Raw genomic sequence first — 72,089 nt, 5'->3', positions numbered from 1 at the left:
TAAACATTTGTTTAACGCACAACAGATAAATTAAAGGATAGCTAACACTAGTACTACGGAGTGGATAAATCATATCAAAGACGTAAGTAACAGCAAATAAACACGTCTATGGATTGATGGACTCAACGTATCCTGCTGAATGACGAACTCAATCTATTCTATTAATTGACGAAATTGAAAGATAAACTCAATACATCCTATTGATTGTAAACCTAATATATCTTGAAGATTTACGAATTCAATCTGTCCAATTTATTGATGGGCGTGGAACAGATAGGAGGGATATATTTGTGGTAATTAAGTCTATTGTTTCAAAATTAAGATGTTGAATTTTTTCAGAGTAGTCAAATAACTCGGGTTAAGAATTATAAACAATTATCGGCCGTTTTCAGGTGAATACATATTGACTGTTTTATTATAATGATATTTTCTACATGTAATTGTTTTAAAGCAAAAGTTGACATGGCACAGTTCGTCAACATTTATTTGGAGGAAGTCGGGAATGTCCTTTCCCTCCATGTAGGAGCGCAGAACAGTAATTGCCGTTTCCGTGGCTCTCCTTGTATTTTTTTTAATCGTTTCCGTTCAGGATTCTCGCTACTCTATCCACGGAAACATTTCCAAAACGCTTTTTGTCCATTTTGTTTACGTCTGTCATGATACTATTTAGAGTTAAAATTTACTGGCGTCTGATTGGTCAATATCTTACAGTGAGTGCTTTAGATTCAGTTATTAACCTACGAGGCTCACGGCTTGGGTTTTGGATTTCAATATTAACCTCTCGTGCAAATTTTCGTCATTGCGGGTTATATTGATATCGCATCTAATTTTGACTTTTGAATATTTCGACCAATCATAGAATACCCTCCCCTTAATTTATTTGATTTTGAAAGTTTGGCTATTGTTAATGATCAACATATTATCAATTGCCTTTGTATATCCTGAACCCGTACCGCCATTCAAAATGATTAAGCTTTGCCATCCAAAATGTCTTCCAGCCTCGTTTGTAATTGTGACAATATTATATGTATGAACGGTTTAGAATTCTACTCCTACATGCCTTATGAGAGATACCGTGATACCCAAAACAACCTTAATTCTGTATCAGCTATGTCTATGGGAATCATGTCAATCTGATAAATAAAAGAAATATGTGGTCACCGATTCCTTCCACCTTTAAACATACTTTAGGAAAATATTGCACTATTTCTTTTAGATTTTACAGTTTTAATTTGATGCCATTTGTGTATTAAATTTATGACATTTTAAAGGTGAATGATAAGCATTTTGATATTAAAACTTCACTTTTCCAAGAATCTTTTAACATGAAACGCTTTTAAGACAAAATTTGCAGTCAATCAATTTGTTAGATAAAAAACTGGCCTAACTTACTGATACACTACATCATTCAGTATTTTTTTTATTTTTTTTTTCATTTCAGACACAAACAATCCCCTTTGGATCGGACTAAGGTATGATACTACTACCGAGACCTACAACTGGATGTCAGATGGAACGGAAGCAGCCTTTACTGACTGGTGTACCGGAAACTACTCAACAAACCCGCCTCAACCAGATCTGCCAGACACCCAGCACTGCATTTCTACCGTATATTTGGGGGAACACTGGCCCCTTTGGTTGGTTGGATAAACGATGCAATTCGGATTTCGAAGCCATTTGTGAGATCCCCTTTAGTGTGTAACATAAACAGAAATAATAAAAAGCCCTAAACCAGTGGAATTTATAACTTTACTCCTGGGACAAAGACTAGGAATATATCATTCGCAATAAATAACTGAAGTTACATTTGGTGGTATATTGGCTGAGAATTTCTTAAAATCTTCGGTGACATTTGTTGGGAAAATCACAGAGATTATGTTAACTGCACCATGCAGCTGATTTGAGTTATTATGTACATATATCTATATAACCATAAAGATTTTGAAAAAAATGCATATGTCCTGGAACGTGAATGAGGAATGAAATATGTCAACAAATCACAAACAATGTTTCAGGCCCACCTTTTCGCGATCACAACGGTTTCCAAAGAAAATACCGATGTCAGTCACACACTCGGTGCAGTCAATACATGAATTACTCGAGCGACCTGATGTGGTGTCGATGTGACGTTTTTTTTTGTCTGGAATGATCACTTTTGTCGACCATGATGTAATATTTCGACGTCATATGATTTAAGTCGTACTAAAATTACGAATAAAAGAAGAATGCAATTTTTTGTACCGTTTTGAGGAAATAAAACAGTTTCATCATCTTGAAACTATTTTGTTAATTTGTTTACTGTTGGATTTGCTAATGATGATTTCTGTTTGCGTTTGACTAACTAACTAAGGAACGTCGACCGTCTAGTATGGGAGAGGAGTCCTGACCATTATAGAGAGCAAACAAGAAATGTTCAACTCCTATACATGAAAGAGGAGGCAAGACCATTATAGAGAGCAAACTGCAAGCGCTGAACGTCTAGGCAATGGAAAGGAGGCGAGATCATTATAGAGAGCAAACTAGGAACGTTGAACGCCAAGGCATGAGAAAGGAGGCGATACCATTATAGAGAGCAAACTAGGCAAGTTGAACGCCTATGCATTGGAGAGGAGGCGTGACCATTATAGAGAGCAAACAAGGAACGCTGAACGCCTAGGCATGAGAGAGGAGGCGATACCATTATAGAGAGCAAACTAGGAACGTTGAACGTCTATACAATGGAGAGGAGGCAAGACCATTATAGATAGCAAACTAGGAACGCTGAACGTCTAGACATTGGAGAGGATTTGTTTGTTTGTTTGTTTTTGTTTAACGTCCTATTAACAGCCAGGGTCATTTAAGGACGTGCCAGGTTTTGGAGGTGGAGGAAAGCCGGAGTACCCGGAGAAAAACCACCGACCTACGGTCAGTACCTGGCAACTGCCCCACGTAGGTTTCGAACTCGCAACCCAGAGGTGGAGGGCTAGTGATAAAGTGTCGGGACACCTTAACCACTCGGCCACCGCGGCCCACATTGGAGAGGAGGCGTGGCCATTTTAGAGAGCAAACTAGGAACGCTTGAACGCCTAGGCATGAGAGAGGAGGCGATACCATTATAGATAGCAAACTAGGAACGCTGAACGCCTAAACATTGGAGAGGAGTCGGGACCAATGACTACAGCGAACATCCTTTTCACTTAAGAATGAAGAGCATTATGTAAGGGAACCTCCACATAGACTACCGTCAAAGATGAGCGAACTCCGCAAAAAGGAGGATAGGCCCAATGAGAAAACTTCTGCAGTAAAAATGGTTGTAATCCAAACAAAAAAAATGATAGCAAGACAAGGCCAACACGAAATACGTAAACCTGATGAGAATACAAGGTAGACATTTCAGCAAAACTAAAAATCAGAAATCTATCAAGCAGCAAACAATGGATTTGTGGATGACAATGACAATTACCACTGTGGTCGGTCCTGTCAGTACCTAGGATATGGTGTCGTGATCACGATTGAAATTCTAACCTTCGTAGTCGTAGTGTATGATTGTAAAGGAGAGGAACTTAAATAGCACTCTCTACATCGAAGGCTCGCGAGGAGGATGTCTCGTCAATTATCAACTCCGTCAAGGAGACGTGTATAGGGGGACAGGTAGCAAGCAAGTCGGTAGGCGAATGCGACCGGGAAAAGCCACGGCATTTGAACGCTAAGGAAATCTGGGAACAAAGGATGCAGGAAAGATGGGATCAATCAGAGTGAGTTGTACCGTACTTTGTACATGGACGTCCTACAGGGTTTCTTGCTAAGTGCTACTTGCGGCACTTATGCATAATGACAGAGGAGGACACCCAAATAGTTTCTTCACATCACAGTAGTTTTCGATAAGGGCAGTGCAGATTGGGAAGAACGTGGTTTTGAGAGGTTCTTTCCTGAAGAGTATTGAGTAATGCATTACATGCTTATATTTGACTACCATAACGTCCGCCGTGCAAACTTATAGAGGCTTCGGCGACCTCGAGCAACCCGTAAAAATAGAGATATATACCAAGAAATTTTCCTTGTGTACATGTATATTGTTATATATGGCTAACTTGGAAATGAATAATCTTCGACGAACCCCATATTCAGTCAATCACTCGACTACACATTTCCCTCAATCATCACTCTTGTTTAGGATATTGTTTGACCCGAGAAAATCCTAAGTTCTATGCGAATGTAAAGTGACCTGAGAACCTCTCAAAACTGATCATCCAAGACGGCCTCTCCTAGCTATGTACGAGACGAGAGTCATGCGTGTGGTAAATTTTTGTGTTGTGTTTGTCTCCTTGTGATAGCGCGGAAGTGATGCCGACTTTGTAGTGCTATCTCACTGAAACATACTGCCAAAGATTCCCAGCAGGACAACCCACTCGGTCTCATTATACTTACGACATGCGAATAAGTCGCCCCAACCCCAAAATACTGAGCGCTAAGCAGGAGTAGCATGTCTCGGCTAGGGGACAGAACACAAAGCCCTCCTCATAGGGGCGAATTGAGTGTCAGTAACTCTGCCATCTTTAAATCATTTACACTCTATAATTAACGTTCGGAAAAATAAATCAACACGTCAATGTTCATCAATATTTTTATTGACATGATACAAAGAAACATACAATCTTTAGATGTTAATTTGAGAAAAATTTCTTTGCACTTGTGTCTTATACGGAAATCTTAAATGCAATCATTCAATTGTTATACAATATGATTAATTTTCCGATGATCATGTTAGAGATAAAAGCTGAAAAATAACGATTATGTACAATATTTGACAGTCTGTTGGGTTTAGTGCCAAAGATTAAAGGACATCCCTCTATGTGCTAATATTGGCCAGTTTCAATATCTGTTGAGTAGATGCCATATAGGAGAGTTGTGTTGTGTGACATGCTTAGCATACTCATCCACAAATACATGAATTACAGGTGTGTGAAATACGACCGAGTAGAATTTGGTATCATTTGAATAATGTTTTCCGAAAGAGAAGCAGTGTTCCTAACACAGCCCATATGGAGTACAATTATTAAATTCAAATTATGTGATTTGTTTATTAAAGAAAACCATTACAATATATTTCTGGGATTAAACATACATCTGTGAGGGAATGAAATAAAGTGTGATAAGGCAATATTTCAACACCGCATCTAAAATGTTTTCATGAAAGAAATTTCACAGTTTTATTTCTAGGATCACACAGGAATCTCTCTAGGTACATGTATATGAGACGAAAGACATTTTGCGCACATAAGATGTAAGATGCAAAATTTCAACTGCAATTAACTGCAGCTAAAATATAATATTGCCAAAATTACGACTTCAAAGGCAATACAGTTAATGCTGGAAACGTTTCTTCCCTCTCAGTGTTTGGCGACAACCGTTTGGGATGCCTGGTGAATGGGATATATAGAGGATATCTAACAGTGTCTTCAGTAATACTAAATATATTTCACGAGTGGGGCTAATATTTTGATATTCGATATTCACACGAGTGAAATATATTTGGTATTACTGAAGAAACTGTTAGATATTCTGTTTATTACATTTTGTATCAACGAAAAACCTACCCCGTATGCTAACTAGGCCTACAGCGAAAGTTTGCATACGTTTACCGCTTACATGTCTAGACAATCCTACGCGACAAAATATAGTCCAAAGTACAAAAAATCCCAAAAAATATAAAAACTAGTTCAAAAAATATTTTAATCAATTCTTTTACTTCAATATGTATCCAAGTTTATATCTTTTACAAATGTTGCCATAACATTATCAAAATATAAGTATCTCATAAAAGTTCCGTCAAAACAACACAGATCACTACGCGGTGAGCGCTCAGTCCAATATGGTGTACATACAAAACAGTTGTGCAGGCCTAGTAGTGTGAGAAAGTCCTGACAAACACACGGATTTTGTTTACTCCTCGGTCCTGATGATAACAAACTTCCACTCATGTAACAGTAAGTCATTCCTACTCACTGTCACTGTCAGATATTGCCCCTATTCGTTTGTACTTTCTCCCGTACCCTGACCCAGACGCGGCCATGTTTGCAAAAGTGATATTTTTCACTAGTGAAAAATATCACTTTTATAGAATGAATAATTTTTGATATTTCACTGGTAAAAATGTAATAAACCATGTTATCAAAAACAATACAGAATAGACATAATAACGAAACAATAATTCAAACAAAATATAAACAAAAAATGACTTTGCATGAGGGCCCTTGAAGAAGTACCAGATTAACAAGACAATGTGATCTAGAAGAAGAGTCTTGTGCTTCATCTAAGACATCCGCCATACAAATTTAGATCAAATCTAGTCACAATATTAAATGAGATTAAGGGTTTATGTTTGAACGGTGAGAATGTATCAATAACCATTATTTACTATTAAGAAGCCAGTTTACCGTTTCACATGTACGTAATTTTACGGTTACATTTTTACCGTTTCACGACATGTACGTAATTTTACGGTTACATTTTTACCGTTTCACGACATGTACGTAATTTTACGGTTACATTTTTACCGTTTCACGACATGTACGTAATTTTACGGTTACATTTTTACCGTTTCACGACATGTACGTAATTTTACGGGCACGTTTTTTACCGTTTCACGACGCGAACGTAAATTTGTGGGTTCGTTTTTTTTACTGTTTCACGACGCGTAATTTTACGGGTACATTTTTTATCGTTTCACGACGCACACGTAAGCAACAATTGCATAAATAAATGACGGTACTCGTAAATTTACACATGTGTCGCGAAAACAGTACTTATCGTTACAATAACACTTAAATTTGCATTTGCTTGTATACAAACACGATGTTTGAAACTACATTTCTGATGAAAAATTATGTGATATGACAATTACTACCTACACTTCTACGATAACACCCTCAAACATTTATTGACCAGTGTCCTGACTGGGGAGTATTCTTTTTCAAAATCAGCATTAGGTAACTGGATATTATTAGTTGACATTTGGTCCCAAAGGTGCACTGCCTCTTGACATACTGGATTGGAAGATGCACTAAGATGTCCGAGAAAAGACTTCAAACAGTAAACCATGTCATGATAGGGAACAGAACAAGCCATCGATCTATTCTTCACAAATTTCACTAGAGAGTTACTTAAGCATGATATAAGTGCTTTTTCAATGGATTTACCTTTGCAGGAAAACCACTTCCAAAGCGTATAATGTTCACGTGTGAGACTGACTCCGTTTTCAAAGAAATTCTTATGTAATTCACAAGAATATTTAAGTAATGGGCTGTGACATTCTGTGAAGAACTCTGGTTGTCCCTGGGGACTACTGCACCACGCTGGGATTGGGCCATCCCCATCACCACCTGTTACGGGTGTACACGAACAATCCGGATCCAGGGCCGCGCCAAACTCTGCCAAAGCCTTACATGGCATCCAGCAATGGACATCCGGTGTACAGGTTTCACATTTACATGAATATTTATTATTCGTCTTTTTCCTGATAACGATGCTTGACAGGCAATACATTCTCTCATAACGTGACTTCGGAGTCAGCGGGAACACCTTTAGGCAAGACACAGTATTCACTTTTGTGACGTCACATTTTCCGGAAGTGACGAAGTTATCACGTGAAGTACTGGGAGATGGCGCGATGGCTACTTTGGTCATATGGTTTGGTACCATGTCTGTAAGATTTATTGCCACAGCTGTTGATCCCATCCCTGCCAATAGAAAATAAGTAATTACTGAAGAGAGGGAAACATTTTATATTTAATGAATACGTTAGGTAATACAAAATACCATCTAACCGTATAACATTTTAAATGCATTTATATGATATTTAATTAAGGATTGAATCTTGATTTGGTCGATTTCATGGGGTCATGAATTGAGTTGCTCTTGAGACAAATTTAATGAACTGCGAAGCAGTTCATGTTGAATTTGTCTCGAGAGCAACTCTATTCATGACCCCATGAAATCGACCAAATCAAGATTCAATTCTTATATTTCAATTGGGGTTTTTTTCGAATAAAAAAGTCACTATACATTAATGTCTCGAAGCTTGTGCAAGTCCAAATGCGGAAAAGCCCGAGGAGTTCCGGATTGTGCATGTCTAGTCGGTCGAGTAAAATAGTCCGCCATTTTAGGATTAAAAAACAGCATTATTTTGTCAAAATAGAAGTATTTAGCATATCTTGTCTTTCATAAAATACAAGAATACATAATAAATTTGATAATTTTAATAATATATGATATCTCGTATTTAGACAGTACGGACGTAAATATCTACAGTATGATATCTCGAATTAGACAGTACGGACGTAAATACCTACAGTATGATATCTCGTATTTAGACAGTACGGACGTAAATACCTACAGTATGATATCTCGTATTTAGACAGTACAGACGTAAATACCTACAGTATGATATCTCGTATTTAGACAGTACGGACGTAAATACCTACAGTATGATATCTCGTATTCAGACAGTACGGACATAAATACCTACCGTATGATATCTCGTATTTAGACAGTACGGACGTAAATACCTACAGTATGATATCTCGTATTTAGACAGTACGGACGTAAATACCTACAGTTTGACATCTCGTATTTAGACAGTACGGACGTAAATACCTACAGTATGATATCTCGTATTTAGACAGTACGGACGTAAATACCTACAGTATGATATCTCGTATTTAGACAGTACGGACATAAATACCTACCGTATGATATCTCGTATTCAGACACTACGGACGTAAATACCTACAGTATGATATCTCGTATTCAGACAGTACGGACGTAAATACCTACAGTATGATATCTCGTATTTAGACAGTACGGACGTAAATACCTACAGTATGATATCTCGTATTTAGACAGTACGGACGTAAATACCTACAGTATGATATCTCGTATTTAGACAGTACGGACGTAAATACCTACAGTATGATATCTCGTATTTAGACAGTACGGACGTAAATACCTACAGTATGATATCTCGTATTTAGACAGTACGGACGTAAATACCTACAGTATGATATCTCGTATTTAGACAGTACGGACGTAAATACCTACAGTATGATATCTCGTATTTAGACAGTACGGACGTAAATACCTACAGTATGATATCTCGTATTTAGACAGTACGGACGTAAATACCTACAGTATGATATCTCGTATTTAGACAGTACGGACGTAAATACCTACAGTATGATATCTCGTATTTAGACAGTACGGACGTAAATACCTACAGTATGATATCTCGTATTTAGACAGTACGGACGTAAATACCTACAGTATGATATCTCGTATTTAGACAGTACGGACGTAAATACCTACAGTATGATATCTCGTATTTAGACAGTACGGACGTAAATACCTACAGTATGATATCTCGTATTTAGACAGTACGGACGTAAATACCTACAGTATGATATCTCGTATTTAGACAGTACGGACGTAAATACCTACAGTATGATATCTCGTATTTAGACAGTACGGACGTAAATACCTACAGTATGATATCTCGTATTTAGACAGTACGGACGTAAATACCTACAGTATGATATCTCGTATTTAGACAGTACGGACGTAAATACCTACAGTATGATATCTCGTATTTAGACAGTACGGACGTAAATACCTACAGTATGATATCTCGTATTTAGACAGTACGGACGTAAATACCTACAGTATGATATCTCGTATTTAGACAGTACGGACGTAAATACCTACAGTATGATATCTCGTATTTAGACAGTACGGACGTAAATACCTACAGTATGATATCTCGTATTTAGACAGTACGGACGTAAATACCTACAGTATGATATCTCGTATTTAGACAGTACGGACGTAAATACCTACAGTATGATATCTCGTATTTAGACAGTACGGACGTAAATACCTACAGTATGATATCTCGTATTTAGACAGTACGGACGTAAATACCTACAGTATGATATCTCGTATTCAGACAGTACGGACGTAAATACCTACAGTATGATATCTCGTATTCAGACAGTACGGACGTAAATACCTACAGTATGATATCTCGTATTTAGACAGTACGGACGTAAATACCTACAGTATGATATCTCGTATTTAGACAGTACGGACGTAAATACCTACAGTATGATATCTCGTATTTAGACAGTACGGACGTAAATACCTACAGTATGATATCTCGTATTTAGACAGTACGGACGTAAATACCTACAGTATGATATCTCGTATTTAGACAGTACGGACGTAAATACCTACAGTATGATATCTCGTATTTAGACAGTACGGACGTAAATACCTACAGTATGATATCTCGTATTTAGACAGTACGGACGTAAATACCTACAGTATGATATCTCGTATTTAGACAGTACGGACGTAAATACCTACAGTATGATATCTCGTATTCAGACAGTACGGACGTAAATACCTACAGTATGATATCTCGTATTTCAGACAGTACGGACGTAAATACCTACAGTATGATATCTCGTATTTAGACAGTACGGACGTAAATACCTACAGTATGATATCTCGTATTTAGACACTACGGACGTAAATACCTACAGTATGATATCTCGTATTTAGACAGTACGGACGTAAATACCTACAGTATGATATCTCGTATTTAGACAGTACGGACGTAAATACCTACAGTATGATATCTCGTATTTAGACAGTACGGACGTAAATACCTACAGTATGATATCTCGTATTTAGACAGTACGGACGTAAATACCTACAGTATGATATCTCGTATTTAGACAGTACGGACGTAAATACCTACAGTATGATATCTCGTATTTAGACAGTACGGACGTAAATACCTACAGTATGATATCTCGTATTTAGACAGTACGGACGTAAATACCTACAGTATGATATCTCGTATTTAGACAGTACGGACGTAAATACCTACAGTATGATATCTCGTATTTAGACAGTACGGACGTAAATACCTACAGTATGATATCTCGTATTTAGACAGTACGGACGTAAATACCTACAGTATGATATCTCGTATTTAGACAGTACGGACGTAAATACCTACAGTATGATATCTCGTATTTAGACAGTACGGACGTAAATACCTACAGTATGATATCTCGTATTTAGACAGTACGGACGTAAATACCTACAGTATGATATCTCGTATTTAGACAGTACGGACGTAAATACCTACAGTATGATATCTCGTATTTAGACAGTACGGACGTAAATACCTACAGTATGATATCTCGTATTCAGACACTACGGACGTAAATACCTACAGTATGATATCTCGTATTTAGACAGTACGGACGTAAATACCTACAGTATGATATCTCGTATTTAGACAGTACGGACGTAAATACCTCCAGTATGATATCTCGTATTTAGACAGTACGGACGTAAATACCTACAGTATGATATCTCGTATTTAGACAGTACGGACGTAAATACCTACAGTATGATATCTCGTATTTAGACAGTACGGACGTACATGTATATACCTACAGTATGATATCTCGTATTTAGACAGTACGGACGTAAATACCTACAGTATGATATCTCGTATTTAGACAGTACGGACGTAAATACCTACAGTATGATATCTCGTATTCAGACAGTACGGACGTAAATACCTACAGTATGATATCTCGTATTCAGACAGTACGGACGTAAATACCTACAGTATGATATCTCGTATTTAGACAGTACGGACGTAAATACCTACCGTATGATATCTCGTATTTAGACAGTACGGACGTAAATACCTAACGTGAGATATCTCGTATTTAGACAGCACGGACCTAAATAACTCCAGTATGACATCTCGTATTTAGACAGTACGGACATAAATACCTACAGTATTATATCTCGTATTTAGACAGTACGGACGTAAATACCTAACGTGTGATATCTCGTATTTAGCCAGTACGGACGTAAATACCTACAGTATGATATCTCGTATTTAGACAGTACGGACATAAATACCTACAGAATGATTTCTCGTATTCAGACAGTACGGACGTAAATACCTACAGTATGATATCTCGTATTTAGACAGTACGGACATAAATACCTACAGAATGATTTCTCGTATTCAGACTCGGCGGATGTCGGGAATATGTTCAAATCTCCCAATGCCTTGATTACTCCTCCCTCTGCGTATACTTTTGTGGTGGCAAATCCTGTGGAAAAGGAAGAAAGATTGAGACACACGAACAATTGACAATTTATAGATGTACTATGAAAGACCATTGATGCCAAAACACAGTGAACTCATGCCATAGTTTACAGTTTCAGAGCGAACAAGCTTATTTACTATCTTAGTGACATGTCGACTTAAAGCAGTTTTAAAATATAATAGTCTACGTTCTGCTTTTTAAACAGTAAATCTTGTACAATATAAAAGTTTTCGGTCTGCTCCAGTGATGTTTGATGCAATGTATGTAACGTTCTAGTTCAATGATCTTGTAAGGCGGTCACCATGTATACAAAGAGACATTATCATGCCCACAAAGGGCAGCTAAGCACTTAGCTTAATTTATGCATCGGGAGGCCTGCACATTTCCAAATTTTCGTATTATTTTGCTACAAATTATACACGAGATATTTCCCTTTATAACTTATATTTCCATACATACTTATCTGCCCCTGTCAAGCAGCTAGGAATTATGGGTAGCAGCTTTCGACGCGCGCCATTGAAAAATTGTCAACGGAGTTTTGTAATTTGAAGTTTCTACTATTTTCATAAGTTTTTTAGGCCTTCACACTTAACCCACCCACTTCCTCCCCGAATTCTTTTATGTTCTTATTTTATGTTTACTATATCGGATGATGTTTCACATGCCTGTTTGAAGGCGGAGTTTGGCAACCCCCACACAGGCTTTTGTTGTAATTGACTAGACTACTGTACCATTGTCATTTTTAGATGTTTATTTTTGGACGTTTTTTAACTATTGTGTTATGCTATGTTAATTTTGTATTGTTAATTTGTAATATGTTTAGAATTGATATTAAATGTCACCATATGCCATATATGGTGGCCATTTTCAATCTATACATTCTTTTTGTTTTCTGTGACAGGACCAAAGATGCATCTAGCCAAAAAGTATCAGTTTACATTTTATTACATACCTATTTGATGAAATTAAGTCGTATTTTGTGACGTGTTAGGAGCAGTATTTGTACCAGAGAACTGTCAAAAAATATTTGAACTTTCATCACAGTTCTGATCTCATTGTGTTACCCATGACATCATCGAGTTCGAGTGAATTTATTTTATTTATTTATTTATTTATTTATTTATTTTTAATGTGTGGTTTAAACACTATGTATTAATGATAAATGACCACCCGTACCTATCAAAAAGGGTATTGTTTGTTACAAATGGCACAATGGCTCAAAGCGGTAGACCTTAACAAGCTTAGCTTCAATGAATAATTGCCGATTGTTTTATTATAACGAATGAGATACAAAACAAAAGGACAAAGTACCATAGCCTTCGATTGGAGAATGTACATTACTAAAAAGATAAATTCGAAAGTTAAACAGTTCTTGATGCGGTTTTAAATATGAAGTAAACTCTGAAGAGTTTCCAACCAATGGTTTATTTCTAATGAAAAGGTACATCTAGGTAAAGACATTTCGGTGAAGTCTATCACTCCATAATATATGTTTGTAATTAGCAAATATATGTATATTCATATATATCAAAACAAGGGTTGAAAGTTCAAATACATACATTTTGTAATCGTATACTTTAAAAAAAACAAGCACTGATCTGATTGAAACTCCTCTCCCTGAGAATGAAAAACACAATGCATGAAACTTTTAAATATAGATTAGAATGTTCAGTGGAGACCGCAGTCCTTTCTACATATACCGTAGAGGTCATTGGATGACCATTTCCCTATCATATACAATGTAGCCTGTTAAAGCCCGTATGGGGGTAATATTATTCGGTACTTTTCGACGGTAAGTGATATATTATTAAATCGACCTTGTTTTCTTTCCATTCCATGCCTCCCCACCCCCGAAATATTTCGGTTCACTTTAAAATACAGTCTGTCCGTTTATCTATGTCTGACTTTCCATCACCGTACACCTTTAATGAAAAAAAAACATAAAAGAAGAGTTCAGTTTCATTGTTGTCGGTCAGGAGGCATCGATGGGGTTGACTTCCTCTCCACAATACCCGGATACAACCAATCTCTAATCAGATACGGGTTTGTTTTTCGTCCTTGGTGACACTTTATAGGTGTCACGTGGAGTTCAATGCCAAGCACCCGTGTACCATCTGATGACTTCTAACACTTAAGTTATAGTGTACGGGTTCTGACAGAAACTCACAGGAAACGCTAGACTGTCATCTGTCAACCTAAGCCATAGACGTGGCAATGTACATTTCCTCTATGCATTGTTTGCACATCCCCGGGAGGCTACCCTTGACTTGGGTTTATTTACATACCTACCATCTCTAACATACCACTAATATGGCGTAACATTCTACCCGCTGTGCAACATACAATATTGCATCATAGATCTGTCGAAATATAACACAATTCATTTTTCAAATGTGCATTGACCTGGTTGATGATTTCATCCCTATTCTATTATTTACTTATATAATCTCATAGAGAGGTTGGCCGGTGGTACAGTGGTAATACATTTGTCTTTCACCTAGGCCGCCGGGGTTCGATTCCCCGATCGGACGTGAAAAGGTAAGGGGTCACCTGCCCGACCACGTGGGTTTTTCCCGGGTACTCCGGTTTCCTCCCACAGTAAGACCCCTCGTTCGCTTACATCCGAGCCAACAAGCGTGATTAATATAAGTTGATATAACTTATTTCGCAGTTGTTGTAAAATGAATAAAGTTTCCATATCCCGTAGAAAAATGAAAGCAATAAAATGTTTCTTTAAGTCGGTATATGCTGCAAGATATGGTGACTGGGAAAGGGAAGGATTTACATATCGCTTGTGTATGCAAAGTTAGATTGCATTCGAACGCGGGGTTTTTTCGCACGTGTTACACATAGTAAAGCGTTCGAACGCAACAAGTTTTATCTATTTTGATATCCTTTACAAGCTATCATACATTTAAGTGCTCTCAACCATCTTTCGACATTTTAACTTTAAATGTTATTTAACATAGAGTTTTAAACATTATTGTTCAGGTAAATTACATGAATATGTACTATCTTTTATCACAAATATATAAACATGTATCATTTTTTGTCACAAACACTTTAACTTGTATTATTTTTATCACAAACATGTATTATTTTTATCACAAATACACAAACATGTATTATTTTTATCACAAACACTTTTACATGTATTATTTTTATTGCAAATATATAAACATGTATTATATTTATTACAAATATATAAACATGTATTATTTTGATCACAAACACTTTAACATATATCATTTTTATCACAAAAACACAAACATGTTATTTTTATCACAGAAACACAAACATGTATTATTTTTATCACAAAAAAACATGTATTATTTTTTATCACAAAAACACACACATGTTATTTTTATCACAAAAACACAAACATGTATTTTTTTCACAAATACACAAACGTGTATCATTTTCATCACAAACACACGAACGTGTATCATTTTCATCACAAACACACGAACGTGTATCATTTTCATCACAAACACACGAACGTGTATTATTTTTATCACAAATACACATACGTGTATCATTTTTATCACCAATACACAAACATGTACCGGGTATTATGTTTTTATCACAAAAACACAAACATGTACTTTTTTTATCACAATTACACAAACGTGTTTCTCTATTGAGGTATAAGTATGATGTACGTACCTGGGTTGATGTGATACAGAAAACAAGCGAATATCAAGTAAATATGACGTTCCATTGTAACGTATGCATGGGTCCTTCGACACAAGGTTTTAGGTGGATGGAGACACGGCCCGATTATTGTTACAGCCGCCCAGCCTAACTTCGTGGCGGTAAGTTGTGTTCGTTCCAACCCATTAGATATTTTTCACAAGCCACACTGGTCTCCAAAACAGATTGTGACATGCATTTGACTGAAGAAGCATGAAACGTTGATAAACTCAACCCGCCTATAACAAAAGGCTGGGTTACTTAAACGTCATATTTATAGAAGAATTTTTTTCAGGTGAACACAATCAGCTCTTGTGCATCGCAAACATTGCACAAAACAATCATTCCCTTATCGTGACAATTTTCTAAAACATGCACTAGGGATATTTGTTTGATCTGATATGCCGCTATAAAAACGGACATTTACATGTCGGCTGTGGATAGAATTACACAGATTTAGCGTAAAGGGATATTTCAATTACAATAAATGCTCCTATAAGATACTATCAAGGCAATCTGAACATAGTTAGAAAACTATTTCCATGACAATAGTTATACTATGGAGTTTGGGGTGTTTTTTTTTTTTGTTTTTTTTTTTAAGAAATTGCTTTTTATCCAAGTTCAGCGATATAACTATTTTTCCAAAACATAGTTTTCTTGGTATATTTTAATTATTGAAATGCCGCTATATGTGTTATATTAATTTTGTGTGATTATTCAAAATCGCCATTTGCATTTTTGGTCTTATTATCCTTTATCTTAGTAGAAACCCGCTTATATGACTGAATCGTTTTAGACCTTTCAATACTCGATGTCGATGTGGTAGCTTAATAAACTTGGTGATGCGTCCATGGGCGTGGTGACCGATAATAAATTGCTTGATCTCAATTTCCAAGAACTTAACATTGAGGACAGAATCAAGTTTGGTAATGTCTACAAATTTGGAAGATGTAAGCGGTAAATACAGACATCATATCACAAGATAATTTTACTTGAAAGATCTTCAAAGAGAAAAAAGAAGCTCATAGAAGCTTAGAGTAACAAGATACGAAAATCATGATCAATTCCTAACCGAGGTCGAAGAGCGCCGCAAGAAACTGTGCCTAGTGATTAAGCGCATCAAAGAGTGAGAGGAAATACCTACCGTAGGTATGAGTTGGAGACCTCCGACAATAATGAGAGGAATCGTCTTCAGTAGTGAGTTACGAAGCAGCTGTATAGAGGCTCGCGGAGAGTGACGTACCACTACGAAGAGATAATATGCATTGTTGTAAATTCTGTGGAGAAACGACAATCAAAACTGCCTGACAAACTTCTTATTAATGGATTGTCCTTTTAAAAATCTTTTATTTTGAATGTCTTGCTGTTCAAAGAAACCCGGAGAACGAGCAGAGAGCAGAATAAATGACGAAAATGATGAAAAACCAGATGGAAATATTACAGAGCAAGAAATGTTGTCTACACTAAGTTAATTCAACAGAAACAAAAGATATGATGGTAAACTAATATATACTTTCAATATGTTAAATTAAACATTTTAACTCCACGGGTTCTATTTCACCTTTATCTAAGATGATACTGTAAATACAAGTTACTTCTGAGGTATTTCTCTTGTAAGTTGTGTATTAAAGTGATTTACATCCACCGCAACCATTAGCAAATACGCCTGTGGAGAAACACACACACAAAAAATCATATCAGATGTGCAAGTTGGTTGACAGACCTAGTTATTCAACCATTGTGCTTAAAACTAACCAAGGATTTACGTGATATATGTTACAATTTGCTTTATTGACAACAAGAATGTCTTTTTTTCTTAATGTGGTTATGGTTTGTACTTATAAAGCAGGAGGTAAGTTGGGAAATGGATCATTCAAGCATTACATAGCTGTGTGACACCATGCGTGAAACATAATGACAATTGTTCTGTTTCTCTGATACAATCTTTTATCATGTCTTATTTTTCCATGTACTCATTATTTGTAAGCAATTGAGAATGTTGTCCATCAATTGAACTTTTAATCAGTATTGTTGAATGTATGTCGGTGATAAAGTGTTATTTATAAAGACACCACAAATGATACAATTGACGCTCTTAAGTCTTATAACGATAAAATTTGAAATTGAATTGATGACTATACATTTTTTTGTATGAAACACAGGGCGATCCTGTATTTCAGATCAATTTATTTGGTGAAGGATCTTTACTTTCAAAATCATATCTAAAATTCAGAATAGTACCAGTTAGACTAACAGAATACTAGATGTTGAGGATGAAAATCAGAGATTATTATTATCATGATAAGTGTCTGCCCATGGGATATTCGATATCTTGCCAAGTTTTTGAAAAAGTAAGTTCAGCCTTACACTGAGCTAAGCATAGCCACGTTGACGCACCTCTGGAAGAGCACGCGCTGCATGGATGACTTTTTTTTTTTTTTTTTCTTCTTGTTTTTCTTTATCGGGCCAGTAGGTACAAACGAACGTGAGATACTGTTAAGACAATTTTCAGAACAGGGGTAAACTGGTTCGGGATCACCATAAGGAACAAAAAAAACCTACCACATGCCTGGCTTGTTTGGGAAAAGGACTGAATATAGAAGCTATGCCTGCTAGACTGTCATAAGACAAGGTTGAGAAGATACGTTTAGAGGTAAAATGCTTTATGTTGATATAAAAAGCTACACTCTGAAAACTTTCGTTTGTTGGTAGTTTCATATAGGACATGGTAAAGAAGCTTATTGACTTGATAATATGACTGACTAAACCTCGCCATCATGTCAGGCAAATCAAGTCCACTACGTGATAATAGGATTAACTAAACTTAGCCATCATGTCAGGCTAAACAGCTCATTTTAGTTGAGCATTTTAACAACACTACAATGGTTTTTCGAAAAAAATATTGGAAACGTCAGGAGAACTCGAGATGTTTATAGATTCCATTATTCTTCGCTTTGGTGAAATTCTGTATCCTATATACAAGATTTGTAACCATTAACAGTTGCACTGTATAGATTGGGAAGTAAATTAAAACAAGAGTTTTATTCTTTTTCTGATAATGAAAATCTGGTAGTCGTTATATCAACAAACAAACTTTCCCTAATCGTAATACAATGGTTTCAGTGGGTAGATACGTGATATAGTCACACTTTGTAATATCAAATGTTTTCGATATATGACGGAAGAAAAATCTACTCGCTGACTACCTGTCTCGTTTACAGCTCCCCCAGTTTCGTTCTGTAGCTCCTCGTGTTGACGGGTTTTCTCCAAGGGATTTAGAGGCTCTCCTTCGCCTATAGATACTAACGTTCTCCAATTTATCAGGACAGCATTGACACAGTTTACGTCAATTGTACAAACGGGTGCTTATTATAGTATCACATTTTATACAATCAGTTTTTCATGTAGCGGCATCGTTGTTCGTTGCTTACTTAGCAGAGAAAAACATGACATTATTTTGGGGCACATATACACTGCACCAGTGCATAGCTACTTCTGTAAAAAAAAAAATTTCGCCTCACCTATAATACTTTTTTTTTTTCATTTTTATATTGCATACTGACTAAATGTATTTGGGTAAGTTTGTGCTGGCATTTATTGTATACACAGTTTACTAGTATGTCGTTTTAAGTAATAAACGGTCAAATTTCAATGTCGCGTTAAGTAATATACGGTCAAATTTCAATTTACACTGATGGGACTTGTTGTTAGTGACATTCTATTTTAGTCCTTTATCATACTGTGTAACTACATGTACATTGGAATGACACATCATAGAAATAAATATGTATAAATATGTATAGTCTTTGTTTGATATCGGTTTTATGGAATTGAATATATGTATCTCACTTTCGGAATTTTTATCAGAAGAACATTAAAATGGTAGTCAACTATTTATCATAAAAGCCGAAAGTGAAAAAATAACAGGAGATGAGTAAGTGGAGATACTACAGTCATTATCGTTATATTTAAGTTTAGAACATATACTGTGGAAATCAATATCACGCTATACAAGAACCAGCAATCGCGACACCTGTTGTACGACACTTAAATATATTACTGTTCTATTTATCTATTATTTATCTCGGAAGAGATTATAAAAACTTGGATTTTATGGAACGCTTAAAGTTGGCAAATTACCGAGTTTTATATTAATACATATACCCCATCAGTGTCCAGCTGGTCCAAACGTGGATAGCATACACTTAACAAGGTTGTGAGTATTACTCTAAGGGAAATGTTTTTGGTAAAGAGAGAATCTGCGAATTATTAATAGGGAAACCGCCATTGGTCAAGGTAGGTTATACTGTCTTTTTTAAGCAAATTGTTAAAACCAACATGATACCTTACTTTCAAAGTTGTTTCTTTGGGCAAGACACTTTACCGTAAATGCGATCGGTCTCCCATATGTTGCTCAATGAGGTAGTCACGAACTACTGCAGGGAGACCCCGCTTCAAAATGACCAGCAAACTAACAAACAAAACCCTAACTGTGACACTTCATGATCAAAATTAATACAGGTATGTAAACATATTTTTGGTATCATATGACAGTGTTCGAATCGAGTCAAAACACAAAACAGAATCATTTAACAACATACAGTTTTTAATCAACAATTGTACCCACAGTCCCTTATTAAAATTATGTATATGTTTATTTTTTTTGTCGCAATCCGATGTCGTTTTATATCCATGTTTATACAATCAGAAAGGGCTCTTTATACTTGAGAAAACTTGTATCCCTAACCCAAGCAAGCAGGTAGGGACGACATTGAAGACTACGACTTTATTACGATTCAGTACAATGTGTTCCTTTGATAAATGTATTTGTTATTTGTATTTATATTTAACAAAACTCACTTGACTGAGTGATAGGATCTCAGTTGAAGACATTATCAGTGTTCTCGTTAAGACAGATTAACTGGCTCTGGTGGGGGTCTAGCAGTTTACAGCAAAAATTACACTAAAAGTATTATGGAGAAGATATCTGGAAAATGATAATATAGAGGTAATTTGGCTTGAAATGGTAATCGAGTGTCAAAAAATGTAAGGTTTTTATTATGATGTATTTACAGCAAGGAAATAGATTACTGGAATAAACTGATTATCTAACAACTGCTACAGATAGCAATCTAGATATTCTGATCCCATGGTGATATTTATGTTGATATGCTGATTTTAAAGCCCACCTCACATCTTTCTCAACTGCAAGCAAAATTTAATTTTAAAAACATAATTAAACTACCAACAAGTATTACTGAGAATACTTCAACATCTATTGACGTAGTCTTAACAAACAAATATAACATATATCTGTATGAACTCTACTTCGTAGCAGACGTTCCCCAATATTTATACAGATAGCATATATCATTTTTAGCTATTCATCAAATATATAAGGATGTGCTCTGTTTGTATAAAGGTTAAAATATAACAGACACCAAGATTGAAAGTGAAACAATGTCATTTATTTAAAATATAAATGACGACATAAAGTTCCTCTTTACTTTTTTGTACTAACTTGTACAAAGATATCTGTTACATCAGATGAAAACCAATATTTAGAACCCCTTTATACAAAGATGGGGAACAAATTGCGCCTACTAATACAAATTGCATCATTTTAAAGCATATACATTACTAATACAAATTGCATTATGAAATAAGCCATGTCATCTATTATAAATAGAAAAGACGAAGTAAGGAGGAAGGGGTGGGTGGTGGCTTTTGATGAAAAATATGGGGGAAAACAGCTACCAATTACGCAACAAAATTATTGGTAATCGGCAAATACGAGTTACCTCCCTTCTCCTGAAAATGCACTTTATTAACATTGATCATCGCTAAAAACATGTACAATGTATGTTAAGTAACATAAATTAGCCTTTAAATACACATCTGATATTAAGACTATTTGGCTTTAGGGTGACGCTTACTACAACTATGGATAGCAAAATAAACAGTATTGACTGATATTGTCTCCAATAGTCTTAATGTTAAAACAAAAATATGCGTGTACGATCAAGAAACAAAATCTGAACACAATTAGGCTTGAAATGAGGAAAAAATAGGAAACAGAAACAAGCTAAATCTTCCAATAACTCCCAGCACTTGCATAATTTTTTAGACAGGTTGGTATATGTGTTATTTATCTTATTGGTAAAGCTAAACTTAATTACTTTCAAAAATTACAAACCTCTCTTGCTGAGAAATCACAACCCTCAAATTAATGGTTGGAAATAGTTTAAACTCTCAACCGCTGACCTAACTGTTTACCATCCAACTCTGAAAGATGAAATACTAAATGACTACGTTACTTCTTCTTCTAGCTACATTTTCAACAAATCTACCAAACCCTTACCAATTTGAAAATGATGATCTCCAACTTTAACTAACACTTGATAATATTCATGTAACCCAACCGAATGTGTATGATCAATTAGATATATTCAACGAAAATAAACCAGCTGGTCCTGATGAAATCTTACCCTAAATATCTAGTATCAAGCTGAGTATATCCATTATATTTACTTAAACTGGGACCACGGCTATAAAAGGAAAGAGGCGGAGCCTAAATTTGAAAATGTCTTGTTTTTAGCAGCAGGATAGAGCTCAGATAATATTTTTAGTAAAATCAAAATTTTCAGGAAAAATGAAGAACAGAAATTCACAAAAAAATGTTGTGGGTAAAGTTTCAATGAACAATTATGATTACTTAATAATTATGTTAATGTCAAATAGTTAAAACAAAAAACTGAAGCGAGAAAAAAAAATACATGAAGGCCAAATACCTGACAATTGGAAAATGTCAAATTTTATTTAAATACATTTGTACTTATATGAATTTGTCAAACAACATAATTTTCTTTCTAAACACTAGTCTGGTTTCACATTCAGAGATTCTACCAAATACTTCCAATCTTTCATCTCATAACATGTAATCTAGATGTTGAAAACGAACTTCAATTTATATTCTGTGACATCGGTAAGGTATTCCACCGTGTTTGGTATGATGGATTATTCTTTAAGCTTAGTAAATATGGAATCACAGGAAATGTATCGGTATGGTTTAGGAACTATTTAAAAGATAGAAAGCAAAGAGTCATTACTGAGGGCGTTTACTCGTCACTTAAATCCTTTAATGTAGGTGTTCCCCAGAGATCAGTATTGTTCCTAAATGTATTAATGATAAAACAAAAGATATAAACAATTAAATGAAATGATTTGCTGATGATACTGTAGTATCATAACTGCATATGAATAATGAAGTCTAGATATACAGAACATTAGTTTATGGGCCCAGAAATAGAATGCTAAAGCGGCTATACTGTTAAAATATTTCTAGAAGAAAAAGATATGAGAGTGATATTTTCCAAGAGTTTGCTACAAAACTAACACCTTCTACTTATTACTAGAAATAAAACTGACAGCAACAATTATTGGTTGATGTTTAAGAACTAACAAAAATTGTAGACAGATCTGCCTTGATCTAGTTCATATAACCGATCGTAACCCAATCGAAAAACCACTCCGCCCTTTCCGTGATATCTTCGGAAAAAGCACGTGTTTTCATAAGATCTTTAAACGAATTCTTCTCAATAACCGAAATATTCAGGGAGTTAATTCTGGGTCAGTAGCAAGTTCGCATAAAATGTTAACAAGTTTGTGACCTTGACCTTCATTTAAGGTCACATGGGTCAAATAGGCTTCAATCTGTAAACCATGATATTAAGGGATACATACAATCCTACTATCTGTCCTGCTTTTCTTATAATCGCGTGTGTCTATTAGTTAGACTGCGTAAATGTTCACACTGAATTGGTATACCTATGATATTATGTACCTGTGTTGACTATTTTCGGTTTTCCACAATAGTAAATATACACCTGTTTAGTACATCATCAGCATACATGTACACTATCACTGTACACTATCACTGTACACTATCACTGTACACCTGGGTTTACTTATATAGTCAATATTCACCAGTATCCATACCAGGTAAAATACATATACAATATCACTGTGTATCTGTGGAAACTATTTCCTGTTTTTAATGTAGTAATACATAGAGGATATCTAACAGTGTCTTCAATAATACCAAATAAATTTCTCGGGTGTGGCTATAGCAATGTTTTGATGTTGTTCACGAGTGCACTTGTGAAAAATATCAAAATGTTAGCCACACAAGTGAAATATATATTTTCTATAACTGAAGACACGCTTGAAAGAGCAGCTATCTTACAAGTTTTTATTGAAATAATTGAACAGTCTGTTCGAAATACTACTGTCTGTCTGAAAGTTGACCATAGACAAACATACAATCCATCTATCACTCGTGAAGCAAAATATTAACAAAAAGTTAGCAGAATGTTTGCCAGGCTGTCATTGGAGAATTCTATGGCAGACAACATGAAATATTAACCCAGTTGATGGGCAAGATTAATTGTGGAAGACGTTGGGTTGTGCTGAGATAGCTTTTCCAGGCTTCACATGGAATTCCTGACACATGTGGTGACTATCAAGCCTTAGGGTATACTTAGAGTATGATATTGTGTTTTTAAGGGAGTAATACGATAATTGTCATAAGGAGGTCATCATAGGAAACAAACATATTAATTCCTTATAAAAATGCACGAATATGTTTACTGATATATATGACAATGCTGATATGTTTGATTAATTAAACATTCTTTTCAGGAAGTATGAAGTCGTCAAGTACGATGCTGGGAAATGCGAAACCAGAGAATACCTCGGACGTGGACACAGATACAGAAGAACAATTTCAGCTTAATCCAGATCACGTGGTGATCGAATGTGACGACGACCCTAAACTATTGTACAAAATATCAGATAGACCTCCCATCCATCTTTCTATTTTCTTTGCCTTACAGGTGATTAAGACTTCTGTCCATCTCAACACAATGTCTATTTGCCTTTAGTTACAACGCTTGACATTCAGCCTTCTTTGCAAATAACGTGCTCTTCCTTTATGTTTTCATATTGCTGTCATAAGGCTATATAGACACACTTTATTCCACGCGCTGATACCGTAAAACACATAATGTTCCAGGATACGTATAAGATGTAATAGAAGATAACTTAAATAGCCATAATGATTTTATCATTTGAATCTTTCGCAGGAATTGTAAACACGTCTTACTTAATTCATATACTGTAGAAAATATTCCTTTTTGTTGAAGGCAATAGTTGTAATTTTTTTTATTTGTTTGTTTCGGTTTTTTGTTGATGTTTTTTTTTGTTTTCTTTTGTTTGTTTGTTTGTTTGGTTTTTTTGTTGTTGTTGTTTTTGGTTTTGGGGGGGGGGTTTTGGGGTTTTTTTTCTTCAAATTATAAAACGTTGTAAATATCCTTACAGCAAACCATCATCTCGCTGTCTCATAGTCTGGTGGTGTCAGCCTTTGTGGCAGATGTGGCTTGTGCGTCTGATCTCCTAGACATCAGAAGGGACCTTCTAAGTTCTTCTCTGCTAATGAATGGAGTTACTACGTTGTTGATGGTCACGATTGGAGTCAGGTATGGGACGTTCAAAGGGACACGATCAAAATGTCCAGTGTCTCACTCAACAGTATCAACAAGGATTTACAGACAGGAAAGCTGTCCGATGTTTTCATTATATTTTCAGACTTTAGATACAATAGTAATTTGTCAAAGGTAAAGAAAGCCCTCTCTCTGATTATTTTTATTAGAAATATTTTTTCTTCAGATCTTAGCTACAATAGGAATGCATTTTCCTTTTTTTTTTCAACTTGTTTTCTTGAAAGGAACCGTGTTTTGCATCCAAGTGAGAAAAAGGTCAATAATTATGTGCGTAACTGACTTCTGGATGTCTTGTAGGCTACCCGTGTTTCAAGGAGCTACAGTGGACTACGTTTTGCCTTTCCTGGCTATGAAGATGATAAATCCGGATATTTGCAAACTCTCAAATGGTAAGAACAATCATATCAATGTCCATCAAAGGAAAAAAATGTGATCATTTTGTAAAAAATGTCTGCTTTCAGTTATTATATTGTATCAACAAAGATATTTTATCATTCTGTCTCTTACAGAGACGGACACAAATCAAATTAGCAACATTAGCATTTCCATGAACGACAGTTCTCTGGTTAATACAGCAAGCGATATGGAATTAAAAAGGAGCCTTGCCCTAACAAAATTGTCGGAGGTAACTAAAAGTTTGACTTAGTTGTAAATAAGTAGTTTTCCATTCGGTTATTAAAGATATGGTGGGTCTGCTTGTGTGATTGTATGCCATGGAGGCTATAACATTGTAGATTGAAAATCAGCAGCCGTGTACGCGGAGTCAATAATTGTCACACTTAGATATGACACGTGACCACACTGGTGCTCTCTTAACTTGCATTGTTCTTACATTATTAACATTCTTGAAAGAAGTGGCTTTCTTTTCCGAAACACCTGGTCTTATTCTATTGTCCTTGTATCTTTAATATAAATTGATACTTTGTTAACATTCCCCTAGTTTTATCGATTTTAGTTAACATAACGAAGGGGCCATTGTGGCCGAGTGGTTAAGGTGTCCCGAAATTTTATCACTAGCCATCCACTTCTGGGTTGTGAGTTCGAAACCCACGTGGGACAGCCTGGTACTGGCCGTAGGTCGGTGGTTTTTCTCCAGGTACTCCGGCTTTCCTCCACCTCCAAAGCCTGGCACGTCCTTAAATGACCCTGGCTGTTAATAGGACGTTAAACAAAAATAAACCAAACACAATAACAGAACGACTAGGTATAGTACAGCTTGTACCTGGATCGCAATGTATTTACATACATGGATACGGATTGTACATATAAAACGTATTATAAATATTTCTCTCGGTACAACTACGACAGGAAATTCAAATCTATATCTTCGGATCACCAATATATATACAGATCGACAGACTGCTATACACTGTTGTTGATGTGTTAGACTTTAAATGTTCCAGTTCCAGGGATGTTTGATTCTGGTCGGATGTATCCACTCCCTGGTAGGACTGACGGGAATATCCGGCCTTGTTATCAAGTTTGTTGGACCCATCACAATAGTCCCGGCCATCTTACTTATGAGTTTGTTCGTGTGCCGTAGCGCCGTGAACTTCTGCAGACATCAATGGGGCGTATCTGTTCTGTAAGTGCTAGCATGGTGAAAGGCGAAAAAATATTGTAGTGAGATGTTTTTAAAGTCTGCACGTTATTGTCAGATTAAACTAAAGATATATAACAAAAGTTTTCGACTCTACTTTTAGATCGCTCAATCCATTACTGCAGACGTACTTAATGAAGTCAAATTTTAGCGCAAAGCCAAAATTAAAACAGATTAGCGAAATAGTGAATTATAGCGCGCCAACAATGATTGCCTTAGAAACCAATAAAGGTAAACTACAATTAGTGTAATCATAATTTAGCGGAATGGTTCCAGGGCGCGAATCGCCAAAATAAGATTTCCGCTAAAATGATATTATCGCTAAAATTTGTACGCTTACAGTAATAGCCTAATGAGATCATGATCGCAACCAAAAAATTCCATCAACCTGCTTCTCGAATTCCGTTGCTGTGCCTTTGTTGGTCAGTGATCATCTGTAGCTGCAATCCAAGCAGGCTAGAATGTGACACGACATCTCATACAGGTATCAGGAGGAAAGAGGACTGGCCAGAGTTATAATCTGTGTCTTGATGTACCATACGATGAATCTAATATGGGAACTAAACAAGTCCGCTAAGTCTGCACGAATGAACCAGTCAGTTGGGACAAAGATATTCCAGTAATTCATATACATATAATGTATATTGCCTTGTCTGGTCTTTAAATGATGATAAAAGTACCATATAAATATGAAATACAACATACATAAGTAAAACAAGTAAAAGTATAAAGAGCACAATTTTAACGAGCCGATGTTGATGGCCGGCCAGTGGATTGCAGCTACAAAGATATGTTGTTCATTAATGAATGAACTCCCATCTAATAGAGTACGTATTTTATGTAATATGCGAGCTCGCGGTATCTGAGATGGAAGGACTGTTAGGTTCGTCATGAAGATAAAGTACAATTGTATCACGGTATTACATGTTGGTTTCTCTGAATTACAGCACAGCCGTCACCTCTCTGGTATTGTCGATGTATCTAGGCAACCGGAAGATGCCATTCCCTGCCTGGTCAAGGAAAAAAAGATTTCACATAATTTGGTACCCATTTCATCAAGTTTTCTCGGTAACTGTCAACACTTATTTCTCAGCTAGTCAATTTTCAGACGTCTACAATGTTTGGGATATCCTTATATTCTGATTGATAGGTTGACCAGCTTTGCTGTTTGGTTAATATATTTGGATATGATTTAGGTCCTCATTGGATTACTGGCCGGCTGGGGTCTGTCGGCAGTACTGACTTACGCCGGAGTTTTCTCAGATGACCCCTCAAATTTGGACTACATGGCCAGAACGGACGCACGAGCGGAGATCATCACGAACGCCAACTGGTTCAATGTTCCTTACCCAAGTATGTGTCGTAAACATTATAAACTAAAATACTAAATTTACTTATTTTAAGATTGTATGTACATATCCATTTTTGTGAACTTTCCCACTTACATTGTGATTAGTACGTGTTAACGGTAAATTGTCGTTTAAGTGCTATGAATCATAACACAAACACAAACTGCCATGACGTTACAGCAAGACCCCATATGTTTTGATTACGTACATGACATCGAAATGAGTTTATCGGATGGCGAAATTAAGCGCCCCTGTGCATGGTTGCATACATCTCTACTTTTCTAAGAACAGGAGAACATTTTTTTTTCCAGATCGATTTGGAAAACCATCTTTGAACACCTCCGTATTTATTGGTTTTTTGATTGGTACGCTTACATCAATCATCGACTCTATCGGTGATTATTACGCATGCGCAAGAATTTGTAGCGTGCCCCCACCTCCTCGGTATGTTGTCAACAGGGGTATTGCTGTGGAAGGAATTGGTACTATCCTGTCGGGGATAATGGGATGTGGTCACGCTACCACTACTTATGGTGCGAACATCGGGGTCATAGGGCTCACAAAGGTCAGTAGGGGTTACAAAGGTCATATTCACCACATAGGGCTTACAAAGGTCGGTATTCACCACATAGGGCTTACAAAGGTCGGTATTCACCACATAGGGCTTACAAAGGTCGGTATTTACCACGTAGGTCTTACAACGGTCAGTAGGGGTTACAAAGGTCATAGTCACCACACAGGGCTTACAAAGGTCATTGTCACCACACAGGGCTTACAAAGGTCAGTAGGGGTTACAAAGGTCATAGTCACCACACAGGGCTTACAAAGGTCGGTATTCACTACATAGGGCTTACAAAGGTCAGTATTCACCACATAGGGCTTACATAGGTAATAGTCACCACATAGGGCTTACAAAGGTCAGTATTCACCACATAGGGCTTACAAAGGTCGGTATTCACCGAACAGGACTTACAAAGGTCGGTATTCACCACATAGGGCTTACAAAGGTCGGTATTCACCACATAGGGCTTACAAAGGTCGGTATTCACCACATAGGGCTTAAATAGGTAATAGTCACCACATAGGGCTTACATAGGTCGGTATTCACCACATAGGGCTTACAAAGGTCGGTATTCACCACATAGGGCTTACATAGGTAATAGTCACCACATAGGGCTTACAAAGGTCGGTATTCACCACATATGGCTTACAAAGGTCAGTATTCACCACATATGGCTTACAAAGGTCGGTATTCACCACATAGGGCTTATAAAGGTCATTGTCACCACATAGGGCTTACATAGGTCGGTATTCACCACATAGGGCTTACATAGGTCGGTATTCACCACATATGGCTTACAAAGGTCAGTATTCACCACATAGGGCTTACAAAGGTCAGTATTCACTACATAGGGCTTACAAAGGTCGGTATTCACCACATAGGGCTTACAAAGGTCGGTATTAACCACATAGGGCTTACAAAGGTCGGTATTCACCACATAGGGCTTAAATAGGTAATAGTCACCACATAGGGCTTACATAGGTCGGTATTCACCATATAGGGCTTACAAAGGTCGGTATTCACCACATAGGGCTTACAAAGGTCGGTATTCACCACATAAGGCTTACAAAGGTCGGTATTCACCACATAGGGCTTACAAAGGTCGGTATTCACCACATAGGGCTTACATAGGTCGGTATTCACCACATATGGCTTACAAAGGTCAGTATTCACCACATAGGGCTTACAAAGGTCAGTATTCACTACATAGGGCTTACAAAGGTCAGTATTCACCACATAGGGCTTACATAGGTAATAGTCACCAAATAGGGCTTACATGGGTAATAGTCACCACATATGGCTTGCAAAGCTCAGTATTCACCACGAAGGGTTTATAAAGGTCAGTGGTCACTACCGAGGACATACAAAGGTGGGAGGTCACTACCAGGACTTACACAAAGGTCAGTGGTCACTACCGAGGACTTACAGAGGTCAATATTCACCTCACGGGGTTTGAAAATGCCAATACACACTACACATCTTTTTCAATTATCACTGCATATGTCTTACAAAATGGTACTGGCCACTTGGGACTTAAAAATATCAGTACCCACTATATAATTTACTACCTGAGCACAGTTCTCAATATGTAGGACTTCGTTCTTCTGTAATATAAACGGGAATTATTTTGATATATATTGCTGAGTTAGGTAATAAACAGAATCAAACACTTGTGTACATTTCAGAAAAGTTTAGCTCGTTTATATGAACCTAACTAAAGGTGCATTTAATGTGTAATTGATAAATTCGCCGTTACAAAAAAAATATGAACTGATCAATTGTGTCAATTTGCCATTATAAATCAAATATATTTTCATTTTCATTAAATATATAGGTAGCAAGTCGTGATGTTTTGCTGTGGACGGCGATCATGTACATACTGTTCGGACTTGTCGGTAAAGTATCAGCATTTTTCATAACTATACCACATCCGGTCCTAGGTGGCGCCATGATAGTCTTGCTCGGAATGTTAAATGGAATTATCCTGTCCAACCTCCAAGTGGCATCACTTTCCTCTACTCGGAACCTCGCCATCATCGGAATCTCTCTACTCATAGGTATGATGGTTCCCTACTGGTTAGAGGTCTTTCCGGATGACCTCCAAACAGGTAACAATAAATTCATAGCACACGTAATCTCGGCATGAAATATTGTATCATAAAATTATATCCTAATGTTGTGTCATTATATGAAATCCTAATGTTGTATCCTAAAAAATTATACTAATATTCTGTCCTAAAAATTTATCCTAATTGTAGATCCTAATATTGTATCCTAATTTTGTATGGTAAAATGTTATCTAATATTGCATCATAGAAATGTATCCTATTTGTAAATCCTAATATTGTATCCTAATGATATATCATAATATCATATCCTAATATTTTATCCTAATATTTTATTCTAATATTATATCTTAATATTGTATTCTTATAGTACATGTATATCAATATATTTTATCATAATATTGTATTATAATATTATATCATTATATTATATCCTAATATTGTATTATAATATCATATCATTATATTATATCCTAATAGTTAATTACTTGGGGTTACCATTAAGAAAGGCATATCACCTGTACAAAGTAAGCTCAAATCGACAAAAGAGCCAAAAATAGAAACAAGGGAATGATTTACCCGCAAATCCTGAAAACGATCAGAGATAAGAACTACATGTATATGTTCCGAAAAGATAACCGTCACATCACACCACATCAATGTATGCCAAATTTATTTATGCCACATTCATAGCCATGGATATTAACGATCATCGAATGCGCTGAACTACAAATCGCACATCGAACGCGCTGAACTACAAATCGTACATTGCACCTAGGCCAAACGCTATCATAACGATTCCAAGTAAAAAAAATGTTACCATAAAATATTTCATGTTTTTTTTTAATTAATATTGCTTCGCGAACAAAGTATGGTTAAAATAATGTAAGATAAAAAAATAGCGGATTTGGTTCGCCTTTAGGTGGTTCCTACAACAATTACATTGCGAAGACACTCCTGTCAAACCCTGTCCTGTGTGGGGGTGTCACAGCGGCCTTCCTAGACAACACGGTTCCAGGTTAGTATTATTGCGACTTAATATAACTTACTTTTTCAATCACCTTCATATTAAAGTTAAGCAGATGCAACGATTGATAAATATTTCCAATAAATGTTGGTAGCAGAAATTATTTAATTGAATGATTTAAAGGGATATCTCGTTATAAGTCGGAATTTTGCTGGTCGTTCTTTAAGAACTATTTCTAATGACTTTTAAAGCTATTGTATCAAGGAATGTTTCATGTGGTCAATTTGGACATAAGTGAATTTCGTAGGAATAGCCCGCATTATATAAAATTAGTCAGCCTGAATATAACACAGTAGGAAATCTAGCCCGAGTTACCAGACATGGTGTCAGGGCCAGAAGAAACTCGGGCTATATGGAATCCGGAACTGAAGAGTTACATGTAATGCTTCATAAGTCTTATATTTCTCGTCGATTTTGAAATATAACAAAAGTAGTCCACATTGTTCGGCAACTGAAACACAAACCTGTTGTGACGTCATCAGGTGCGCGCGAACGTTCCTAATAATTTCTACAAATTACATATCGCACGTTTGTTTATATGGTAAATTGGAGCGTATGATTTCGATGAGAACATAAGTAGATGCTATTGTGCAATTCTAATATAAAGTGTCATAATCCTGACTTGTGCGAAAGATCCTTAAATAATGAAATATATATATTCTTATCCGCTACCAACATTCTTAAGAATTTCAATATGACATGCGACGTAACGGCAAATTAACTGAAGGTAGTGCAGCCTTCCTCTCATTATAAAAATCATTTTGATGAACCCTTAGATATATTTAGCATAAATTCGGTGTAAAACCAGACCAATTAATCCATATTCAACATGTTTATGTTTATCTAGTGAAACTTGATGATAACAAGTATATATCTACACACATAGGTACAGCCAGAGAACGGGGAATTACAGCTTGGCAGGACCCGGGGTCATACGGGCAGGCGGATTACCAAGAGGGACCAGAAGTGTACGCCCCTCCTTTACCCAGACGTTGGCTCTCGTGGAGGGGGATGAAGTACATCCCCTTCTGTCAGTATAAGGCTGACGAGGGCAGCGATGAGAACTGAAGGATGAACGCAGAACCAATAATGATTTTAAGATTTAAATAACAAAATGTGTAGTTTTAGTTTCTTGGTATCAAATGTTGATATAACCAGACTAGACATACTGAGACTTTATGTATGATCAACTCATTTTGTTACCAGGCTAGTAAATATGTAGATTTTGATACCACAACATAAATGAAATATTTAATGTAAGGAAATATTGTTTAAATCATTATCGCTCCAGTAATATATTTAAGGTTTTTTTTCATCTTGAATTTTAATGATAGCATGTGGTCATTTTAAAATATTAAAGATATGTGTAGGATAAGGTATCACAGGTTTTATTTTCTATTTTTAAACTGCAGCAAAAAAATCTCTGAGTTAAGTTAAGGGCAAACAATTTAACACAATCAAGTACATTGATGGCAGTCTAAAATAGATTAAGGGAAACCCTATGCGAAGATGGGAGCTAGCTCCAATTAACTCCAACGTGACGATGGAATGGTCCTGAATCAAGCGTGACGAAGGAATGGTCCTCAATCAAGCGTGACGAAGGAATGGTCCTCAATCAAGCGTGACGAAGGAATGGTCCTCAATCAAGCGTGACGATGTAGTGGTCGTCGATTAATCGCGACGATTAATTTGTCGCCAATCAAGCGTGACAATGTAGTGGTCGTCAGTCAAGCGTGGTGATTGAGTGGTCGCGTGGCGTTGGACACTTATTACTTTGACATGTAACTCTAGCTTTGTCAGAGGGGGGAAACAAAAAAATATCGACAGGGCCTGGTACTGAAAGCAAATTGTCACTATACTTTAAGGAAGTGACTTCATCGCACAGGGGGCCAGAAAGGATGATTTCTAACTACTACCTCAATAATTCAAACGATCAGCAGCAGAAACTGCCACTCTCCACTGTCATCCCATCATAGTACACACATGATATACAACAATATTCCTTGTCATAAAACGAAATAAATATTATTAGTGACCTGGAAGCCTAAAAATAGTATCTTAAGTGTGATTTGAATAAAACTGTGAATGTTTCTGTTATGTTGCTAAAACGGAACGTTCATCTTAGAGAACGAAAACATTGAACAAGTAAGATCGTTATGTACATCTGATGAGACTTATAAGGAATAAGACAGCAGTCCTAATAAACCAGAAAATGACAACATATCCCAGAGACTCGCCATCGAATGACCTTTATTGGATCTTCAGTCTTTATAAAACTCGTATTTTCTGTGCTTTTCTTATCTTACTCTTAATCATTTGAAAAAAAAGCTGAACCTTCATATTAATATTATTACATATGAGAAAGATCCATCGATAAGTCTCTATGATATAGGTTAACAAACTTAAATTATAAAAGCGCAATCTAAATGAATTTCAAGAAATGACCATGACGAACTTTCTAAGAAATACCGATTTTTCTTCAGGACAGTCTCAAAATAGAGCATGCAAAACTAGGGCCCGAGAGGAATCTACAGGTCAAATGAGAAAGGTAAATGAAAAACGAATTGACAAAAAAGTGATAACAAATTTTTCAAATGTCAAATTTCAAAATGGCAGCCATCTTGTTTTCAGATCAGCCTTAAAATAAAACATGCACAACTATGAACTAACGGAAATATACAGGTGAAATCCGAGACAGATCCATGAAAAACTCCCTGAGAATTAGCGGTAACAAGTTTCAGCCTGTCCAAATTCAAAATGGCCATTAATAGCCACAAAAACGAAACTAACACTAAAATAGCAGAACACACATACTTTATTTCCAATGAGCATTTATAATGTGTTTAAATTTCTTTAAGTTTGCACATGTATATTTTGAAACTCCACAGGCAGCGAGACCGTTAAATACGTTCCACACAATCAAGGAACACTATTATAACATAAAAGTGATATTTCTAGGATCAAGCAAGTCCTTCTTATTGTAGAGAAATTGTGGTGGATTTTTTTTAAGTAACTGGTCATCTCGATGAGCTTCATTACGGATCGAGGAATCGAGCTCCTTGATCAGCTAAAACCCTGGTAGTAGAAGCATTCTTTAACCGTTTGCAGTGATGTGGTAAATCCAGATTGAGTTGTTGGTCATCTTGATGAATTTTTAAGCTGAACTTTGGAAAAATGTTTTAGTAAATGGTATCTTTGATGAACTTTCGCGTTGGAGAGGTGTTTTAGTGATTAGTATCCTTGATGAACTTCCAAGTCGGAGAAATGCTTTAGTGATTAGTATCCATGGTGAACTTCCAAGTCGGAGAAATGCTTTAGTAAATGGTATTCTTGATGAACTTCCGCGTTGGAGAAATGTTTCAGTAAGTATTTTCCTTGATGAACTTAAATCCGTGACGTAGAGATGTTTAAGTAGGTAGCATCCTTGATGAGTTTGAATCCGAGTCGGAGAAATGTTTTAGATAGTGCTATTCTTTAATGACCTTCCGAGTCAGAAAAAAAGTTGCAGCATTAGTATCCTTGATGAACTTAAATCCGAGTCGGCGAACTGTTCGAGTAGTTAGTCACTATGATGAGCTAAGAACATGTACTTAACTGGAGCCGGAAGTGACTAAGCTCGATCTTGCCGTCATCGTCATTGATTTTGTCGATTGTGAACGCCATCTGTCAAAAGAGCAATTATAAATGTGCTTTTACGTGCCATACAGTTATACATTTATCACAAAAAAAGAGAAAACGAAACAATAAGAAAGAAATTGATTAATTTTGTTTCTTTTCGTGGTCCAGTGTCATGTGTTATAATTTTTGCGGGAAATTTTCGCGTGATGTTACACATATCCCTTGCAATGGTTTTATTAGTACATGCTGAAGTTTTAGGCTAAGGCATTCGTGAAAAAGAAATCTTTTTAGTCTGTTTGCTTTGCTTATTTTACGTATTTTGAGAAACAACAGAAATCCCTATCACGTCAAGGTATCGGGCTGTTTATCTCTACGACAAATAATCTGTTTAGGTATGTTGGCTTGTCGTGATAATAGAAGTGTCATCTTTGTGGCTTTGTGGCTTTGTGATTTGATGTTGTAGCTCATTAAGACAATATCCGGTCTGGGTACGAGTACAGAGAGGATATTGAATGGTTTCCCGTTTAATATAACATACATTTCACGAGTATGACAGAATATCGAGCTTGTAAAAAATATCGAAATATTCTGTCATACGAGTGAAATACATGTTATATTTAACGGGAAACCATTCAACTTTCTTTTTATTGCATTTCATATACTTAAAAACAAAATTGAAAACATCGAAAAACTTATAGTGTCAAAAAGTGCGGAAATCAGTAATGACGTCATCTCTTTATGACGTTACTTCACGTCAGCTTGACGGCGCCATTTTGAATGGACTGATCAGCGCAATTTAAGCGTTTTCTGCTGTTATTGGGGAATCTGCGCATGAATAGCTAACGTCATTTGTTTGTCCGTGCTATATATAGCTTACCTTGGTGATCTTTGCATCTGATGTGAAACTGACAGCTTCACTGTCATCAGTCCTCGGTGTGCAGTCGTCATCAAACAGTAGGTGCTCATCATACACCATCTGGATGCCATAGAAGTCCATCTCCTTTGTGAGGATAAACCTGAGGTTAGGGCATGTCGTCGATGAGGATGAGCTGGTCCGGCTGATCTTGAAGTGGAAGCAGTATTGTTGATCCAGTTGACTGATGACGTAAGGGATCTGAAGGGACACGGGACCCTGCAAAAGATGATAAATTCTGGTTTAGACATCAAAGATCATTTGGTATTTATCCCAACCTTGAAGAAATATTGACCCAGACATATGATTCGTATATAGCTATAAGGATTTACCCGAATTGATATTATGTCCGAGTGTGTAACAAAACCTATATAATACTTGAGGTGATATTATAAATTCCCTGACCAATGCTCTGCCTAATCACAGACACTATTTAATTAACCCTGTGGTTCTTTGTCTCACCTCAAACAAGAATGGGATGATGTTCATATAATATTTATCTCAATTGCGAAATTTAAGGTCCTTTACACTTGACTATCTTTTTAAACCCAATTGTTGTCATATAGTAAATATTGCTTTATTCTAACACTATTGTCCATCACAACAGGTACAATACCAGTCATAATACAATGAACTGTAAAGTCATGATTTGTATTGTTGTCTAAGGGAGGAGAGTAGGCCTTATTGTCGGAGGAGTAAGCCTAATGTATAAATGTCCATAGCAATTCAATATCTAGTACCAACGTCCTCTAGGAAATCCAACTGGTTTTTATCGTTGGACACTGCAGCATGTTTGCCACTTTTGTTGCCGAATGCTTGCTGGTTTTAACCATGAATAAGAAGTACACGGGATGATTTGGATGTTGGTAAGTACCAGTTACCAGATGTTAAGTGCTACAGAACTCAACTTAGGGAAGTAATTGGTTCTAGTAACGCTACTACACACCTACCTTTTGTCCTTGCTTGACCGTGAAATGACCATCCTTTAATTCCCATGCATTCCCCAAATCAATGTGTCCACATTCATCCATGTTTGTATCGTCACAAGAAAAAACTGAAATTCATAACGGATTTACAATGTATATATTAAATATGTAAAGCTCATTTATAATAGCTTCAAGTGGTTAGTTTATGCTAATTTGTGGCGGAGAAGCTATTGAATTACTCTGTCGATAATACAACATAAAACAAAAAGAGACTTTTCGGTCGCCTGGCTATAAACCGTCATGTACTGATGTAGCAACTAGAATATAAAAAGATGTTAAGAAAACCCACGATTGTGTAATAACGCCTTTGTTGTTTAATTTTAATGATATGACAAGGCCTAAAAATAACAACACTTTGTCAGATCCATTTCCTTCTCATTCCAGACTATTTTCATCTCAATGACACCAATTAAACTGGAGAAGATGTTTTAATATGTTTTTTCCAAGATGGCGACCATTGCGGCTGGCACTAAAAGCCATGAAAATAACAGCAAAACGAATGATAGACCTTCGGAGAATTATAAAATATCATGCAAGTCTGATGGAGAACGACGGACGAAACACCATGGCAATAGGTCAGATCGGCCCTGCAGGTCAGATAACCTAATAATGATAGTAATTCAAGGTCTTTACCCTATAGGATGGGCCATGTCAAGTATCTAAGGATTAAGGGTGATTGTCTGGATATTGATATGCTGAACGCAATGCCAATAGAAGTGCCAGTTGAGACATAAGAAATAAAAGAAATCTTTAGAAAGAAAATAAGAAATATCATCTGCATTCCGTCATGTCTTACCAATCAGAAAATGGAGATTTGAACACCTTATCTAAAATGCTACTTTAAAATATTTTAAAAAATAAAAAAGAGTTTAAAAAAATAATAAATAATATTATATGCATTACATATCTTAACAATTTTAACCATTCAGCCAAACATTCAAGTGTCCCTGATTATCTCTTGATCAATAGAAAAAGAAATCCATATTTCAATAATATTCTTAACAATTAATTATTCAGGCAATAATTGTTCATATAGGACATTGAGTAAAAAAATCACTGTTTTTACTAGTCGCGTTTATGACTTAGTAGGTTTATTACGAATTTAATGACGACATTGCTCTGACTGGACAAGTGATCAACCGTCGTTCTAGACTGTGTGTGGGGTAGGATTTGTAGACGTATTGAAATAAATCCAGATATCTCGTATTCTGATGTATAGTGGCTGTACCTGTGTCTTGGTCATCCTGGAGATTTTGGTCCGACGCTACCTCACAGTGACGTCCCCTGAAATCGGACAGACAGCTGCACCAGTAGTTATTGTCGTTAAAATGACAGGTGCCGCCATTTTTACATTGGACATTCTCGCAGAAGTTCACAGGATTAGTAGCTGTAATATTACAGACAAAAGCAATAAAATATATTTTTGGCTTGACAAAATGATTTGTCGGTATGATACATATGGTAGAACAGTTCGATAGAATTAAGTTTACTCATAATTAGTGATATTCATTTAGAAGTATCATATCAAAAGTTAATTAACAAAACAATGTCGAAGTATAGTTTATGATTCTAAGTTTGCAATCACGTGTTTCAATGTGTTTTGATTACTTAACGCTTGAAGGCCGCTTCACAAGGTCACGGAAATGATAACGCAAAAGTAATTCGCAATTGTTCTTGGTCATATTTTAAAAGATGCGTGTAGATTGTTATCACTTTATTGATTTGGAAGCAATAAACCTGCATATTATGTGTAATAAATAGTAATGATTTGTTATTTTTTATGCATTTTCGAAATTGTGTGATTTGCATATTTATTAGAGGCATTTCACTTTAAGTAATATCCTATCATTTCCACTGATATTGTGACATGAAACAACTCAATTTATCCTCAAATAGTTTTTCTATAGTTGTAGAAAAAGGTCAAACAAACTCGTGGTTGTTGTTTACGGTTTTTTTCCTACTCTCGTTAGTTATTTTTCCAAAATTACTAAATACACTCGCTAAAGATCGTGTTTTTTGTTTTTAGTTTTGAAAAATTGCTTACTCAATAGCATACACAGCAATTGGTCGTGTAACCTCTATATCAACAGCTTATTTGTTTATTCTACTTCAACATAAGGTCTGTAGATATCGTGTGAAATGACAACTCATATAAGGTCCTCGTTACAACTTCGCTTACACGAGAAGAATGGGTTATTTGATTAAAACTTACCGTTGTTGCCTTGGAGGGCTTTGAATTCGAGTTTGAAACCACGAGAGCCGCTCGAAGATACATCCGTCGTCGTTATGAAGGTTATCAGCATGCTGTGTGCCTCCGCGTTGTCTGATGCTGTGAAGGACATCATCTGTCCCTTATTGTCTCCGCAAAATCTAGAAATAACAATTATTTGTGTATAGAACTTGATATCTGACGACGTAGTGATAATTTCTGAGAACTGGTAATTTTGTTCGTATTGCTGCCCTGCGTGAAGTGCGTCATAATTATATGTGCTGCCCACATCGAATCGAACAATTCATCCCTTTCCTGACCTAGTAGCGAAGGGGATATTTGTCCAGTCTCGTCAACAGACGTGTGTCAACTTTTAGTGTTAGCATGACCCATCACATAAACTGTGTCTTTGATTAGAGAAAGCGTGCGCGGGACCAGGCACGATTAACAATCGTGATCAGAGAAAACTAACTTTGGACAAGGCATGATTGACAATCTTGATCAGAGAAAACTCACTTTGGACCAGGCATGATTGACAATCCTTATCAGAGAAAACTCACTTTGGACCAGGCAGGTTTTACAATCTTGATCAGAGAAAACTCACTATGGACCAGGCACGATTGACAATCTTTGATTAGAGGAAACCTAATCGGGATCAGGCATGATTGGCAATCTTGATCAGATGATACTTACTCGGGACCAGGCTGTGCTATGAGGTTATATCGGAGCTCCATACCGTGGACACAATGACCATTCGCTGATACAATGTCCATGTCCAATATGGTCACGCGAAGTTTGCTTCCCTCCGGCCCCTAAAAATACACATGATTATGTTACTTACAATATTATGATTTTTATTCGAGTTCAGCTCGACCAGAGCCCTTCATGTGAACGGTGATCAGAGAATGACATTGCTATGGGATGCCGTGTCCATGATACAACTGTAGTAAAATAACCATTCCATAAACATTACAATCTAGGCTCGCGATTTATTAATGGAGTGTACGGTCCTTTAATCACTTGGCCATCGTTCCTCTTGTAGCTTTAAATTTATTCTCTGCTACAACTGTGATTTGGCTACGTTTTGGTTGATATCAAACGTATTCGAAATAAAAACAGATTTTTAGAAAGGCAAAATTAAAACATCTTTAAGCAGAAGACCACTTAGTTTTTTACCTCCACGAGCCAACGACAGGTCGATCCTGTAGGGTAGCTGTTAGGGTAATTGGTAGACTCCAAAGTGACAGTCTCTCCGATTGATCCAATCACGAGATGGTTTTCCTTTTGGCAGTTGTCTTGGTTACAGAAATACAAAGATAACAAATCGCCAATCACAGAGCACTATTTTCTATATATAAGACTGATAGCAAAATGTATATGAACTTGAATGATCGAGATATCAAAACACCCCGACAACGGGAGACATTGTTGTTCAACTTTTGCTACCGAAAGGTTATGTTATCAAATCATATTTGATATGATATGGTGTATTGAATTAGCCTAAATGATATCAAGCCGATTGGTCGTATATGATAAAACGTCCTTACCTTCTTGCTTAACAGATTCACAAAGCTCCCCTGTTAGACCTTCCGGACACATGCACGTGCAAGCCTTACTCAGGAAATTCCCGTGCTTACAGTTCTTTGGGGGACATTGACCTGATTAAATAGTATTGTAATGTTATTAGTATAAAGACGTATTCAGAAAGATCATCAAATTGGGTTTAAACGAGATATCTAATTTAATGAGCAAGGTTTTTAATTCCATACGATACCGTGTGAGGTTCATGGGAAACTACTTTGTTACAAAGACAAAACAAAACAATATGGCAGTATTGTGAACCGGCTATGTAAGTATATGCAAGATTCCGATGATTCCGGGTAGTTATCCTCCTTGGAAGGCATCGTACCTTTAAATTACCCATGTGTAAGCGCTCAGTTATCGGTTAGCCCTCCTGCGTTGATGTTCTGTCTGACATTTCTGTCATACAAATACAATAACTCACTCCTGTCATTTTACACCATTTATTACAGAGTGATATTTCTACTACAAGAGGAGTTTAAATTGTAATACGTAATATAAGAGCACGGATTGCTTTTTCTCTACCTAAAAGTAATGCGATAATACCTGCACAGTCATACTGCCCTGTTGATAAGGAGTTTGTCGTAGAAGGATAGGTCGTGGCGGTCTTCCAATGTCAGCTGCTCCAGAATACGGTCTTTGGTTTCGAACGTCTTTGAACCCGGGTGTTTTGCCATCGACTTAAAAGATTAAAATGTAAACTGACGCTTATAAACGTTTTCAAAACATCCAACTTCTAATGTTCGTATGAAATTGGTTCCATCTAATGTCATCATTCAATTGTCAAAAAATTTTACAGCAATTCTTAATTTGGGTTAGGCTTGAAAGATTAGCCAAATCAAAGGCGGTGGGAAATGAAAACCTGATTTTATAGTTATAACATCACGTGATATAACATCACACGTGACTTACATTAGGAGAGTATAACATCACTGATGAATAGTCGAATGGGATTTTGTACGTGACTACGGCGTTCGTCTCGAAGTTTGGGTTTTGATGTCCGCCATTCACGTTGTCCCAGTGTATAGTGATGTAAGCATCCCGGTCGGAACGACTCTGTTCATGTCCTAGGCCTATAGTGTGAGCCAGCTCGTGTAGAATGGTACCAATCTGTCAATTAATAGCGATTAAATACATCTCAGCAAACCATATTTAACAATTAAACACTTGGTAGATTGCATTTATTGGCAAGATCAATGCAATCTGGTTGACAGATAAATAGAATGACGCCCCTTAGGGCGTCATGAATATTTATCTGCCACCCATAACATATTCCCCTGTTTGTTCCATTGAAATAACGGCACACGTGAAATCGATTTCATTGTAGTGCTTGGTTTGCATTCAAATTAATGTGTAATACAAAGCCTCGGCGTGACTATGATCAACAAAGCATCAATTAATTACGCGATTGTTCTAAGTCGAAATCTTTGCTAGGCTTGATTCACCCGCAACGCATTGCCAAACATTGTTTTTGACGCTGACGGAAGTGACGTCATGTGATCTCGGCTGCATTTATACGGTGATCAATACCATCTGGTTTAACACAGGAGTAATGGGAGACTGTCACACAGAATGTAAATATTTGTTTATACAATAGATTTGTAGGCAATTTTTGTTTTTGTTAAATATGTTAATATAAGATAACAACAGAATCTTAGAATAAACAGACATATAACATGTTTATGCTGCAATGTACGTAAACATTCAGCGAGCAACATATACATGTAATTACATAGGAGCTGTATGTAAATATATCTTATATTTAACCAACTGACTGGTATTGTGGTACATTTTGTATATGTGTTATCGGTCTATACTTTATTATGTTATGTTTGGTTTTGTTTAAACATAGTTATACTCAGAAACATTTAATTGTTTAGTTGGGTTTTTTGGGATTTTTGGGGGTTTTTTTAATTTTTTTTATTTGTTTTTTTTTTCAATTTGACAAATGAAATGGTGAGTTGTAATTGAGTTGAATAAATTGCTAAAGATCTAGGCTATATTGAAGCATTGGTTTTGACGTTATAATCATATCGCATACTGCAGTCGGTGGATGCAGGGTTTTTTCGATCCCATGTTAGCGATATCGCCTTCGGCCCACCGTCCTCGGTCAACATCGCTGACTTTGACTCATGCATCGACCACTTCAGAATGATTGTCATATTTTGTATTATGTTACTTACACCCATACAATCTGCTTGATTTAAGGAGAGAACCTGAAATCCGGCATCTGACTGGACATCCCCGGTCCGTGAATGACATCTGAAACACAGTAATCAAAAGCCATGGTGTTGATATTCTACGAATACAGACATTACCACTAATAGATACACAATATACATGTATAAACAAGACGAACACAGTCTTGCCACCCAATCCAGTCTATATTGCTGGATCCCGATGTGGAAACCACATTGAAAGATTCACATGACAGGTGATAATGTGATCCTTGTCTAAAAGGAAACACAATGATATATCATATTTGAAAAATGAATTAAGCTTGCTTGACAACCAGAGTACCCCTACCTACACAATACCCGGGTTCTCCAAAGACGAAATACTTCCAATCATTCTTCAGTGTTGCGATCTTTCAAAGTATTGGATTATGAGAAGGATACTGAACTGTCTCGTTTATATTGGATTCATAAGCTTTATAAAAATCCGTATTGCTGGCTTGAGTACTTGATCAACTTTAAGCCTTTACCTTGATCCCTAAGTACAATCAAGTTAGGGCTGTACTCTAACTGGAATATTGTTTACTCCAGAGGTTGAATTTGTGTTTTGAATACCTCTTTCTATCAATCAACATCCGCTCCTAAAAAAACGTTTTTGCCCTCGAAAAGCATGAGTTTCTACGTTTTTTGAGAGCCGTTTCCCATTTGGAACATATGGAACGCTTTCATTCCCTTATAATTAATGAAAGCTTATTCGTTATAAATGTATAGTTGTGAACTATAAGGGACATTATGTAAATCACTTGTATTTCGCGTGTGGTTTATTTTCACGTTAACACAATGTAAATCACTTTATTTCGTATTTTGTAGTCTACCTATGTGTTTCACCAGTTCTATATTTAAATGACCTCATGTTGATAAGAAATGAGGATCACTTTTAAAACTTTATAGATAAGAACACCTGAAGTTGACAGGACTATCAGGAGAGGCAACCAATCTCTTGCAAAGTTTATACATTTTACTTATAGACATGTGCTATCTTTAAATTACCAGTATTGCCAACGTCGATCGGATATACCCTGTAGAACTTCAAATCAAGCACACTAGTCTCTTGAACATCAGCCAGTTTCCTCGATATTTACTTACAACGTTACCAGCATCAGCAGCTAGCAAATAATCCTTTATTTTTTAATTCAAATAAGCCTTTCTTTCCATTTCTGGTAGTAACATTCCTGCTCCCGTACCTACGGTGTTTCCATATCCCAATTGATTATCACGGTTTCCATGACAGATAACATGTCAACTACTGAATGGGAAATTAACAGCACAAAGTTTCGAGAGATACAGGACGATGGGAAAGTTATATGGTCGACACATGATCTCATTTGGAAATATTCTATATTGTTATACGATATGAAGACAGACATGGTGGATCTGTTATCACCATCCTACATGTACTTCTCATTTTGAGAATGCGACTTAACCAAGATTTGATCTAGAATTGTTTTGTGGTTGTGTTACGAATGAGAAAATGCTTCCCTATCTGTGAACCTAAACTTATTCTCCTTGCACATTTTCAAAAAGTCTTCGTGTAAATCTATATTTCTGTTCACATTCTGCCCTCGGTATAACGATTTTGAGTGATATTCACGGCTGCATTATAATGTCAGTATTCTTTGTTATTGCTATACCATTCTCTGTCTCTACTGACACAGGAGAGGTAATACAGAAATAGTCTTACACTTTACCGTCCAGGGGAGATAATACAGAAATAGTCTTACAGTTTACCGTCCAGGGGAGGTAATACAGAAATAGTCTCACACTTTATCGTCCAGGGGAGGTAATACAGAAATAGTCTCACACTTTACCGTCCAAGGGAGGTAATACAGAAATAGTCTCACACTTACCGTCCAGGGGAGGTAATACAGAAATAGTCTCACACTTTACCGTCCAGGGGAGGTAATACAGAAATAGTCTCACAATTTACCGTCCAGGGGAGGTAATACAGAAATAGTCTTACAATTTACCGTCCAGGGGAGGTAATACAGAAATAGTCTCACAATTTACCGTCCAGGGGAGGTAATACAGAAATAGTCTCATACTTTACCGTCCAGGGGAGGTAATACAGAAATAGTCTCACACTTTACCGTCCAGGGGAGGTAATACAGAAATAGTCTCACACTTTATCCTTCACTGTCCTGATACAGGGGAGATAAAACATATATATTCTCACACTTTACCGTCCTCTCTACTGATACAGGGGAGATAATACATATATATTCTCACACTTTACCGTCCTCTCTACTGATACAGGGGAGGTAATACATAAATAGTCTCACACACACTTTACCGTCCAGGGGAGATAATACATAAATATTCTCACGATCCTCCGTTCTCGATGTTTACGTAATAACCCTCGGAATCCGATTGGATTTCCTTCCATTCAATACAGGTTGAGTTTGAAATCTTGTCCATCATGTTCCGGATCTTCGTTTTGCTGGCATCAGCTGAAGTTCAATAGTCCGTAATTAACATAAATAATTAACCAAACTATCAAAGATTATTAATTCACCATTTTATATCAAATATTAAAGATAAAGTCTGATATAATACGCATGCAAAGTGTAATATGATACGTATATCAAGTGTGATATGATACGTATATCAAGTGTAATATGATACGTATATCAAGTGTAATGTGATACGTATATCAAGTGTAATATGATACCTACAAATGTATATCAAGTGTAATGTGATACGTATATCAAGTGTAATATGATACGTATATAGAGTGTAATGTGATACGTATATCAAGTGTAATGTGATACGTATATCAAGTGTAATGTTATACGTACATCAAGTGTAATATGATACGTATATCAAGTGTAATATGATACGTACATCAAGTGTAATATGATACGTACATCAAGTTTAATATGATACGTATATCAAGTGTAATATGATACGTACATCAAGTTTAATATGATACGTATATCAAGTGTAATATGATACGTATATCAAGTGTAATATATGTATATCAAGTGTAATTTTGATACCTATATCAAGTGTAATATGATACGTATATCAAGTGTAATATGATACGTACATCAAGTGTAATATGACGCGTATATCAAGTGTAATATGATACGTATATCAAGTGTAATATACGTATATCAAGTGTAATATGATACGTATATCAGGTGTAATATGATACGTATATCAAGTGTAATATGATACGTATATCAAGTGTAATATGATACGTATATCAAGTGTAATATGATATGTATATCAAGTGTAATATGATACGTATATCAAGTGTAATATGATACGTATATCAAGTGTAATATGATACATATATCAAGTTTAATATGATACATATATCAAGTTTAATATGATACGTATATCAAGTTTAATATGATACGTATATCAAGTGTAATACGATACGTATATCGAGTGTAATATGATACGTATATCAAGTGTAATATGATACGTATATCAGGTGTAATATGATACGTATATCAAGTGTAATATGATACGTACATCAAGTGTGATATGATACATGTGATATGTATATCAAGTGTAACATATTTTTATTTTATTTTACAAACATATTTTTTTTGTTTTGACCATTAAAAACAAGCCAATTACTTGAACCTTTCTGACTTGAAGAAAACAATGAATTGTTGAAAGTATCTGCAATTAATAATATCCTATGTCAAATCAAATCTCATATACATATCTATTAATCATATATGCAATTGTTACTACATGTGATATATATACATATATGCAAATTCACTAAGAATAAAATGACAGATAATTAGAAAATGATATACAAGTGTGATTTATTAAGTGATAAAGATCAATACTTTGGTTTGGTTTGTTTTTGTTTAACGTCCTATTAACAGCCAGGGTCATTTAAGGACGTGCCAGGTTTTGGAGGTGGAGGAAAGCCGGAGTACCCGGAGAAAAACCACCGGCCTACAGTCAGTACATGGCAGCTGCCCCACGTAGGTTTCGAACTCGCAACCCAGAGGTGGAGGGCTAGTGATAAAGTGTCGGGACACCTTAACCACTCGGCCACCGCGGTCCCACTATCAATATATGATGTTTTCATCGTTTGTGTATTGTGGATTATGTTTCACTTTTTAATCAATTATTGTATTTATGAAATTCCATTCACTTTTGATTTTGTCCTTTTTCTTAACATTGTAGATGTACATACCAATTTCCTCTATTTTTTTTTTTTTTTTATAATAGGATAAATATAATTTACCCATGGAAATTGATGGAATTGTCTCCCTTTGCTTAAAATATAGTAAATGAAAAACATTAAGAGAAGCAATGAAAATTATTTCGTTTTCTTATCTAACATCACTTACCCCAAAAAGTACTGTTTGAAAGATATATGTAAGTTCAATACCATGTATTTTTGTTTTGTGATTTTCTTGTTGACTTGTTGACATATATACACAAATCCCACACTTGTGTCAATGATTTTTGTATAGCAGTGTATAAATGGAAATTAAAATATAATTTTAATTAACTTTAAAGGTGGTCTGTGCAAGAGCTATGTATTATTGTTTTCAAAAATTATGGAATGTGTTTTATGGATGGGATTTTTGTTAACAGACATTGCGCGGAAGGGTCGGCTCAGTTTTGTAGGTGACAAGGCTTCGAGGAATAATCCATCGAGAAAATTTTATCGAAGCAAAAGCAAAAGAATATTGACTGGAAACTTTAGCATCTATACGTCTTCCATCTCCATCGCCTTGCTCCAACCTGCATTTTAGGTTATTACCTAATTCATTATTAACTTAATTTAGTAGAGAATTACCTTCAGTTAGAAGGATAAGACGGAAATTACAATTAGTTTACAAAATGGATAGACATCAAACTCCAAACTACATTACAAATTTACTTCCCTCTACAGTCGGTGAAAACAGACAGGGTCTAAGAAATAATGAAAAATATAGAATCCCAAATTTTAGACTGTCTATTACAAACCAATCTTTTCTACCTTCCTCTTTGACGATGTGGAACTCTATACATTCTGATATTAGATCCATGCCTTTTCCTGCTTTCAAGTCAGCTTTAGCCCCTAACTTACAATGCTCAGTACCCCCTTATTACTTAATTGGTGATAGAAAACTTAATATTATTCACACTAAATTAAGACATGAATGCAGTTCCCTTAATCATGATCTTTACCGTTCAAATCTGGTCCAAAACTCAAATTGTGTAAATTGTGGCTGTTATTGTGAGAATGCCTATCACTTCTTCTTTGAATGTCAATCTTACACAAATGCTCGAGTTGTGCTTTTAAATCATTTAAGTGATTTAGATATAAATATATCTTTAAGATTATTACTTTTTGGAAATGAAAATATGTCTTTGGATTTAAATTGTGTTGTATTTAACAAAGTACAAAATTTTATAAAATCCAGCGGAAGATTTTAACAAAATTTTTACAATATTTAACATGTTTGAAAATTTTATTGACTTTGTTATATTATTTTGTGTGAGTGCCTAATGTTATGTAGGCCTATATCTCTTTCGTACTGCAGTTTATCAGTCTGTAATATCATCTGTTGTCTATGTAACTATTGTAAGGAAATGGCTTCATAAGTTGTAATAACTTGTGCCAAATCCTATTTGTAAATATGTGTAAATAAAATATGTTTAAAGTAAAAAAGTAGATTTTGTGATAAGTTAAATAAGTTTCTGTCTCCAAAAGCTTAAAAGAAGACATCCATTTTTATTTTGAAGATGTTATTATGTTTTCTGATAGAAATTATCGCAAATGTTTTGGTCTCCGCCAAAGACCAATGTTCTAGTATGTCAAGATATGTCTAATGGAAATAATTATCATATCACAAACTGTCGTTTTTTTTTTTTTTTTTTTTTTTTTTGATAAAACGAAAATTTTCAATCTAATAAATGCTTACTTTGTTGGTTTTGACTGTCATTAGTTTTATAAACTCGCTCTTACCAGGATCCTGTAACACGTACTGCTAATATTGAGGTTTATACACATAATTCTGGTTTTCCAGCGTTGTTTATGATGTTCTATGACAATTAGCGAGGAGAGAATATGTGATGTAAAAATAGTGTTAAAGATCATCCTTCGTATTTTATATGTAGGGTACTTACTGAATTGGGACTTTGGGGAAAACATGAATTGTATCTGTCCGTTATCCCATAGCTTTGTGTTTGTCTTGATGTTCCTTTTGACTTCCTGAAATAAATAAATAAATAAATAAATAGATAAACAAATAAATAAATAAATAAACAAAAATTTATAAATTCTAACAGGTGTAACGAAATTAGTAAGCATTATTTTTTTTTCTTTTGGGTGGAATCAGGCTGGGTCAGCTTATTTGATCGGAGGGAAATTCATAAAATTATTAAGTTCCATGAAATGTTTTATCAATATACACCAGAGTATCTATTTAGCTTTATCCCGAGTACTGTATCTGAAGGTCATCAGTATGATACATGAAACTCGGACCATACTTTTATTACACCAATATTGTGGAAAAACCTCTTTTTATAAACAGTCTTTCCTACCTTCTGTGATAGATCAGTGGAAAAGTCTTCCACAAAATGTTCGCTCAAATCCGTCTACTGCTGCTTTAAAATCTTATCTTGATAAGCAATACACTCAGAAAACGCCCATCTAATATAGTTTTGGTACCCGTAAGGGTCAAATATGCACGACTACAAATGGAATGTAGCTCTTTAAATCTTTCAATTTATTTGCACAGCACATTTTGCCCAAGGACACAACCATGACAGCACAGACCGGTCCTTTGCTCAACTTCCTCAACAAACCGACACGGTTCAACAAGCGTTTTTTGGGTTTTTTGGGGGTTTTTTTGTTTTTGTTTTTTTTTTGTTAGATTGTTGAAGACACGACCAAATAAGAGGCGCTACCAACATTGTTTACGTTATGATGTTGATCTATAATTGTTACTTTTTGGAGACGAATATTTTACTTTATCTGATAATAAAATAATATTTCTAGCTGTACAGAATTATATACTGTATACCTGGTATTTTTCGCCCCAGGTTATTTTCGCCCTTGAGCAACACAAAAGATATTCGCCCCTTTTTAATTTCGCCCTGAACTACTTTTAAGAAATGTATTTTCCTCGTTCACAATCGGAAAATTCCGTTCGGAATTCTCGATGCAATTGCACTCGGAACACTCGGGATTTATCGAGTTCCCCAATTTTATTTTCTTCGCATATCTCGCTGAGGTGTGAAATGTAATCAGGTGTGAAATTTACAACGTTTACCTGTGTTCAGATTTACTTAAGCCTATATTGATTCAAATAGTATTAGGTATGCATGGTCGATTTTAAGCAAACGCGATGAGTGGTAAGTTCACCGTGCCGTGACTAATTACAAGTCTATAGCTACTGACCAGTGTTTTCTTTTGTTCATTTGTCATTGATTGAAGCCACAAGCGACGGTGAAGTCATACAATCAGCCTTCACAATGGCAGAGACCTATTTGTGTGCATAATTTTAAAACATGTTTGGATTTTAAAAGTTACTTAGTATTTAAAGCTTTTGTTTAAAATGAAATATACTAAACCTAGTACACTGTCTTAGCCGATATTTTCGATTTAACTCCACGTGATATCGCAAATTTACAAGGCCTATATTTAGATCTAGATTTTATTTCACATGCACAGATTGGAATAAAACAATTACCTATTTTATAAACTAAGTGTAAATATATAACAGTGTTGCCTGTAATTGTATAGGATATAACACACGTGGAGAGTACGAGGCTATGTTTTGGATCCGACTACAAGTAGCCTATGTACGATAACTTGTAAATCCTGCAATTGAGCTTGAAATTTTCGCCCTATCATCAAAGGGCGAAAATGGCGAAAATTAAACGGGGGCGAAAATTACCAGGTATACAGTACTTTAAACTGGCAGGTTTTCTTCGATAGATTAATATGACATGTAAACATGTAGAATATGATTATATTTCACCCCAAAACTTAACTTTGAGTTTAAACTGGTGTTGTTGTCATTAACGATTGGTAAACACGTTTGCTAGTGAGTGTTTGTGGATGAATGGTGTTATCATGTAATGAAGTTATAAGTTGCTGTTTAGTAATAGTGATAGGTCTACATAAGTGTCTGTGACACTTGTTCCTAGTGTAATCTTGTACAATTTATCATTATGCCTGAAATGGAATAAAAGAAAGTTTAAAAAGAAAACAACTAATCAGTATGCTTAGTGTGGGGTCCATAAACCTACCGACTGTTCAGGTAAGTCTTCCTTTATCCTGTTTTCATCCACATGGCTCCCAGCCTGAAATGGAAGGACAACTCTTGTCTCAAAATGCTAGTATACCTTGAAACCTTAAGTATTAATTTTGATTTTTATGTTTAAAGATTGTGTTGAAGTACTAGTATTTAAGCGTCTCCCACTACACCTTGCTACGTCGACCAGGATTCTCAGTTATCACACAGAAAAAGGCCAATTTAATGAACGTTACTCGTTTGAAAACAAATAACATTAAAAAACAATATTGTTTATTTTTGTATATTCATTTGTTTTGATTTTATTCTGTATATCTAAAACAATACTAGAAATTATCTTATAATGAAATGAAACTGATATTGAAATCATATCCTACTGATAGTGTTGGGTTTTTTTTTTTTTTGCTACGTAATGTAAAAAAATAATAAAAAAAAAAAGGATGATACCGACAACAAAATAATCCCGAATAAAATTAATTTAAGAGAGTTTTATTTTATCTTAAAATCTTAATACTTACTTCAATTTTATCCCCAGTTAATATGATTTGAAGTGGTCTGTTGGCACCCTGTAAAATAGATAACTTGACAGTTGCAAAAGATTTATGGTTGTGCTACAGTTTATCCAAGACAGAAAAGAATTTTAATTTTCACAGTTTTCAAACAAAAGGTGGTAAATATTCTGAACAAATCCCTCTGTTTATTAGAATTTAAACCTAATATTTTGGGCTCCACCAGCAGAGCTTACCACCAAGAAATAAATTATATGAACCTTTCTTTGCAATACAAAAATTAAGTCACGGCCGTGGAATGATATTTTTCTCTTTAAACTTCGATATATTAAAATGTTCCCAATTTGGTATATTTACATCTTTGGTAGGTGTCGGGGTGGTAGGATCTTTCTCAGTTTCCTGCATGTTCATCAACTCTCGCAGTAGATGCTTTAGTTCCTCTAAATCAACTGTGGGGGGAAAATCAGTGTTAAGGTAGGTTAGCATTTGAATTTGATTCAATATAACAGCATCGTCAATGTACACGGCAAATATCTTAATTCAAACGCCATGTGACCCACCATAGCGTCAATGTACAAAGCGAACATGACAGTGTCAATATACAATACAATAATTATGATTGATTTAAAACAAGACTTGGCAGAAGTTTATTTTATATAATATTTATGCAATATCCAATAAAAAAAACTTCTAATGGCATCTTTCGAATTTAAAGTGAAAAAAAAAATTAATTGCGTCCCGAAGAAATTCTATCGTACTCCTCCTCTGCCAACATGTCGCGTTTTTGTGGGATACGCAAAGTAGTACATTGAATGTACGTTCATCTATATAGGTCAAATAACATAGATCAGTTAGGGTTATAAACCGTATTTTCATATTTTGATAAATAACATTTTAAAAATCGAACGTTCTTGGTCTTTGGTGTATCTCATTCAACGTTGTCTGTGTCAGTGCTCGAGTACTTAGTAATTCGATTTGACAGAAATGATGACGGCAATATTAAGAGAATGCAAAATTTAAATAATGAAAAAAAAATACAACAAAAGGAAGATAGAAGGAAAAATAAAAATACCGATAAAAAAAATAAACACTTAATTTACTGAAAAGCATTCTTCGGGATTCTAACTCGTTGCATGTATACCTGTACTCATGAACTTACCACTTATCCTCACGACTGATTCCTCGGTGTAAAAAAAATCTCCGATAGCATTTTAAACGGTTGAACATACACATATGCAATATACACCCGTCATGAATATCACCTCGTCTGTCAATCAAAGGTCAACATCACAGGTCACTCCTGTGGTATATAACTTTAGGTCTTACAACCGATCATTATTAGGACAATATTCCTAAATTTTTTTCATTTGTTGGTGTTAATTAGATAGCTGTTACTGAATTGGTGCTATTTTATGTATTTTTGTGACAGACAGTGTATAGACTGTCGGCGCTGTAGTATCTTTGTGACAGACAGATTATAGACTGTCGGCGCTGTGGTACATGTATGTGTGACAGGCAGATTATATGCTGTCGGCGCTGTAATATCTGTGTGACAGGCAGTGTATAGGCTGTCGACGCTGTAATATCTTTGTGACAGGCAGTGTATAGGCTGTCGGCGCTGTAGCATCTTTGTGACAAACAGTGTATAAGCTGTCGGCGCTGTAGAATTTGTTTGATAGGCAGTGGTTAGGCTGTTGGCGCTGTGGTATTTTTACGACAGAAAACGATCGATAGGGCCTTTATGTGTATTTTTGTATAGTTTTTGCGACATACATTTTGTATACCACCCTTTCATTTCTGTATTTCTTCCTAAAGGTTCAACACTGCATTTTATAGATAATTTGTATACCTTGAATCATTTGTGATTTCCAATTCACACTGTACATACTTAACTCTTCAGCAATATCAATATAGGATCTATATACCATTGTATTACTATTAATAGAAAGATATCTGGTACGTCTTTCTTGCTTGTTTGTGTTCACTACAATATTGTGATTGTACCATATAAAGCGTGTAACGTGGTGATTTCACACCACTGTTTGACTAAGTCGTATGACCTATTACAATGGGTTCTGCTCTATGTTGGATCGTAAGCTATGTATCAGTTCAGGGGCGTAGCTGGGCACTTGATTAAGTTGATTCACGAGCGCCGTACGCGAATCCGTAAGTTTTGGAAAGTTTTGAAGTTTTGAAAATATCAAAATGGAGTTCAAACAAAGTCGATGGTCCGGGTTTTCCCCATTAAACTTTAATTTTCATTTCTGTTCCCGATGTGTCAGTAGGGTTCTACTATATATACAAGGTGCATTTGATTTCATATTGATACAATTTTGTTTTCTTTATTTTTATGAAAAAATGATGTGGATTCACCTGCGTACCTGCGTACAGGCAGCTACGCGCCTACAGTTACACTATTTATAATGATAATGTATTGTGCGGTGTGTGTAATACGGTTTATTACAATTCAGCACGATTACTTTGTACGAAAATGGATATCACTGTATATATTTTCTATGATGAGTGCAAAGTGGTCTATTAAATCACTGTGTGATTTAATGTATGATTTCTTAGTTTAAACATATTGTATTGCATCATAAATATTCAAAGGGACCGGGCACAAGTTTTCCAACTTATATAAAGCCCTTTCCCAAAAACAGTATACAACACAAATCTTTACACAAGATGAATTAGAATTTATGATTTCTACATTGTATATCATTGTAAATATCATTGTAAATAACCATAATATTCTAGTAGTACAAATCATAGCACTGTGTTGTGTAATTGTACTTTATAGTGTGCTGCGCGTGCTATCATTCTATTACGTGTGTGTCTGTACATGTGTGTGTCACTATGTAATGGTGTGATCGTGAGCGTGAATGCATTTTCTTTTCTTTCAATGTTATTTGTGAAGTTCTTGTTGTGGTCTATATTTCTAAACTCTTCATATTTGGAGGAAATAAAGGAAACACTATTACGGATGATACGGAATGAATTAACAAAGATTTGTTCTCTTACTTTTCTTCAAATTTCAAAGTAAATGAGGTGCAGGTCCAATCGGGCAAATAAACCATGGCCATTACTTACTGTACCGCCGACAACTTCGATAGGTATGACTTACGTAAAAAAACATTTAAGTAGTACACAGGTAAGTAACTGAGTCAAATTATGGTTTAAATGTCATTGTTAATTTCATATGTCTTTGTAATATTATATTACATGATATGTACTTACCTAATATACATATTATGGACAATCACTCTTGCAGAAATGTTCCCATTTCTCGTTTGATCCTTAAGGACATTTTAGTTTAAGAGTACCAAAGTCAGGTATATTTAGACATTTTTTTTGATAAACAGTTTTACCTTCATCACTATTGTCTGGGCCACTGTTAGAGGAGGAAGCTGGGGCTGACACTGTGCGCTGGACCATTAGAACTAACAACAACAGGAAAAGTCCATAGCCGGCCATGTTGAAGAACTGTTCAAACTCTGAGCCGAGGCGACACCCAACTCCCGGGTACTAATCTTTAAATGAAGTACGCCTACCTAGCTAGCTATTATATAACGGTCGATTACGTCATTTAAATGTTCATTGGAATATTTGATTGGAAACTTTAAATGGATAGAACCCCACCTGTTTTTGAAGACACGAAGGTCATCATCGTTGACATATCGTATAATTATCGTAAATACCTTCAAGGTCATATAATGAGAAAAATTCGAGAGCATTCTATTAATGTATACGGTCCTAAGTTTGTAATATCGGTGAATGATATAATATACAATCCGGTTTGTTGTGGTAGTGTATGATATATCCGGTGTGTTGTTGTGGTGTGTGATATATCCGGTTTGTTGTGGTGGTGTATGATATATCCGGTTTGTTGTGGTGGTGTATGATATATCCGGTTTGTGGTGGTGGTGTATGATATATCTGGTTTGTTGTGGTGTATGATATATCCGGTTTGTTGTGGTGGTGTATGATATATCCGGTTTGTTGTGGTGGTGTATGATATATCCGGTGTGTTGTGGTGGTGTATGATATATCCGGTTTGTGGTGGTGGTGTATGATATATCCGGTTTGTTGTGGTGGTATATGATATATCCGGTTTGTTGTGGTGGTGTATGATATATCCGGTTTGTTGTGGTGGTGTATGATATATCCGGTTTGTTGTGGTGGTGTATGATATATCCGGTTTGTTGTGGTGTATGATATATCCGGTTTGTTGTGGTGGTGTATTATATATCCGGTTTGTTGTGGTGTATGATATATCCGGTTAGTTGTGGTGTATGATATCCGGTTTGTTGTGGTTGTGTATGATATATCCGGTTTGTTGTGGTGGAGTATGATATATCCGGTTTGTTGTGGTGTATGATATATCCGGTTTGTTGTGGTGGTGTATGATATATCCGGTTTGTTGTGGTGGTGTATGATATATCCGGTTTGTTGTGGTGTATGATATATCCGGTTTGTTGTGGTGGTGTATGATATATCCGGTTTGTTGTGGTGGTGAATGATATATCCGGTTTGTTGTGGTGTATGATATATCCGGTTTGTTGTTGTGGTGTATGATATATCCGGTTTGTTGTGGTGGTGTATGATATATCCGGTTCGTTGTGGTGTATGATATATCCGGTTTGTTGTGGTGGTGTATGATATATCCGGTTTGTTGTGGTGGTGTATGATATATATCCGGTTTGTTGTGGTTGTGTATGATATATCCGGTTTGTTGTGGTGTATGATATATCCGGTTTGTGGTGGTGTATGATATATCCGGTTTGTGGTGGTGTATGATATATCCGGTGTGTTGTTGTGGTGTATGATATATCCGGTTTGTGGTGGTGTATGATATATTCCGGTTTGCTGTGGTGGTGTATGATATATCCGGTTTGTGGTGGTGTATGATATATCCGGTTTGTGGTGGTGTATGATATATCCGGTTTGTTGTGGTGGTGTATGATATATCCGGTTTGTGGTGGTGGTGTATGATATGTCCGGTTTGTGGTGGTGTATGATATATCCGGTGTGTTGTGGTGGTGTATGATATATCCGGTTTGTTGTGGTGATGTGTGATATATCCGGTTTGTTGTGGTAGTGTATGATATATCCGGTTTGTGGTGGTGGTGTATGATATATCCGGTTTGTTGTGGTGGTGTATGATATATCCGGTTTGTTGTGGTGTATGATATATCCGGTTTGTTGTTGTGGTGTATGATATATCCGGTGTGTTGTGGTGATGTATGATATACACGGTTTGTGGTGGTGTATGATATATCCGGTTTGTTGTGGTGGTGTATGATATATCCGGTTTGTTGTGGTGGTGTATGATATATCCCGTTTGTTGTTGTGGTGTATGATATATCAGGTTTATTGTGGTGGAGTATGATATATCCGGTTTGTTGTGGTGGTGTATGATATATCCGGTTTGTTGTTGTGGTGTTTGATATATCCGGTTTGTTGTGGTGGTGTATGATATATCCGGTTTGTTGTGGTGTATGATATATCCGGTTTGTTGTGGTGGTGTATGATATATCCGGTTTGTTGTTGTGGTGATGTATGATATATCCGGTGTGTTGTGGTGGTGTATGATATATCCGGTTTGTTGTTGTGGTGATGTATGATATATCCGGTTTGTTGTTGTGGTGATGTATGATATATCCGGTTTGTTGTGGTGGTGTATGATATATCCGGTTTGTTGTGGTGTATGATATATCCGGTTTGTTGTGGTGGTGTATGATATATCCGGTTTGTTGTGGTGGTGAATGATATATCCGGTTTGTTGTGGTGTATGATATATCCGGTTTGTTGTTGTGGTGTATGATATATCCGGTTTGTTGTGGTGGTGTATGATATATCCGGTTTGTTGTTGTGGTGTATGATATATCCGGTGTGTTGTGGTGATGTATGATATACACGGTTTGTGGTGGTGTATGATATATCCGGTTTGTTGTGGTGGTGTATGATATATCCGGTTTGTTGTGGTGGTGTATGATATATCCCGTTTGTTGTTGTGGTGTATGATATATCCGGTTTGTTGTGGTGTATGATATATCCGGTTTGTTGTGGTGGTGTATGATATATCCGGTTTGTTGTTGTGGTGTTTGATATATCCGGTTTGTTGTGGTGGTGTATGATATATCCGGTTTGTTGTGGTGTATGATATATCCGGTTGTTGTGGTGTTGTATGATATATCCGGTTTGTTGTTGTGGTGATGTATGATATATCCGGTGTGTTGTGGTGGTGTATGATATATCCGGTTTGTTGTTGTGGTGATGTATGATATATCCGGTTTGTTGTTGTGGTGATGTATGATATATCCGGTTTGTTGTGGTGGTGTATGATATATCCGGTTTGTTGTGGTGGTGTATGATATATCCGGTTTGTTGTGGTGGTGTATGATATATCCGGTTTGTTGTGGTGGTGTATGATATATCCGGTTTGTTGTGGTGTATGATATATCCGGTTTGTTGTGGTGGTGTATGATATATCCGGTTTGTTGTGGTGGTGAATGATATATCCGGTTTGTTGTGGTGTATGATATATCCGGTTTGTTGTTGTGGTGTATGATATATCCGGTTTGTTGTGGTGGTGTATGATAAATCCGGTTCGTTGTGGTGTATGATATATCCGGTTTGTTGTGGTGGTGTATGATATATCCGGTTTGTTGTGGTGGTGTATGATATATCCGGTTTGTTGTGGTTGTGTATGATATATCCGGTTTGTTGTGGTGTATGATATATCCGGTTTGTTGTGGTGGTGTATGATATATCCGGTTTGTTGTGGTGGTGTATGATATATCCGGTTTGTTGTTGTGGTGTATGATATATCCGGTTTGTTGTGGTGGTGGTGTATGATATATCCGGTTTGTTGTGGTGGTGTATGATATATCCGGTTTGTTGTGGTGTATGATATATCCGGTTTGTTGTGGTGGTGTATGATATATCCGGTTTGTTGTGGTGGTGTATGATATATCCGGTTTGTTGTGGTGTATGATATATCCGTTTGTGTGGTGTATGATATATCCGGTTTGTGGTGGTGTATGATATATCCGGTGTGTTGTTGTGGTGTATGATATATCCGGTTTGTGGTGGTGTATGATATATTCCGGTTTGCTGTGGTGGGTGTATGATATATCCGGTTTGTGGTGGTGTATGATATATCCGGTTGTGGTGGTGTATGATATATCCGGTTTGTTGTGGTGGTGTATGATATATCCGGTTTGTGGTGGTGGTGTATGATATGTCCGGTTTGTGGTGGTGTATGATATATCCGGTGTGTTGTGGTGGTGTATGATATATCCGGTTTGTTGTGGTGATGTGTGATATATCCGGTTTGTTGTGGTAGTGTATGATATATCCGGTTTGTGGTGGTGGTGTATGATATATCCGGTTTGTTGTGGTGGTGTATGATATATCCGGTTTGTTGTGGTGGTGTATGATATATCCGGTGTGTTGTGGTGATGTATGATATACACGGTTTGTGGTGGTGTATGATATATCCGGTTTGATGTGGTGGTGTATGATATATCCGGTTTGTTGTGGTGGTGTATGATATATCCCGTTTGTTGTTGTGGTGTATGATATATCAGGTTTATTGTGGTGGAGTATGATATATCCGGTTTGTTGTGGTGGTGTATGATATATCCGGTTTGTTGTGGTGTATGATATATCCGGTTTGTTGTGGTGGTGTATGATATATCCGGTTTGTTGTTGTGGTGATGTATGATATATCCGGTGTGTTGTGGTGGTGTATGATATATCCGGTTTGTTGTTGTGGTGATGTATGATATATCCGGTTTGTTGTTGTGGTGATGTATGATATATCCGGTTTGTTGTGGTGGTGTATGATATATCCGGTTTGTTGTGGTGGTGTATGATATATCCGGTTTGTTGTGGTGGTGTATGATATATCCGGTTTGTTGTGGTGGTGTATGATATATCCGGTTTGTTGTGGTGTATGATATATCCGGTTTGTTGTGGTGGTGTGTGATATATCCGGTTTGTTGTGGTGGTGTATCATATATCCGGGTTGTTGTGGTGGTGTATGATATATCCGGTTTGTTGTGGTGATGTATGATATATCCGGTTTGTTGTGGTGGTGTATGATATATCCGGTTTGTTGTGGTGATGTATGATATATCCGGTTTGTTGTGGTGGTGTATGATATATCCGGTTTGTTGTGGTGATGTATGATATATCCGGTTTGATGTGGTGGTGTATGATATATCCGGTTTGTTGTGGTGGTGTATGATATATCCGGTTTGTTGTGGTGATGTATGATATATCCGGTTTGTTGTGGTGGTGTATGATATATCCGGTTTGTTGTGGTGATGTATGATATATCCGGTTTGATGTGGTGGTGTATGATATACCCGGTTTGTTGTGGTGGTGTATGATATATCCGGTTTGTTGTGGTGGTGTATGATATATCCGGTTTGTTGTGGTGGTGGTGTATGATATATCCGGTTTGTTGTGGTGTATGATATATCCGGTTTGTTGTGGTGTATGATATATCCGGTTTGTTGTTGTGGTGTGTGATATATCCGGTTTGTTGTGGTGGTGTATGATATATCCGGTTTGTTGTTGTGGTGTATGATATATCCGGTTTGTTGTGGTGGTGTATGATATATATCCGGTTTGTTGTGGTGATGTATGATATATCCGGTTTGTTGTGGTGGTGTATGATATATCCGGTTTGTTGTGGTGATGTATGATATATCCGGTTTATTGTAGGGTGTAAATGTCCCATGGGATAAAACCTAAAAACTTCTTCCTGTGCTTCGAACGCAATGTCAAAGGAGACATTAGGAAGAAAAGACAACTGTTAAGATCTTCTTCATGCCATATTTCTGGCCCAGTTATTTATCAAAACCAAATATTGCACCGCAAGTGGTGCTTCTGCAATGCTGATATATAGCTGGACAACTACTATCAACACTCACTGAGCAGGTTATATTGTTGAGAAAAAAAAATACATGTATCAAAGTTTGTATTATTATGTCCTTCTCTGTCCGATCACGAACGCCAACATCACGTTGCACGTGTCACGCGTCACGTGCATTAGCACATGCCTGCGATACCCGGTGAGATGTACTTCCGTATAAGTATTGGTCTGGATGTAAAATCATTTATCTTTAATAATGAACATAACGGTATCAATTTTATCGGTTAGTTAGGTAACTTTTCGAGTTTCGTGATCGAAGACAATTAGCGGTGTAAGATATACACATGACCATTAATGTATAAGTCGATTTGTTTACAACGTTGTTAACCTGTTTTCTTTGTTTGTTGTTTACTTGGGTTTATTGCCAACATATTCTAATTAGTCAGCTGTGGACTTCCTGGTGTGTGTCTATAGAAGTATCGTACATCTATTTTTTAATGACATTCTTTGTTATCCGATAATACTTGTATCGGTAAAATTTATTTAGAATTCAATGGTGGGGGTTGTGTGATCCGTCGGTAGGGATTGGTCCAGCAACTCTCGTATTTCTCCCACCATAAGGTATTCTAGTAACAAACGTATTATTTTTTCCTTATCATAATTTTTTCAGGAGATGGAATTCATTTATATGATCTATAATGTCTCCTAAGCCATCAAATGGCTGAATGTTAATATTGTTTTTTTTTTATATAATTGTGCCTCAAATACACATTATGTATCCATAAACATAGGAATCTTAATAAAATATAATTGGTTTGATTGATTGCTTAATTACATTCTTTGTTATCCGATCATGCTCGTTATATTTTATGCGATGTTTAATTGGTGGACAGACAAACTACAAACTACTTCTACCAGGAAGGAGGCTAAACCAGGATTTATAACAGGAATTTTTTCTAATAAACGTCCTCCTGATCTCCTTGGGAGATAATTTCTTGTGCGATATGAAATTTTGCGAATTCGCTAGTCGTTGCCAGCAATGCGGTTCATATTTAAATACTCGATATTACCTGAATTGACCTTTATCTGCATGGCGAGGGTCAATGGACCCTGCAGGGACAAGTTGTCTTTTTGTTTCTGCTTGTACACCTGTAAATGAATATGCCCTTTGTATTTTGAAATCGTTTTTTATTGAGTAGGATTTGACGATTTTGCTTAGATGTTGGTATCACCTTGGTCATTTGTTATCTACAATTTGTATTTCGAATACATCAAACGTCCTATATCCAGACTTACCAATGCCCAATCCAATGTTCATGCAATACAGATGATATATTGGTAAGTAATCAAATATATCAGTAGGTATTGGGCCAACGGCACAAAACAGAATACAGACACGATAACGAAACCGTAATTGTAATAAAAACAATCGATAGAACGGAGGTCAAATACTAACAAGAATGGCAGTGAGACGTTTGAAGGTTTCAGAAGGGCAAGCGTCTTTCCACTTCGTCGACGACAACCGCCACACAAATCCAGGTCAAATCCTGGTCAAGTCATATTCTCAAAATGAGAACGAACTCTGGTAGTGACAACTGAACAACTTAATATATCAACAAGCATTGAACACGCCTGACTTCATACCGCGCAGGGAAACACAGTATGTGTTTCCATAGAAACCATTATGCCTACCATCAAACTTGTCCCTCAGTGGTCGACATCTGTCACAGTGTCGTTAGAATGGGAACTTGTCCGTGGATATCGAATCATCTCCTCTAAAAGTTTCAGCTTCAATTTTTTTTTATTGGTTTTTATGGGGTTTTTTTGGGGGGGGTTGGGTTGTTTTTTGTTATTTTTTTTTTCTTGTTTTTGTTTGTTGTTTTTTTGTTTTTTTTGTTTTTGTTTTTTGTTTTTGCTTGTTTGCGAATTCAAAGTGGGAAAATAATTAATTGCGTCCCGAAGAAATGTTATCGTCGTCCTCCTCTACCAACATGTCGCGTTGACGTTTTCGTGGGATACACAAAGTAGGTGATCCTATTTGTGCGTGTATGTATATGTTTCGGTGCTTCGAGTACGTAACGAACATGTACACATTGTGGACTAACTGGCTACGGTAATACATTAAAGATATTTGGACAGTGACAGGGTCTTTAAAACATCGTAATGACTTAATACAGTACAATGAAATAATATCAGGTTTTCTGAGTCATACACTCAATGTGCCTATACAAACAGGCAAAATTAAAAAAAAAAAAAAAAAAAAAATTAAAAAAATAAGTTCATAATAAATTTGTCTCAAGACCTATTGAGTTTTATACCCCCATACACCTCAACATAACTTTGTTCAATCCTTATATTTATATTTTTTTGATATTTTTGTATAATATCTTGTCCTTTACAAATAGGGACTTGTGCAAGTCTACCACGGAACTTACCGAAATGTGCGTCATCACTCTTCGTCTACATATGGTTATTACTTTCAGGATTTCTTTCATGAACAAACTTAATAACGAATTAAAACAAATATTATTTTTAATGGAATTTATTTCATATAAAATATGATCACTTTTAAAAAGGAATTAAAAAAAATATAGTCCAAGCTCGACAAATGTATTCCTACGCCGGACTTGATATAGTTCATTGAAAAATGACTTGAGTTAACTGTGGTAGGTTAATTGAGTCTGAATTAAGTGGAAATATAAATATTAATTAGTTAAGGTTATAGACTATTTACATATTTTGATTACTAACATTTAAAATTCGAATATTCTTGGTCGTTTGAGCATCTCATTGAACGTTGTCTGTGTCAATACTTGTGTAGTTCATGTTGCCAGAAAGGATGACAGCATTATATAATGGAATGTTAAATGGGAAACAAAAGGGAAGGGAAAATAGAAACAGAAAACAAAAGAAAACAAAAACAAAAACAATGAAGCAGAAAAATAGATACCACAAATACCCATTAACACACCTTTTGAAAATGAATATTTTTGTTATAAAGGGAAAACAAAGCTTTTCCAGCTTCGAATTCTTTACACTTAACCTTGACTCACCGACGCGACCACTTGGCCTTTACGACTGATTCGTCGATATCAAGTTCTACGTGATACATAATCCTACCGACAATAAAGTTTTGTTATTCTAAGCTAACACATGTCCATATACCTACATGTACATAGATGAAACTGAAATAATTTGCAAGGTCTCTGTTACATGCTGTGATACGCAATTCAATATATTCAGTCTCGTACAAAAACAGACCTAAGTCAACCAACAGAGGGACACAGTTTGTTCCCACGAGTATGTTAATAGTCTGCTTGAAGGTATGGCTTCCAAACTCAATCCATATTGCGGTTTTTTTTGTTTGGGGTTTTTCTCTTTTGAATTGTATCCACTGTTCCAAATTTAAAAGGTGGCTTCATTTTTTTAAAATCTCATTTGTTCTTTTTTCAAAGCCATATCGGTACAATCTATTCAATTGATTTAAGCTTTATAAGAAAAGAGAGAAAAAACAGATCGAGCAGTTTTAGCAATATCAGTATTACATAAGGTCAACAAATACCTTAACCAACTTGTGCGTCTCGTTCCAAACTTTGGTAGTATTGTAAGGGGAACTTAAAAAGCTGACATTGGTATTCAATACCATTCTGACTGACAGACGTTTTCGGTGTTTTTAACAAGACCATTATTAATCGTACATGCTGTAGTGATTTATAAGGACAACGTGGAGGTATCCATTTCACTTCCTTGTTCAGCGTACAGTAAGATCAGCGTTGCAAGGTTTGTAGGACACATCAGTTAATAACAAATTTAAATATTCCTTTCTGCACTGTCGACCTTCGTCTCTACTGCAGGAGTCACCGGTATGGGGGCATTATCACTACTCAATTTGTAATAACGACCCAATTTGTAATAAAAATGTCAAAGTCTTTTTTTTTTACAGAATGAATTGTCATCAGATGGAAAGATAATCATTATTCTGTACATATTTTAACCTAATTCTATTTGAAAAATACTTATTTATTACTTATTATGACTTTTGAAAAGTCATTACAAATTGCGTCGAGTTGCATGTGCACATCAACGCAATTTGTAATAAAACAATCGAAGTATTGTTTACATGATGAATTGCCTTCAGATGGAAAGATAATCTTCACTTTGTACATTTTCAACCTTATTCTATTTTTTCTTGTAATGACGTTTGAAAAGTTTTAACAAATTGTGTCGAGTTGCATGGTCACATCAACGCAATTTTACCAGATATATTGTCACCAGATGGAAAGGACATATGATAATCTTCATTCTGTATATGTTCTCGTACACAAATAGTCTTATAACCAAATTCTCTTTACTTCCATAATATTATAGAAGTAATAGGTATTAAGGGTGGATTATCACCTAAAACTTTGAGTTTTTACTGTGTTTATCGCGGTTTGTAGACAACTCAGAAATCTTCTTATTGCTAATAACAGGACGAATGTCAACTGTCTGCAACGGAAATGGAAGTCAGAACTGTTTTTTAGGAACTTTGGTTTTGCACTAGCTGCTATGGGACAATTAGTATATATACCGTCCATGACCGCACGTGCAGTTAGATGAATACAGTGTCTGGCTAGCGTGACGTCTGTCTCCTTGGACACAGGGGCACAGGCTCTCGTTCATTGGCATTAGCTGGCCATGGTACAGCCCGAAATACGGGGGTGTAGACTGCGCATGTCTGGACAGGTGTAAATATGGGATGACAAATGTGTATATTAGGTTTAGGGCATGCCTAGCACATTTTTCTAGTTATTATTATTCTTCAAATATAAGTGTAATGGTAAAATTAGAGTGAATTCATTATAGTTGAATCTCTGAACTCTTGACAGCACTTGTAGGTATCATTTTGTCACGTGACTCTCCGGGGGGGGGGGGATACGGTCTTCAGTTAGAAAAGGTATGGGACCAGTTGGGGTAAAAATAAGTAAACGTATATATTATATATATATAATTTAAAGTTTCTAATGTCTCGTGACGTTACTTTATTTAGGTAAAGGACCGTAATTAACCCTTAATAATTAAACAATATTTTAGTACCCGGCGCCATAGCAGGGTTTATTTTGTACATGTATGGATTGCTTCCCTTGATATGGTTAACGAGTTGAGGTTGGGTATATTAGCTATGTCTTTCGATGGATGTTACGGAAGTTTATTTATAGACTAGTTTAGATTATTTGTTACTCCTTTTTACAGTATTTGATTGGATCATATTTATTGATTACCATTTCCTTCTCGATTTTTGCTATCAAATTTACTAGTTTTTATAGGATTTGCCGCTTATTTTACATGTCGTAAGTTTTGGGAATTTTATAATGTTAAATCTCATCCAGTGCCTTTCCCCTTATTGTGCTCAGAGACATATATACAGTATATATGTCTCTGTTGTGCTGTACCATTTAAACGTGTTTTGTTAATAAATTATTAAACTTATTTTAATCTTCCGGTTGTGCTTTCCAAAGTGTCCAGTCGGGATCTGAAACAGCATGGCAAGGGGAAGTAATGAGGGATGGATGAAAAACTATATGCCATCTTATGTACCGCTATATATGGAAGCACCACTCATTCTCTGGACAGAATATGTATAATTGTGAGTTTTATTAATGGTGGTTTGCATTGGCTTGTGTTATCTATATAAAACTACTATTTGATGATTTTTTTTTTTTTTTTTTGCCTTATTGAGTTAGCTTTCCCCTTATTGGAAAACAACCTCGCTTGTGCCAAATAGAAATATCAAAACTGGACAGAATATGGATGATTGTGAGTTTTATGGATGGTGACTGATGATGATGATGATGATGATGATGATGATGATGATGATGATGATGATGATGATGATATGATGGTGATGATGAGTACTGACGACGACGACGACGATGATGATGATGATGATGATCGTTAAATGATGATGACGGTAGTGTGAGGGATGTTATATTACAATTATTGATTGTTAATTATGATATATGTGTTTGGAATTTTTTTTTTTTTAAAGGGGGGAGGGGGGACAGAATAGATGCATGATTGCAATTAAATGATGTTGTATAATGCCCATAGAAGATACAAGTCTCCCGTCGGTGCCTCTTGTTTTGCTTGACTGACACGCCCTGTGCTATCTGATTGGCTAAAGTTGATTCGACGTCATCGGCGTCATCTTGTTGGCTTTACCATTTGTATCCATTACTGGAACCAACAACGGACAGCACAGGACCTGCCGCTTAACAGCAAAATGAACTCCATCATATCTACATATATCTGTAAGTATAGACAATTCTATTAGCATTTTTTTTTTCAATGAACTGCATTTACCGGTAGCGTACAGGTTATAAAATGACATATGATTATATTGCACTACGTCTTAAACTTGTATTCAAAACTGTTAACATTTTAAAATTTTTTAGACAATCTGAAAACCATTGCCACTTTTTATCATTAATACATAAATGATTGTGAAACCTTTTTATCCAGCATCTATTGGCGCGACCCTTATAACCAATTCTGTGTCGGTAATAAAATGGGTTCCCCATAAAATGACATTTGAAAATCGCTTTAATACTGGTCAGTGATTTAGTCACGGCACGGTGAACATACCATTCTTTTTGTTTGCCTAAAATCACTCATGCATGCCTGGTACTATTTGAATCAATAGGGGCTAAATTATCTGAACACAGGTAAACGTTCTTTATTTCACACCTGATTACTTTTCACATCAATCGGAACCCCTCGTCATTTTCTCCGAAACTAGACCGCAGACGGAGGCGAGGTGTTCCGATTGTTTTCACATCTGAGTACTCGTCGATAAATCCAGAGTGCAACTGTTTGGAAGCTCCGAATGGAATTTTCCGATTTTATAAAGGACATTTCTTTAATACAGTTTAGGGCGAATCTAAAACAGGGCGAAATTGTTTTTTTGTTTTTTGTTTTGGTTGCTCAATGGCGAAAATAACATTTGGCGAACATTACCAGGTACCGTATACAGTAATGACTATTGCCTAACACCGCATGCCTTCCAGGTACTCAAACAACGTTAGGGGATAACACGGGGCCCGTCGGCGGGAAGCTTATGACGGGCGCCATATAACAGTTTGCGTCAGCACACAAAAAAACAGACTTTTGGTTTGGTTTATTTTGTTTAACGTCCTACACTATTAACGCCCATGGTCATTTAAGGACGTGCCAGATTTTGGAGGTGGAGGAAATCCGGAGAACCCAGAGAAAACCACCGGTCTATGGTCAGTACCAGGCAACTGCCCCACGTGGGTTTCGAACTCGCGACCCAGAGGTGGATGGCTACCTAGTTGAAGTAGTACCTTGGGCCGTTTTTACTGGTTGGACCAGAGTTGTTTGTCTATGAAATATGGACGCACCGACGGACCTGGTGATTTTTTGTTGTTTTCAGACGAGCTTTGACAAAGACTCTAAAGGCCTGTATTAATATCTGTACTGTATGTCCGTCAAGATATATACCTGAAATATTACATTAAAAAACAAACGAACTGGTTCTTCCGCAAAAGCGAACATGCCCTTGGTGTCAGGTTGTTTGACGTAACTGTCGTTTTTTTTTCCATTATAGTGTTGACAATTCAAAATAACGCGACGGGCATTCCTAGTTCCAAAACAATAGTCACATTTTTACCGATAGCATGTGTCGTTCGATAATATGTACATTTTTTTGTCATTATTTCCACGTAAGGTCATATTTGACAGGCATATTTGTGCTAAATATAGAACGTGGATGCATGAACACATCATACATTACTGGGATTACTGAAATGGAGTGATTGGAATTTTCGTTTTTTTTTTTTTTTTTTAAATTACATAACATTACCCACAGACTTATATCTAATATAAAAATACTTTATTTCCTAAGATTTACCGATCTCCGCTTTTAGCTTCACATTAAAATCTATTTTATTTATTAATTTAATTTCTGTGTCAACCTGGTAAAGCCATTTTCACCTATTGCAATACTAGTGTATCATTACAGATGTCAGATATTTTTAAAACGTATGAGGCTTCCACTTGGGCATCTGATACGGATCTACAGGTGTACATGTACAAATCGTCTGAAATACCAAACGCACGATTTTTGTAATTCGTAACATACAAGTACGGGCAAAATTTAATTCATTTGCCTGTCACAAAACCTTCCTATCATTATCGTCGACACATCGTTACATGGTTAATACTAAATGTCGAATGGTCATAAAATATTTTGACTTTATGTTGCAGTTGTCTCCCTTGCCATTGCTGCCGTTCAGTGCCAGCAATTTCAGCGAGCGCCGATGTGTCCCGAGTTTCTGTCTCGTTACGAAAGCGAGAATTTGGTCATAACTCTTGACGACGAGTGTGACATGTGAGTTAACCAAGTTTGATGGAAATTAAAATATACCAAAAGTAAATAAAAAAAAGAAGTTTCTGCTCATCCCCTACCGATGATGTGTATTGTAGATGTGGTTTTAGCTCGCCTCTCTAAGAGAGAGGAAGCTTATGTTTGTCACCTCGGTGCGGCATCAGCGCTGGTTTTGGAAAAAGTGTTGCAAGGCATCAGTAAAGTCCATTGTAGTTGCACCAGGGTTCTGATATTTGGTTTGAGGGTTGCTTTTTGGGGGTTAACAATTATTTTCTGGAGTCCATCATGTTTCATAATATTGACAATTTCAACGCTTTCTGCAATGCAAAATCTAACTTAAACTATAGTTTACTTTTTTATTTCAATATGTATTTGTTAAGATATCGGTATACATTTATTTCATTATAGATTCTTTCTCTGAAACGTGAAATGATCAAATATCGACAGATATCAATTTCTTTTACCTTTACATTCGTCCCTGACATGTGCAAAATATATCGGATATAATCAATCACATTATTGTACAAAATACAAATCGAAAATAAATGTCTTTTAACGAAATCTTTATTTCATTGAAATAATGAAACATATTCGTTCCATTGTAAATCCAGGGTCGTTGGTACACAATACGTTACCAGGCACAGTGATTCGAATGTTAATGTGCCAAACACCGGAAGTGACGTATTTACACCTGCGAGGTAAGTTAACATAATTAAACCAAAAACAGTTTTTTTTTCAATTAAGTTGAAATACCTTTTTCTTAGTGAATTTAACAAAAAATAATCTTCTGACATTTCAAAATGTTGTTTTTAAGTGTGCTTTCAGCAAACAAAACGATCAAATTTATCGTAAAGGCAAGTAATCCTGAAATTATTTTGTTTTTTGTATTCTGTAAAACAGAGGATTCTACCTCCCGGTTGTGACATATAGAAGGCCCGAAAACTTGACATCAACCGACCGCGTGTGTCCGCCATACACTGTTCGATATCTGGGACCCCGTGTCGTTGTAGATACTGTCCCCAATACTTGTCAAAAGTAAGTATGCTGGTACCGCAAAGCACTATGGGAGGGATGGACTACATCGGTCAATTCCGTCAAGCTTGATTCCGGGTCTTGACGGAATCGACCGAGATTTCACGAGGGTCAAATTACTTAAATATTGATTTAACAGTTTGGAGATGGGGAGATGTGAAATTTTAATAATTGTTCAGAAATTATTTGTTTACTTCATTCTTCTCTCAGTGGGTTAGAAAGTGCTCTTCGTTGATGTTTCTGTCGTAACGTACAGCTTTTCATCAGAAGAAATTGTAATATTAACAAAACAATCAAATAACGTCAGTCATTCAATTATATTTGTATTTCATTATGAAGAAGTAATCCCAATCGACATGTTAGCTTCATATACATATATTGTCAATCCCTGAGATTTTCCTTGTGTTGCTTGATAGCCTGATTTTCCTCTGGTCAGGGTCAGAGGAAACTCGGGCTAGTTGTTTATTTCCGAGATTTTCCGTTCGTCCATCAAATGACGGAAAAGCTGGAGAAGTCCATTTTGTACTAAAGTAATTTTTTTCTCACAGGGTGATTGGAATAAAGACTTTCCAGTCCACGATATCAGGAAACGGATCCCAGGGACCTCTAGGCATGATGTGAGTAGGACTAGTCTGTTTGACTTACGAAAGAACGAGGAAATAATAGACATTCAATATATGGACGTTTATCAAAAAATCAATTGCCACAAACAGAAATGGGAGTTTGATCCGGATAATATAAGTTTGTCATAAGGCACAGTATTAATATTAAGATTTTTTTTAAATTGGGCTACAATGTGATATTTTCCCCGGTTTACTAATAATACTGACAATACTACTGAAAACATTGAGATGTAATTGGCAAAAATCGTCCGGATCTATCAGTTCGATACGTATTTCTTGTGAAGATATCTCTTGATCCACTATTTATTAAGACTTGTCTCTCTTCGTCCGTCACAAGGAAAATAAAGTTGAATATCGTCTTATTTCAGGGTGGTAGCGAGAGCGGTGTTTGAAAATCTGGAAGAATTGCTGTAAAGAGACGAACGGACAGATGGTACATACCACGGACAGATGGACAGACATGGTTCCTGGTAAACAGCAGCAAGGAGATTATTCATCATGAACGCGAGAAATCTGATGTGTGAAATTCATTGTAGAATTTCATTTATTTTTGATAAATTTTGTTTATTATCATTGCTTTTGAGTCCTTATTTGCTTTTTATTTTCAACAAAATATACATTAAAGTATAACTCTCAAACATAAACTACGGTAAACCACAATCCCTTCCCACGGGGTTGTGACATTCACAGTTTTGAAAAAGCATACTGTTCTGGGGTTAAACATTTGCGAAGGTGAACAAATTTCGAAAGTAATCCCGACTTTAGATTTGACGTCGAAACGGTTTAATCCAAAATTAGTTATCTAACGTCATTTTATAAATAATGAATACAAACAATGTCTATACAT

General features: G+C 36.1%; 4 protein-coding genes across 5 annotated transcripts in view; 3 read left to right on the top strand and 1 right to left on the bottom strand.

The window, feature by feature from the left end:
* The window catches only part of LOC117344393, a 3,731-nt gene extending 1,708 nt beyond the window's left edge, over positions 1 to 2,023 (top strand). The window contains exon 3 of the mRNA XM_033907138.1: positions 1,442 to 2,023. Coding sequence (XP_033763029.1) covers positions 1,442 to 1,650 — 209 coding nt within the window. The 3' untranslated portion in view covers positions 1,651 to 2,023. The remainder of the gene's footprint in view (positions 1 to 1,441) is intronic.
* A 14,699-nt stretch (positions 2,024 to 16,722) lies between these two features.
* LOC117343261 (solute carrier family 23 member 2-like) lies at positions 16,723 to 33,104 on the top strand. The gene is made up of 12 exons (XM_033905606.1): positions 16,723 to 16,798; positions 24,573 to 24,766; positions 25,251 to 25,408; positions 25,730 to 25,821; positions 25,942 to 26,057; positions 26,836 to 27,017; positions 27,980 to 28,100; positions 28,229 to 28,385; positions 28,693 to 28,946; positions 30,778 to 31,051; positions 31,932 to 32,027; positions 32,923 to 33,104. The coding sequence occupies exons 1-12, from the start codon at positions 16,723 to 16,725 to the stop codon at positions 33,102 to 33,104; spliced, it is 1,902 nt and encodes a 633-aa protein (XP_033761497.1).
* Positions 33,105 to 34,833: 1,729 nt separating this feature from the next.
* Positions 34,834 to 55,827, bottom strand: LOC117344273 (protein SpAN-like). Of its 2 annotated transcripts, XR_004536143.1 has the most exons (11): positions 55,683 to 55,827; positions 52,672 to 52,763; positions 52,324 to 52,371; positions 51,801 to 51,854; positions 49,671 to 49,755; positions 45,901 to 46,024; positions 43,527 to 43,605; positions 42,256 to 42,453; positions 41,890 to 42,023; positions 41,310 to 41,420; positions 41,020 to 41,057 (listed from the first exon to the last, which is right to left on the bottom strand). XR_004536143.1 is itself a non-coding variant. In XM_033906960.1 (9 exons), the coding sequence occupies exons 2-9, from the start codon at positions 41,359 to 41,361 to the stop codon at positions 35,613 to 35,615; spliced, it is 1,053 nt and encodes a 350-aa protein (XP_033762851.1). In that variant the 5' UTR covers positions 41,362 to 41,420; positions 41,890 to 42,001; the 3' UTR covers positions 34,834 to 35,612. The 2 variants fall into 2 exon arrangements, 1 of the variants encoding a protein (XP_033762851.1); XM_033906960.1 differs by lacking the exons at positions 42,256 to 42,453; positions 43,527 to 43,605; positions 45,901 to 46,024; ... (3 more) ...; positions 52,672 to 52,763; positions 55,683 to 55,827 and adding exons at positions 34,834 to 35,699; positions 36,532 to 36,786; positions 37,518 to 37,621; ... (1 more) ...; positions 39,766 to 39,923; positions 40,456 to 40,574 and having other exon boundaries at positions 40,939 to 41,057; positions 41,890 to 42,001.
* Positions 55,828 to 67,397: 11,570 nt separating this feature from the next.
* On the top strand, positions 67,398 to 71,818 carry LOC117343155. Its single transcript, XM_033905479.1, has 6 exons — positions 67,398 to 67,491; positions 69,467 to 69,590; positions 70,199 to 70,285; positions 70,488 to 70,622; positions 71,168 to 71,236; positions 71,611 to 71,818. Exons 1-6 carry the CDS (start codon positions 67,464 to 67,466, stop codon positions 71,654 to 71,656), a joined length of 489 nt encoding a protein of 162 aa, XP_033761370.1. The 5' UTR covers positions 67,398 to 67,463; the 3' UTR covers positions 71,657 to 71,818.
* The last annotated feature ends 271 nt before the right edge of the window (positions 71,819 to 72,089 follow it).

Source organism: Pecten maximus, chromosome 15, assembly GCF_902652985.1.
Source record: "Pecten maximus chromosome 15, xPecMax1.1, whole genome shotgun sequence".
NCBI classification, from domain to species: domain Eukaryota; kingdom Metazoa; phylum Mollusca; class Bivalvia; order Pectinida; family Pectinidae; genus Pecten; species Pecten maximus.
Note: the sequence above shows the minus strand (reverse complement) of the source record. Positions and strands in the feature narration are given on the sequence as shown.

Bases quoted from the DNA above. Each gene is read 5' to 3' on its own strand.
- LOC117343261 (XM_033905606.1), top strand. From the start codon at position 16,723: ATGGGCGTGGTGACCGATAATAAATTGCTTGATCTCAATTTCCAAGAA. The intron at 16,799-24,572 runs GTAATGTCTACA...CATTCTTTTCAG, and splicing joins TGAGGACAGAATCAAGTTTG to GAAGTATGAAGTCGTCAAGT. The intron at 25,409-25,729 runs GTATGGGACGTT...GATGTCTTGTAG, and splicing joins ATGGTCACGATTGGAGTCAG to GCTACCCGTGTTTCAAGGAG.
- LOC117344273 (XM_033906960.1), bottom strand. From the start codon at position 41,361: ATGTGTCCGGAAGGTCTAACAGGGGAGCTTTGTGAATCTGTTAAGCAA. The intron at 41,058-41,309 runs GTAAGGACGTTT...TCTGTAACCAAG, and splicing joins TGAATCTGTTAAGCAAGAAG to ACAACTGCCAAAAGGAAAAC. The intron at 39,924-40,455 runs GTAAGTATCATC...TGTTATTTCTAG, and splicing joins ATAGCACAGCCTGGTCCCGA to ATTTTGCGGAGACAATAAGG.
- LOC117343155 (XM_033905479.1), top strand. From the start codon at position 67,464: ATGAACTCCATCATATCTACATATATCT. The intron at 69,591-70,198 runs GTGAGTTAACCA...TTGTAAATCCAG, and splicing joins CTTGACGACGAGTGTGACAT to GGTCGTTGGTACACAATACG. The intron at 70,623-71,167 runs GTAAGTATGCTG...TTTTTCTCACAG, and splicing joins GTCCCCAATACTTGTCAAAA to GGTGATTGGAATAAAGACTT.